This window comes from Stegostoma tigrinum, chromosome 13 (assembly GCF_030684315.1).
Source record: "Stegostoma tigrinum isolate sSteTig4 chromosome 13, sSteTig4.hap1, whole genome shotgun sequence".
Classification (NCBI taxonomy): domain Eukaryota; kingdom Metazoa; phylum Chordata; class Chondrichthyes; order Orectolobiformes; family Stegostomatidae; genus Stegostoma; species Stegostoma tigrinum.
Genome location: NC_081366.1, coordinates 55,807,624 through 55,879,712, shown reverse-complemented (window position 1 = coordinate 55,879,712; position 72,089 = coordinate 55,807,624).

Here is a 72,089-nt window from a genome sequence, read left to right as displayed (position 1 = left end):
CGAGCTACAGATCAACTCCAAAACCTTACATACTAATACCCATGATGATTTGCTGAGATTGCTGGCATGCCAAATAGGATATCGCAGAAGTGAACTGGCATGTAAAATATGTGAAGCTGGATGATCACAGCAAGCCAAACAGCATCTTAGGAGCACAAAAGCTGATGTTTCAGGCCTAGAACCTTCATCAGAAATGGGGTTAGGGAGAGGATTCTGAAATAAATAGGGAGAGATAGGGAGGCGGACCGAAGATGGATAGAGGAGAAGATAGGTGGAGAGGAGAGCATGGGTGGGGAGGTAGGGAGGGGATAGGTCAGTTCGAAGAGGACGGACAGGTCAAAGGAGCGGGATGAGGTTAGTAGGTAGGAAATGGAGGTGCGGCTTGAGGGGATAGGTGAGAGGAAGAACAGGTTAGGCAGGCGGGGATGAGCTGGGCTGGTTTTGGGATGCAGTGCGGGGAGGGGAGATTTTGGAGCTCGTGAAAACCACATTGATACCATTGGGCTGCAGGGTTCCCAAGCGGAATATGAGTTGCTGTTCCTGCAACCTACGGGTGGTATCATTGTGGCACTGCAGGAGGCCCAGGATGGACATGTCATCTAAGGAATGGGAGGGGGAGTTGAAATAGTTGTGACTGGGAGGTGCAGTTGTTTATTGCGAACCGAGTGTAGGTGTTCTGCAAAGCAGTCCCCAAGCCTCCGCTTGGTTTCCCCAATGTAGAGGAAGCCACACCGGGTACAGCGGATGCAGTATACCACATTGGCAGATATGCAGGTGAACATCTGCTTGATGTGGAAAGTCATCTTGAGGCCTGGGATGGGAGTGAGGGGGAGGTGTGGGGCAGGTGTAGCACTTCCTGTGGTTGCAGGAGAAAGTGCCAGGTATGGTGGGGTTGGAGGGGAGTGTGGAGCGGACAAGGGAGTCGCGGAGAGAGTGGTTGCTCCGGAAGGTAGAGAAGGGTGGGGATGGGAAGATGTCTTTAGTGGTGGGGTCGGATTGTAGATGGCGGAAGTTTCGGAGGATGATGCGTTGTATCCGGAGGTTGGTGGGTTGGTATGTGAGGACTGGGGGGATTCTCTTTTGGCGGTTATTGCGGGGGTGGGATGTGAGGGATCAGGTGCGGGAAATGCGGGAGACACGGTCGAGGGTGTTCTTGACCACTGTGTGGGGGGATGTTGCGGCCCTTGACGAAAGAGAACATATTGGGTGTACGGGAGTGGAATGCCTCATCCTGGGAGCAGATGAGGCGAAGGCGAAGAAATTGGGAATAGGGGATGGAATTTTTGCAGGAAGGTGGGTGGGAGGAGGTGTATTCCAGGTAGCTGTGGGAGTTGGTGGGCTTGAAATGGACATCGGTTTGTAGGTGGTTGCCTGAGATGGCGACAGAAAGGTCCAGGAAGGTAAGGGATGTGTTGGAGAATGTCCTGGGAACCCTGCAGTCCAATGGTATCAATGTGGATTTCACCAGCTTCAAAATCTCCCCTCCCCGCACTGCATCCCAAAACCAGCCCAGCTTGATCCGCCTGCCTAACCTGTTATTCCTCTCACCTATCCCCTCCTCCCACCTCAAGCCGCACCTCCATTTCCTACCTACTAACCTCATCCCACCCCCTTGATCTGTCCGTCCTCCCCGGATTGAACTATGCCCTCCCTACCTCCCCACCCATACTCTCCTCTTTATATTCACCTCTATCCATCTTTGGTCTGCCTCCCCGTCTCTCCCTATTTATTTCAGAATCCTCTCCCCGTCCTCTTTTTCTGATGAAGGTTCTAGGCCCGAAACATCAGCTCTTGCGCTCCTAAGATGCTGCTTGGCCTGCTGTGTTCATCCAGCTCCACACTTTGTTATCTCAGATTCTCCAGCATCTGCAGTTCCCATTATCTCTGGCATGTAAAATGTTGCGGCTTGACCTCATTATATTGCACCCCATCAGAAAACCCCAAACAGGGCATAACAAAACTGTCTTACACACAGTTTTACTAACTGAAGCATTTTAATTTGACAATATATAATCTTCAACGATTTGAATAGTCATTTGAACGATGGCATAGATATTTATTATCTGCTTACAAGACATGCTTCAAAAGCTTTCTGCCCCAGTCTCTGTGCCCTTATACAAAGAAAGGAATGGAATCAGACAACACTAAAAAAAACTCAACTATTTTGCTTATTCTTACAATTAGAAAGCAAGCTGAAGCCAAAGTTTCAAGGACAGTTGCATTCAAATATGGGCTGGGGACCATTTGGACAAAATGCATCTCTTCATTTCATTTCTAAATGCATTAATTAAATAACTGGTTTACCGTGATACATGAAAATTCAGCACTTCATCAGGGTCTAGTTCCTTTATTTGCTTGACTCCCTAAAGCTATGTTTCCTCAGCCAAAATATTGATGTGAAAGAATCATAACTTGAAACATGGCATGGTGGTTGTAATTTTTTAGTGTCTCTTATGCATATCCCAATTATTTTCTATGTCTAAACAGGTCAAATTTATTACCAATGAGTAATAGTAAACTGCTAACACAAATGTGAGCGAGTTATCGATGTTTATAATGTGTGCAACAGTCATTTCCATTAAGGTCTTGCATGTGCTTAAAGTTGAGTCTCTGTAACTTGTTATCTTTAAAATATTACTGTGCTGGGGATAGATTTTAACAACAATAATATATGAATTATGTGGCAGGTGAATGTAATGCAATATAGTTAATCATTTCTTTTACCATTAAACCAACTTCACCAAAATCATTTTATTGGATTACATTGTACATGTACCAACAGTTTTTTGGTATCTGACTTAAGTTTTACTTCTTCGTGTGACAATCAACAGGAGGATTCAACTACAAGAGGCACTATATTCAATTTTAATGCACATTCCAACAGAAGTTACTTGACAATAGTCAGTGGTATGCCATGAGCGTGTAATTATAATATTATGTTTTTCCTAAAGATAGCCAATCAGACTTTTATTCTTGAATTCAACAACTCTTATAATGGACCCCAGAAATCACATAATCACCCTTGTGAATTGGTTTGGTATTATTGCAAGACTGAACTTATCCCAGGAAAAAAACTTTCGAAAATTTCTCAGAATTAAATTAACATTTATTAAGGGTAAACAGAAATTCCTTGCCAATTGTTGGTCTACTCCTACCTCACTGCCACCTGAAAAAGACAACATCTGAATCTGATGAATGAAACAATTAAAATTAATTAACTTGACTGAAAGTGGTACTAGCCCCAGATCTGAGCTAGGCTAATACCCAGTATTGACATATAATACAACATTTTGGGATCAAAGTTATCTTAGGTTTTGATCTGCATAATATCTTATGAAAGTAAATTAGAAAGACTTCTAAAGGTGGGAGAGGCAACACCTTTAGAGAGGGAGTTTCCAGCTTAAGAGAAAAAATTGCTTCCGGAATTAAGCATAATTCTGCCTGAAAAATACAGTCATTTTGCTAGTGCCATCACTGCATAAGTAGCGAGCAATGCGAAACCAACTGATACTATGCTCATGGAGTGCATAGGGAGAATCTTGCTAGTCCATCAAAATGGACATTTACAAGTCAGTTGGGATACTCAGGTGAATTCGAGTGAAATCGGAAGAAATTAAATTCTTGATGTGCAGAAAGAATAAGAAGTCCGATTCTCCAATAAACTTTGGAGCTGTGAGACAAATATTACCAGCGACTGATGAGATAACTATAAGCAGCAAGTTGCATGTACCAGCATTCTACCAATCCCTCATTTCACCTCATTAATATGTAATTTCCAACTCTACAACCTGTCAGATAGAAAAAAAGACCTTGACAATTTCTGACATGAAAGTTAGAGGGAGTGTTTGGCTTACTGCTTAATCCTCTGACACTCCATCTTGGTTAATCATCACCAATTTCTCAGGACACACTGCCTGGTCCAGAATGCATGCATTCCAATCTATGCACATTGTCCTTGTACACATATCTGCCTCACCACATCTGTCTGTCATATCAGTTGAGTCTCTCTGCCCAGGTCAGGCAGGGGACAGGAACAAGGTCAGTCCTGGAGGTCAGTTCAATGAAAGTAAAGGGGGTCTATTAGGAGCCATTGCTGTGGCAGGGAGGGTAGGGAAGTTAATTGTGGGGATTAGGTCAGGCTATGATGCAACTAATTAATATTGTGAAGGGGGAAAAATATAAATAAGGGTTGCGACAAAATAACGCATTAGAGGACACATGTTATTATAGCTGGTGGAGTTGGGAGGAGATTATTCATCGATCGTCACATTACCCTGGCTTTGGCAGAGGCACAGTTCAACACAATGACCAGCTTGGCTAAACTACACACCACACTTGACATTGGGGGAAAGAGGCCCTCAGGAGTTCAAAGGTAGGATGAGGGTAGCCTATGTAAATAACAAGGTGTGGAGCTGGAGGAACACAGCAGGCCAGGCAGCAGCAGAGGAGAAGGAAAGCTGATGTTTTGGGTCGGGACCCTTCTTCAGAAATAAGGATATCTCTGAGAGTGCCCTCTGTAGTTTGGTTCTTAAATAGCAATACATTCAGGACTGTGTACCGTATAATCAATACACTGGGCAGCAGTCCAGTGCAGAATGGGGACAGTGGCCCATTGCAGCGCGTTGCAGCAGCCAGCGGTCAGACCATGTGGAGACCCCCTGCGCTGGTTTGCTGCAGGCAGCCCTTGGAGACAGACTGTGATGTTTGTCTTTTTAACTTTGCTTTTTGTTTTTCTGACCTTTGGTTATACTGTGTATAGCTGTAATGTAACTTTTTTTTCCCTTCATTTCACTATTTAATAACTAAGGATTGTATCGAGGCCTGCTGTAGCTAAGATGGTGCTGTATGTGGCAACCTTAAAATTTTTCACTGGACTCATTTGAGTGCCGATGACAAGCAATTTGATTTGATTGGATTCAAAAAACTGCCAGTCATGCCACCTCCGTGCCTGCAGAAGCATATCTATCTGGTTCCCCTCCAATATGTGCTTGGTAAAGAGCAAATCCTGGTTGGCAGGGCTTGACTGAGTTTTCCAAATGCAGAATTGCCGAGAAGCCTGGGAATTCTGGCCCATGGCAAGAGAGAAAATAGGACAAATAGGGTGCTAAAGAAGCTTGGTACAAAAGTAATGGAGTGGGTTTCAGACTATTGAGTGAGAAATCTTGCTAGGGCTAACAGAGAAAAATCATCTATGAACTCACCAAATTGCACTTTGCCAATTTCTGGTAAATTTAGCCTACCTGAACAAGAAAATAGCAACTATTCGAATAAAGAAGACACCACAGTTGCTGTATCTCAAATCTTCATTTCAGCAAGAGTAAACTCCAATAATTGGCCACAACGGATTTATTGGGACTTCCTCCTTGTATGTATTCTTTAATGATCTCTGTATTTGTTTAAATCTTGGCATCTGGTTTTTTTATTAGCAAGTAACTTTATTCTTAAGGAACCTTCAATAAAGCTAATAATAAACTATTTTTAACCTGTATAAAATAAAAAAAACTTGACTGCTGGTGTACTTTAACTTAAAAATTACGAATTAAGAAAGAGCTAAATGAAGTGTATTAATTCCGATCACTGTCCATGTTGCAGACGCATCTTATGGTCATGACAATTGGCTGCTTAGCGGTTTAGCTCTCTCTGTTGTGGAACTCCACCTGTTGCACATGTGGAGATCAGCTCATACAGCTGCTACATTATTTCTTAAATAAAATTAGATTTAATTGCAGTTGGTGTGTAATTTGGATGTTTGCAGGTGATACAAAAATGATGTTCATGAATGATAGCGAAGAAATAGGTTTACACTGTAGAAAGATTTCAGTGGATGTGTCTTGCAGACAGAAAAGTCAAATCAGATTCAGTTCAGAGAAGTGTTAGCTGATGGCATTTGGGGAGGGCAAGCAAGGGAAACGAGCACACAATAAAGGATTGGATCCTGAAATATAGTGATGACATTTTCAATTTGTATCTGTTATTTGATCAAGCAAGCCAGCAATCTACAACTAGTAATATTTATGAAGCAAATATTTCCAAACTTCAATTCCCTCCAGAAGTAGAGGAAAGGCATTTTGTAAGATTTTCAATAGATCGCTTAGGACGTTTTCTGTGTCATTTAAGAGGAGTTCGCAGGTTACGGGCAATGAATGAAGAGGTGAGAAACAGAAACAGATTTCTTGTTAGCTGAGTTGCCATTAGCTCTATTGTGGGGAAGATAGCTGAGTGACATAGATTCTATATCAGGTAAATTGAGAGCAATTGGATGGCTCTGTTCTCTTACAACACGGAAATAGGATCTACAAATTTAAAAGGAAACAGCTAACTGTTGGTGTCAGAACTTATGACAGGCCCTGGTGATAAAGTGGGAAGGTCATTCAGTCTGTGTTGATGGAAACTGTGAAAAAACCTGAGTGCATTAAAACATCAGAGAGGTCAAGAGTGTAGTTGTGGTGTTGTGGTGGGTGGGGCGGCAAGGATCAGTAAGCGTTTTGAACATTTCAAACAGTATTTGCTCAATGCAACTCTGCAAGTTTGGAGCTTGGGGAAAATTTCAGGGACAGGACTAGCTCAGTGAGGCTAGCTGTCAATGACAATGAAAACGAATGCAATCAAGTACAGAGGGACTTGAAATGTATATTCGTTTATTGCTGAAGGCAACAAGATAGATAAATAAAGTGGTCACAAAGATATTGAATATATTTTCCTTTATTTTCTAAGCAGAGAATATGAGCTGAAGAATTAAGATAATAAAATGGTCTAAAACAGTAGTTAGAACATCTAAATTACTATGAACAGTTCTAGTTACCACACTGCAGGAAGGATGTGATTGCACAAAAAGGATGTATACAAGATTGATGAGGATGTTGAAAGGACTAGAAAATGTTAACTTTTAAAGAAATATTAGATAATCTAGGGTTGTTTTCTTTGGAATATAAATTGCGGAAGAACAATTTATTTGAGGTATATAAAACTATGTTTTTTTATTCAATCATGGAAAATGGACATCACTGGTGGCAGAATTTATTGCCCTTCCCAGCTGCCTTTGAAAAGGTGGTGCTGAGCTGCCTTCTTGAACGGTTGCAGTCCATGCACTGTACGTTGACCCATTATATCATTGACAAAGGAATTCCAGGATTTTGACCTAGCAACGGTGAAGGAACCTTACCATATTTCCAAGTCATTTGATGAATGGCTTTGAGGCCAACTTGCAGGGTGTGGTGTTCCTATGCATCTGCTGCCTTTGCCCTAGGTAGAAGTGGTAGTGGCATTGGAAGGTGCTGTCTAAGGACCTTTGGTGAAATGCTTCAGTGCGTCTTATACATAGTACACGCTGCTTCTACTGAGCCTCAATATGAAGATCCTAAATAAAATAGAATTGAGTAGAATCTATTTCCATTAGTCAACATGTCAATAACAATGGGACAGAGATTGTACGTTATTAATAGAGAGATTAGAAGTGAGTGATGGGGAGTACTTTTCCTCTGGCAGATGATAGGTTCTGGAAGTGACTACTTGAATGGCTGGTACAGGTTGGAGCGCTTGTCACAAGTAAAATCCTTGAACAGGCACTTGAAGCATCATAATCTATAGGGTGATAGGCCAAAATCTGGAAGTGGTTTTCGGCTGAATAGTTCATTTTTTGCAATGCAGACATGATGGGCTCAATGATCACTCTGTGTCATAATTCCCATGATTCTGCACTACAGGGATTTGCAACATTTTTGTGTCACATTTTGGGAATTACTTTAAATCCTGCAGCCATGTTACTCAGTTACCCTTCGCATTTAAATGCATAGGATATTTGATCTGTCTCAAAAGTAAGTTCATGAATATCTTCTGAAATACAACCTCAAGTAAATATGTATATGATTAAATTTGACTGTAGGTTCAGGGAAGTTCTACAGGTTTACTGTAACCAGGACTGTTGAGCAAACATCAGAGCATGGATGAACAAGTTGTCTAAGACCAATAAATATTAAATATTTAGCTTAATCAAAGTTCCTGCGATATCATAGAAAATGTGTCACACTTAAATAAGTTGATAACAATAAGGAATGCCATCTTAGTTCATTTTTCCAGAAATATCTCATTTTTCAAATAATTACAGGGCTTTCATCCCATTATTTTGTCTGGAACATTTTATGTGTTTATTGCCAAATTGTGTCAAGAAACATATAAAACTCAGTGCCAAATTTGTCTTGTTATACTGTTACCTTGTCCTAAATTTACAATTCCATAGAAAGCTGTTGGTTGGACCTATCATATCCAGTTCTTTTAAACTTTTAAAATATCACTTCGCCAAGCTTTCATCTATCTCAGTCTTCTGCTTCTAAAAACAGTTTCAAGGCTCTTGTATTTTTTTTCCTTTTGATCTCAGTGAGCAAAGCCTGACACAATAATCAAGGTGTGATCTGATCAAAGTGCTGTGATTTCTTCTGAGTTACATTTTACAACATAACTCAACCTTCCAATTGCTCTATTGATTGTTATTCTGCAATGGTTCAGTTGCTGAGTATTGGATAAATTTTAGATTTCCAATCTTACTCACTTTCTTCATGGGCTATTTTAGCACCTAAATAGTATATGTGTTGCTATTTTCCTTTACATGTGCAGTATTTTACATTTACCATTGTTCACTTTACCCAATTTGGAAACAATGCCCCCACTAATTTAATAGTTTTGCAAATTTAGCCAATTTATTTTGCATCTCTGACTGCAAGTCATTAGTTCTGTTCGATGTGCGCTATTACAATAAGTTATACGTTATAAAGAATTATAACAGACAAAGGGCGAAATGGCGGTCAATTTAAAGTATGATTTCTTTAAACGATTTAAGCCTGAGACAGTGAAGTGTTGCTTGATTTCCTCCTTTTGCTTCTTTCTCCTATCCTTATTGGTGTAGGCTGAAGGGTGTTCCCTAAACACTGATTTTTAACTTCCAAGCTTTGGATTAAGAGATAATGGGAACTGCAGATGCTGGAGATTCCAAGATAATAAAATGTAAGGCTGGATGAACACAGCAGGCCAAGCAGCATCTCAGGAGCACAAAAGCTGACGTTTCGGGCCTAGACCCTTCATCAGAGAGGGGGATGGGGGGAGGGAACTGGAATAAATAGGGAGAGAGGGGAAGGCGGACCGAAGATGGAGAGTAAAGAAGATAGATGGAGAGAGTGTAGGTGGGGAGGTAGGGAGGGGATAGGTCAGTCCAGGGAAGACGGACAGGTCAAGGAGGTGGGATGAGGTTAGTAGGTAGCGGGGGGGTGCGGCTTGGGGTGGGAGGAAGGGATGGGTGAGAGGAAGAACCGGTTAGGGAGGCAGAGACAGGTTGGACTGGTTTTGGGATGCAGTGGGTGGGGGGGAAGAGCTGGGCTGGTTGTGTGGTGCAGTGGGGGGAGGGGACGAACTGGGCTGGTTTAGGGATGCAGTAGGGGAAGGGGAGATTTTGAAACTGGTGAAGTCCACATTGATACCATTAGGCTGCAGGGTTCCCAGGCGGAATATGAGTTGCTGTTCCTGCAACCTTCGGGTGGCATCCTCCGACACTTCCGCCATTTACAATCCGACCCCACCACCCAAGACATTTTTCCATCCCCTCCCCTGTCTGCTTTCCGGAGAGACCACTCTCTCCGTGACTCCCTTGTTCGCTCCACACTGCCCTCCAACCCCACCACACCCGGCACCTTCCCCTGCAACCGCAGGAAATGCTACACTTGTCCCCACACCTCCTCCCTCACCCCCATCCCAGGCCCCAAGATGACATTCCACATCAAGCAGAGGTTCACCTGCACATCTGCCAATGTGGTATACTGCATCCACTGTACCCGGTGCGGCTTCCTCTACATTGGGGAAACCAAGCGGAGGCTTGGGGACCGCTTTGCAGAACACCTCCGCTCAGTTCGCAAAAAACAACTGCACCTCCCAGTCGCAAACCATTTCCACTCCCCCTCCCATTCTCTTGATGACATGTCCATCATGGGCCTCCTGCACTGCCACAATGATGCCACCCGAAGGTTGCAGGAACAGCAACTCATATTCCGCCTGGGAGCCCTGCAGCCTAATGGTATCAATGTGGACTTCACCAGTTTCAAAATCTCCCCTTCCCCTACTGCATCCCTCAACCAGCCCAGTTCGTCCCCTCCCCCCACTGCACCACACAACCAGCCCAGCTCTTCCCCCCCACCCACTGCATCCCAAAACCAGTCCAACCTGTCTCTGCCTCCCTAACCGGTTCTTCCTCTCACCCATCCCTTCCTCCCACCCCAAGCCGCAACCCCCGCTACCTACTAACCTCATCCCACCTCCTTGACCTGTCCGTCTTCCCTGGAGTGACCTATCCCCTCCCTACCTCCCCACCTACACTCTCTCCACCTATCTTCTTTACTCTCCATCTTCGGTCCGCCTTCCCCTCTCTCCCTATTTATTCCAGTTCCCTCCCCCCATCCCCCTCTCTGATGAAAGCTTTGGATTAAGTCCATTTAAGACAAAATCACAGATAAGTCTTATTGACAAAGATCTTCAAATTTATAAGGGATTTGTTTTACAACTCCATTCCCCACCCACCCCTTCTATTCTCTCTCTCTTGTCTCTCTCTCACACACACACACACACACACACACACGCGCGCACGCGCGCACAGGAAATTAAGGAAGGCGGGGCAGGAGAGGGTTAGGTTAGAAATCTGGATTGGAAAATCCAGATGTGGTAAAAATTAGATAATATGAACTACAATTTCCCAGAGGTCAGCATCCAATCATATTTTCCTTGCTGACCTGGGTCCTGTAGTTTTTTTCTTTCTGACAGGCAAGGCAGTGGCTCTGTGGTCAGTGCTGCTGCTTCACAGCACCAGGGATTGCCAATACCTGAAAAATTCTGTTATATAGGTTATTAGCTTTTGAAGCTATGTTCAATTGTGCAGATACTGGTCTACAAACATTATTTAAATTTATTCATAATAATTAACTTCATTATATTACATGGTATTGAATTAAGTATTTTTATTGTGGTTTTCAAAACTTGCTATTGTGTGGCTCTCCCTAACTCTGCAACCACATCCAGCTTATAAACTTTTGAGATCTCTGCTCTACAATTCAAGCCCTTTACACATCCTTAGATTACATTATTTTGCCACAAGTTGTTGACCATGATTTCAGCTGCCATTACCCTAAGCTCAGAAATTTCTTCCTGGACCGCCATCCTATTTACTCTCTGTTGTCCTTCACGATGTTCCTCAAAATCTTCTTCTTTAACAAGCTTTTGGCTATCTATTCAACTACGTCTGTGACGAACTGTCAAATTTATTATTCCAGTGCAGCACTATTACAACAATAACAGCACTTTAGAAATATAAATTGTTCCTTTCTTGACTATGTATGTTGGGTCATCATTCTTTTCAAAACGGACATCAAATAAAGTACTGTTAGCTTTCCTAATTAAATAATCATTGTAATATCTATCAATTCCTCACAAATCCAAATTCCAGTGTTCCTTCCTACTCTGGGCTATCTCTAGAACTGTACTTGTTTCAATCTCTTTGCCAAGCTAACATTCATATTAAACTGATTAATTCTATAGGGAAGATATGTTGTTTAAATGTTCCATAACAAAGACTTGGAGGAAGTAATTATTAACAATATTAATTTTCTTTGGTTAAATCTTAAATTTTGCTATGTTTGCACTTATAGCCCCTCTTACTTCTTTTCCAACTGCCGTCTTACCGTTAACATAATAGAAAACAAGATATATATTGTGGCTGTTGTTCAGGATATTGTTTATCATATGGCCCCTTATTTAGCATATTTCTGAGTATTGACTTTTGAGACATGTGAAGTAAAACAGAGGAACGTCAAAATTTGGAAAAAGAAAATATTGCTTATTATTATTTGCAATCTGCCCATAACTTAGATGATTTCACTAAACAACCAGTGATAGGAAGTTGTATTTTACCTGAACTCTCTTTCTGTCTGGAACAGAAAATGTCATGTTGAAGCATAGAGATGTGACTTTTTTGTTTAAATCCTTTTTGTAGACAGATATCCCTCTGAGGTATAATGTCAAAGCTGTAGTTCCACAAGTAGAACTGAACTGGTGGTTCAAATTTAAATGGCATCAGCTACCTCTCAGCAGGAGTTGATCTTAGATTGATACAGAAATAGTGAAATTGATTTACTGTCACTTTTTTTTTGCAGGCTGCATTATTTGACTGACTACAGTTTATCACGAGATCAGGCAGTTGGCAGGGGTTCAATATAATTCTCAAACTGGTGCATTTATAGCAATGGCACACGCAGACAAATCACAAAGGGGTCCAATTCCCTGCTCAGTGGGAATGTAGAGAGGTATCTGAAAGCTTTTGAGCCTTGGAGAAGTCTATTTGGCCCTGACCAACAATGTCCTGAAGTGTGAGATAACAACGTGTGGAGCTGGATGAACACAGCAAGCCAAGCAGCATCTTAGGAGCACAAAAGCTGACGTTTCGGGCCTAGACCCTTCATCAGAAAAGGGGGATGGGGAGAGGATTCTGAAATAAATAGGGAGAGAGGGGGAGGCGGACCGAAGATGGATAGAGGAGAAGGTAGGTGGAGAGGAGAGTATGGGTGTAGAGGTAGGGAGGGGATAGGTCAGTTCAGGGAGGACAGACAGGTCAAGGGGGCAGGATGAGGCTAGTAGGTAGGAAATGGAGGTGCAGCTTGAGGTGGGAGGATGGGATAGGTAAGAGGAAGAACAGGTTAGGGACGAGCTGGACTGGTTTTGGGATGCAGTGGCGGGAGGGGAGATTTTGAAGCTGATGAAACCCACATTGACACCATTGGGCTGCAGGATTCAGAAGGGGAATATGAGTTGCTGTTCCTGCAACTTACGAGTGGCATTGTTATGGCACTGCAGGAGGCCCAGGATGGGCATGTTGACTAAGGAATGGGAGGGCGAGTTGAAATGGTTTGCGACTGGGAGGTGCAGTCGTTTTTTGCGAACCGAGCGTAGGTATTCTGCAAAGTGGTCCCCAAGCCTGCGCTTGGTTTCCCCAATGTAGCGGAAGCCACACCGGGTACAGCGGATGAAGTATACCACATTGGCGGATGTGCAGGTGAACATCTGCTTGATGTGGAAAGTCATCCTATGGCCTGTGATGAGGGTGAGGGAGGTGGTGTGGGGGCGGGCGTAGCACTTCCTGCGGTTGCAGGGGTAAGTGCTGGGTGTGGTTGGGGTTGGAGGGGAGTGTGGAGCGGACAAGGGAGTCACGGAGAGAGTGGTCTCTCCGGAAGACAGACAAGGGTGGGGTTGGAAAAATGTCTTTTGTGGTTGGGTCGGATTGTAGATGGTGGAAGTGTCGGAGGATCTTGCGTTAAATGTCCTGAAGTGTATCAGCTTCAACACTCTTTGTCAAACCTTTATTCCGTCCTGCATAATAAACATGTTTTGTTCCTTAATATTATCCCAAAACATAACTTTTTGATTTAAACATTAAAAATCAATTTTTGTCCATAAATTTATTGGTGTATTCTCAAGTTTTTTCTTTTTCACTGCTGACTTGTTCTGGGATACAGCTCTCTTGGCATTGGAAGCCCTCCACATCTACACCAACACTGCAATTTTCACACCTGCACCCAAACATCAAACATCTGTCCAAGGCAATATCAGAATAGGGAGAGATGAGAAGGTAAACCTCAAGAACTAGCTCAACCTGTACAGTGTTTAATGCCACGCCATAAATCGTACTCAATCTACAAAATTACATGCCATTACTGCCAGCATCTTGTATATATAAGTTTTTGCCAGAACCATCTAGAACATAGAACATAGAAATCACAGCACAGTACAGGCCCATCAGCCCTCAATGTTGCGCCGACCTGTGAAACCAATCTGAAGCCCATCTAACCTACACTATTCCATTATCATCCATATGTTTATCCAATGACCTTTGAAATACCCTTAAATTTGATGAGTCTACCACTGTTGCAGGCAGGGCATTTCACGCCCTTACTACTCTCTGAGTAAAGAACCTACCATTGACATCTGTCCTATATCCATCACCCCTCAATTTAAAGATATGTCCCCTCATGCTAGCCATCTCCAGCCAAGGAAAACGGCTCTCGCTGTCCACCCTATCTAATCCTCTGATCTTCATGTATGTCTCTATTAGGTCACTTCTTAACCTTCTTCTCTCTAATGAAAACAGCCTCAAGTCCCTCAGCCTTTCCTCAAAGGATGCCCAAACAAAATTTTAGACAGCAGATAGGCTCAGTTTTAGTTAAAATTATATATGTATTACATACTGCTTCGTAGCTAGCTGCATTACATCTAATACACATGATTGTCTCACAGAGACTTAACTCAAGAGTGGAAAGCAGGTGGGGAGCAGAGATTTGAGAACTAGTAAGGCCTGTAAAGCTATAGTTGTGCAGATTTAAGGCCTAGTCTTACAGGGATTTACCTTGGAGCTTAGAGCAGAGCCGAGATCAGAATTGTCTATAAAGCTTCTGGTGAGAGGGAACACAAGATCCCAGAGTGACATCACAGCCAAGCCAGTAAATGGTTGGCTATTTGAAGGGTGAGTATTACCATTTGATTTTTTACATTCATCAAATAACCTGTTGAAATGATTATACCTACTATTTAACAGTTAGTGTGTGTTAGTGAGAATTAGATAAAGTCTTTTTTTCAGTAGGTAATTTTTATGTTAATTAAAGGGATGGCAGGCCATCTCCTTCAAGTGGTATACTCTACCTGTAACACATGGGAGTTCTTGGGCGCTGACTATATTGAAGAGCCACACACATGCAGGAGGTGCTGTCAGTACCTCCAACTCAAGTGCTGGGTTATGGAGCTTGAGCAAGGTCTGAAAGCCCTGAGGAGCATTCAGGAGAACATGAGATACATGGATAGTGCCTATAAGGCGGTGGTCACCCCACAGCGTAAAAGGGTGCAGGAGGATAGGGAATAGGTAATTGTCACATACAAACATAAGGTGAGGCAGGTAATGGAGGTGTACCCTAAAGCCATCCCAATAGCCAACTGGTACTCTGTTTTGAGGTCTGGCACACCGATAATGCCTCAGGGAAGTGCAGCCAAAGCAAAACCTGTGGTAATGCGGGATGCTAGGCTGCACAGAGCAGGGAGAAAAAGGCAGTTATAACTGTGATGATAGGAGACTCAATCATTAGGGGAACGGGGTGTCACTTCTGCAGCTGCTGTAGTGACAACAGGATGATGTGATATCTCCCTGGTGCAACTGCCCTTCAGGTTACGGAGCCGATGCAGGACATTTTGGGGGGGTGTGATGGGGGAAGGGAACCAGCCAGTGGTTATGGCACACATATTAGTACCAATGGCATAGTTAAAAATAGGCATGAGTCCTAAAGGCTGAATTTAGGGACTTAGGAGACAGATTGAAAGCCAGGATCTCAAAACTAGTAATCTCCAGATTACTACCTGTGTCAAGGTGCTATTGAGTATAGGAATTGGCAGATTTGGCAGCTTCATATATGGCTGGGGGAATGGTATAGAAGGAAGAGCTTTAGATTTCTGAATATTGGGACTATTTTTATGGGACTATTTCCAGGATCTGTTCAAGGAGATGGTCTTCACCCAAACAGTAATGGGGCTAAAAACAAAGTTGCAGGAAAAGTTCAGCAGGTCTGGCAGCATCTGTCAAGGAAAGAGCAGAGTTAACGTTTTGGTCTGGTGACCCTTGCTCACAACTTGGACCAATATTCTTGTGGATGGCTCAGAATTATCTAGCATAGGCGAGGGACTAAGGAGAAAGAGGATCAAGATAGCTAGTAAACAGCGAGAAGCAGCTGATTAGTGTAGCACGAAGATGAGTAGAAACAAGGTTGAGACAGAACTAAAGAGAATGTCTAATAACAAAGACTCTTCTGGTGGAGGTGTTAGGATTAAAAAAAAGGTATAAAAACTAGCATAACGACATTTACAAGAACGCTCAAGGCATTTGAAACAAGGTAAATGAGTTGATGGCACAAATCACCGCGGAAGGGTATGATTTAGTGGCCATGAAAGAGACATGGTTGCATGGTGGTCACAACTGGGAGTTAAATATCCAGGGATATCAGGACTATTCAGAAGGAAGGAGAGGGAAGTGGCGTAGCTCTCATATTTAAGGATTACATCAGAGTAATAGTTAGGGATGATTTAGGTTCAATGAAGAAAAAGATTGGATTAATGTGGCTGGAAATTAGAAATCGTAAGGGGAAAAGTCATTGATAGGCATAGCCTATAGGCCACCAAGTAATAACATCACAATGGAGTGGGTAATAAAGAAAGAAATAACTAATGTATGTAAACATTTTTTGGCAATTATCATTGGAGATTTTAATCATTGGTCAAATCAAGCCTGCCAACGCAGCCTTGAGGAGGAGTACATAGAATGTATCCGTGATAGTTTCCTCAAACAGTATGTACTGAAACCTACAAGGAAGAAAGCTATCCTTAATCTGGCCTTGTGTGGTAAGGCAGGATTCATTAATGATCTTATAGTTAGGGATCCTCTTGGAAGGAGCGATCACAGTATGATTGAATTTAAAATTAAGATGGAGAGCAATAAATGAGGGAGGATTTGACCACTGTAGACTGGGAGAAAACTCTGTATAGTGGGACCATTGAGAAACAGTGGAAAACTTTTGAAGCAATTTTAAACAGTGCTCAGCAAAAGTATGCACCAGTGAAAAGGACGAACTGTAGGAAAAGGGATAATCAGCCATGGACAACTAAGAAAATAAAGGATGATATTAAATTGAAAGCTAATGCATTCAAAATTCTAAGGATTAGTAGGAAACTAGAGGATTAGGAACATTTTAGGGGTCAACAGAAAGCCATGAAGAAAGCTATAAAGAAAGACAAGACCAATTATGAGAGATCAAAATATAAAATCAGATAGCGATAGTTTATATAAATATACAAAATTCAAAAGAGTGGCTAAGGTAAACATTGATCCTTTAGTGGATGAGAAGGTGGTTTAGGAATGGGAAATGATGAAATGGTGAAGCACTGAACAAGCATTGTGTCGGTGTTCACAATGAAAGACATAAACAACATGCCATGCTCTGATATCTTACGTTCTTATGTTCTCCTAACTCAAATCAACACATCCCAGGAACATCCTTTGTATCCACAAGAGCTTTTGTCATAATGGCAGTTAAAGTTTTCAGGTACTAACTGACTTTTTAACACTCTACACTACACTTTTGCTACCTCCCCAATTTACCTAACCAAACATATATTCCCTTGTCATTCTGCACCACTACCAGCTCAGTGAGTATTAACTGTTCAGCCATGGTAAAAGTTAGAGCTGAAGTCAGTGATGTTCGGGGTCAATCAGAGAAGTAATTCTAATTGATTCTCCTCTCCTACTTTGCCCAGGGCCAGTTATAGTGTGCTAGTTCCTGCATCGCTTAATTTTAGTTCTAACATTAGAACTTAGTGTGAGCAAAACAAAGGACTCAACCTTGATGCTTTTACTTTGTCCAGCGAGGCAACATTTTAACAGAATTCAAGCACCTTGATGCAAAGGGTACACAGAACTGCATGATAAGTTATAATAACAAAGGGACAAATATATGACGCTGCTAAATAAAACGGCATCCTCATGAGAAACATCCAGAAGGTGTGTTCTGTGACACAGAGAGATCCATTCAAGGGTTTGTTCCCCTTCTATACTTTTAGTCGAGAGTTATTCACTTATAATGATGGGGAAATCTAAGCTTGTCACTTTAAGAGTTAAATATGGCAAAGGCCATATGCATGTCAATTTAATTTCAAATATGGAGAGTGATGTATGACTTTTGGCATTCAAACACAGGTTGCAAAGTTTGAACTTAGTCCTTATTATGTTGTGAGATTCACATATTGTGATTGTAATTCACGTATAGGGTTCCTCTTCAGATTATTCATTATGCAACTTTGTGTTTAAGTACTTAACAGTAAATTTCCATGCAAGTATTGTGAGGTTGCACTGTACATGATTTTTTAAACTGAATTGGAAAATTCCGATGCAAGGAAAATACTTTAAATAACTTTCAACTTAGAGATTCCAAAACATAAATTTTACTCTTTTGCACATGATTTGCTCTCCAAATTAAATAATAAAGGAAACACACTGGGGAATTGTTATTTCATAAACCAACTTTCATCCTGCTTTCTGTCACTACCTGGTTTCATATTAAATTAATCCCACACAATTGAACTGACCTTTTGATTTTGATTAACTAATGACTCAGCAGATTCTTTTTGAAAACAAGAATACTGTTAGCTACTTATACTATTGTTACCCTGAAGCATTTAAAAGTGAATATAATCATAAATAGCAATATTAACAGAGTTTCATGTGGGAGCATCTGTGGTATTACATTTGCAATAAGTAGGCAAGATGTGTAGTCAAAAAAGAATAATTTAATTCACTCTGTGTTGAAAATGTCCCTGAGACACACATTTTGTTACTTCATTGCTCAGAGCAAAACTATGTTGACAATCTACTTTGAAAGACTGAAATAAATTCCATATCGCATAATGAATGTACCTGTTGTTAGCAAATGGAAAGTAGTCCTGCAAATATAACACTTTTTTTTTGGAAATTACCTTAATAATATCCTGTGGCATTGCTTGTGGATTGATCAATGCATCTTGCACCTGTGAAACTTATTTAAACAGTAATGCTGTTTCCTTGGACTTAAAACCACAAAGAGTATGTGCCAAAGGTAATGTGATCCTAGCTTAGGCTATTGCTGAATAAGTCTGATGCCAGACAGGAACCTGGTTTGAAATGTCATATTTTGATTTGTTTTGGTGCTAACTTTGTGGTCTCTTGCTGAAACATAAGTACACAATGCTGCAGATTTTGCTTTAACAACACAACAGAAGTTTATTAATGCAAGAAGTTAAGATAAAATAGAATCGATCAAATCATCTACTGTAAACAATTCACAGATATTTTCACTGCTTTTTATGGGAATTAGGGTAGACAATAGATGTTGACCCACACAATCCCCACATCCTATGAATGAAAGAAAATTAAAAAAAAACATACATATTAAAAGTATATTTCCATTAATATCATCACACACCTTTCTAAATTGAAAAGAAACAAAACATATTCTCTGCAGATTCATACTCAAGTTCCTGTTTATAATACCTCAGTAGGTTTAAGGTACACGTGACTTCAACTTTTAGAATGGAATTGCAGATAGCTTCTTTATACACCTTCATAAATATACATAGCTTAAAGTAACCTCTTCAGGGTTATATACCAACACTTCCAATCTGAACTAACACTAACTCTCTACTAGGGGAGGGTTGGAGAGGGGCCACACAGAATCATAAAATAGGAGCAGTAGTCAATCATTTCACCCTGCATGCCTGCTCTGCCATTCAGCATGAAAATGGCTGATCATCCAACATGTTAGGCTGTTCCCACTTTCTCCCTATAATCTTTGATCCCTTCAGCCTTAAGAACTATGTCTACCTGCTTCTTGAAATATTCAATGTTTTGGCCTCAGCCATTTTCTGTGGCGGAGAATTCCACAGACTCCCCACACTCTGGTGAAAAAAGGTTTCCTCATTTTAGTGCTAATGTATCCTAAACCACATCCTTGGACAATTACCCCAGATTCTGAACATCTCATCTTCAGGAACATCCTTCCTATGTTTACCCTGTTAGAATTTTATAGGTGTCTATGAGATTCCCCTCCTTTTAAACTCCAGTGAACAAAGTCCTAACTGACCCAGCTTCTCTTTAAATGTCAGTCCAGTTATCCAGTTTATTAGCTTTTTATGGGGTAGAGAGAATTTAGGTAGGCGACCAGCTACTTGATGTGGTCTGCATGCGACTCCAGTTCCAGTTATGGCTGTGAGCAATTTGTGATGGGCCAATTAATGCTGGCCTAGACAGCAAGGCCCACATTGCAGGAGCAAAGTTTCAAAAAGCAGCTAATGGGAAGTAGTGAACAAATGTACACGGCAGTAGAAACAAATGACAGCATCAAACAGAACCAAATATAGAATAATAGTAAAAAAATCATAATTAAAGGCACTCTGAATGCATGCAACATTCACTATAAGTGAATTGATGACGCACATAGAATGAAGTTAGTATAACTGTCTTTACAAACATATGGCTCAAAGAGGTTTGAAAGGCTCAATCCCAAGAAGTGCCTTACGTACTACCGGCCATGGTAATGAGAGCTTAGATACATGAAGGAGTGCAACATTTTGTTGCATCATCTGTAATGACGTCTATCATAGAAATGCAACTTAGGCATAGATTCTATCATGCAACAAACAATATTTTGTTTAAGATAACAGATTCTTCTTGTTAGGCCACCAAGTGGTTTTCCTGTACTACACTAGACCAAGCGAGCTCTATAGATCCCTAACCCAAAAGATGAAGGTCATATCAAATCTACTGTGTAGTGAGCAATAGTGAAGAGAGCTCAGGATGAGCAGCAGCGTGGATTGCTCATACAACAGTCAATAATTAACAAAACTCTTTAAAGACCCCTGAACAGTACATACAAAATCATACTGAAGGCAATTATAAAGTCCAACTTAGAATCCAGGGAAAAGAGGGATCAATCCTAAGCTCCCAAACGGAATGTTCAGTTGACATTTGATGACAGGTGTGACTTCTCAAACCCAATGGTTAAATTTTTGTGCCATTTTTACTGGACATTTTCAGCATTCAGGAATATTATGTAACTCCCAGGATTTGCAGGAATGGTGAAGCAGCTAGGAAACTTCTTTATTAATGAGCCTCTTAGATAACCTTTAAAGCAAGATCTGGTAAGGTATTGGACTGAGGACCAACAGCATTCATTTGATCAAATCAAAGATATGCTGACTTTGTCTGAGGTCTTTGCGCAGTGTGATGTTTTATTAATTACAATAGAGCACAAAGAGCAATATAGCACAGAAACAGGCCCTTTGACCCTCCATGCCTATTCTGACACATTTTGCTTTTCTACATTAAAACTGTCTTGACTGCATAATCCATATTCCTCTATTCCCTTCCCATTCATGTACTTGTCTAGGTGCTTCTTAAATGCTGCTATTGTGACTGCTTCCACCACCTCCTCTGGCAACGTGTTTCAGGCACTCACCATTCTTTGTCTGAAAGGTTTGCCTTGCACATCTCTTTTGAACTTACCCCCATGCCTTGAACTTGAGTCCCCTACTCTCCAAACTGGAAAAAAGCCTTATATGTTCCACTCCATCGATATCATTCACAATGTATAAACTTCCATCAGGTCGCCTCTCAATCTCCGGCGTTCCAGTGAAAACAAACACAGTCTATCTGTGGTATACGAGGGGATGGTGCTGGTGAGGCTCTAATATCTGAGACCATACCTTGTCTGAACATCAAATGGTATCACTGAAGGAGCAAGAAAGCCTCAATCTTCCTATAAATGGAAAGCTGAACCAGGATGGCCTCAGGTGGAAACGTTTACAACACAGCCACTTAAAACCGAGTCAAAGGCTGAGAGCCCTCACAGAAGATGTTTGGCATGTACTGACAAATGAATTTCCAAATAGAGAAGTGTGAATTTTAGCAGGAGCTGGAAGAGGAAAGGAATCTCCAAAAGGAAGCAGAGTGGGAGCCCAAGTGCAGGAACAGGCAGCCCATGGTGGCAGCAGTAGCAGGAACAAGGCTGCAAGGCAGCAAGAGCAGACAACTTGGAGCAGCAGCAGTGTGGGGGTGGGGGTGTGCAGATTGGGCCCAGTGCGGGGAGGTTAAGCCCTTATGAGGAGTGCAAGCCCTGCATGGCTGAGCGCTTATGGACAGTGGTGTTGAACTTTTAACCGTGTTTCTTTATTCTTCCACTTTGTAGTAAGAGGGGAAAGTAATTTTTAACCTTCTAACTTGTTTTCCTTATTTTTCAACATTGTACCTAAGATTCTGTATCTAGGTATCTTTGTACCTCAGATGGCACCGTAAGTGGCAGCTTGTAAAGTTTTCACTGTACTCATGTGAGCACATGTAGCAATAAACCTAATTTAATTCAATTCAATTCAACCAGTAACCCATGGATAAAAAGCTCAGAAGACAATTCCTCGAAGATTGTATCACCTCAACCTTGTTTCTCAGCTCCTAAAGACTTTCAAAGCAGAATTTTATTCCCTTCTCCGGAGTGGATTTGGTGGTGGACAATTGCTAATTGAGGCTCTTATATCAGCAAATAGCGCCCGTTTAAGTGCCAATCAAACGTCTACTGCTGACATTCACACAGACACTGGCAGGGGACATGGCATGCAAACAGCCAAAAAGTAAAAGGTTAGGTTTTCTTGAGGGCTTATGGGGATAAATTGGAGAGTGTGTTCTAGTTGTATAGCACTTGGTGTCTAATTGAGAGACCTGGCATCAGGTAGGGGTGGTCCTGTTGAGAACCAACCTTTCTGCCCTTGCTGTTGATCCCCATCCTTCCCACACATCTAGGACCGCCACCTCACAACTCCAGTCTCAACATGAGGCCTGTATTCTTTCATAATCCTGGGTGTTGAGGGCATATGTTGCTTGCATTGCCATCATCTCCTTGGTGGTGCTGTGAAGTAAAGCACAGCTGCCAACCTCTGACCACAGGAAACAGACACAATATTTGCTGCCAGTGGTCTTGATCCCAGATAAGAACTATCATTGCAAAGTTACATGCCTCCTTTGGTGGGCCAACCCAAAAGTCAATTCTGTTTAATTGGTATTTGATTCCCCCATCACCTCCATTAAATTCCAATTACTATGTTCTGTGTCATGCTCAGTATACCTTTAAGAAATATGCTCACAATGTTGTACCTGTCTCCTAGCATGTAACCTCAGGGGAACAAATGTCTCATGTCCCATTTTACACTGGAATCATAATGACACACTACTGGAAGCTCAATGTTGCTCTGTTGTAACCTATTAACTTGGTATTAATGCACACGCTTAAGTGCCTGGGAAATGTAATTGTTGTATGGATTAGACAGTGGTAATAAACATCAGTTGGATTCTTTAATACCATAATATCCACTCGCAGTTTGTCATGTTACAGGAGATAACATTAGAATTTCTGCAAGGTAAACTCACCTCACTGCCCACATTCTGGCGATGCTTAATTACACCATTCTTACTGCCACCAAAGATAGTCCCTCAGGCAGTATGTTGCTCTCAGTTCACTACAAGTAGTAATACCAAAGTTAAATCCAGAATAAAAACGAATCCAACAATTCAATTCTATCCATATTGAACATTTCATAGAAATAAGTAAAAATTCTTAGTGCCTGTCTGTGGTGTGCTAACCTGTTTTCCTATGGAATGCCTACAGCTTAGGAGGTCTTAGATTGTTTAACATCTAATGAGAACACCACAGCTCTCAGGGTCAGTGTGGGCTTGTTGGGCCAAACCGCCTGTTTCCACACTGTGGGATTCTATGATTCAAATCTTCAGGTTTGCATTCCCTCTGCATATCACACTGTTCCCTGCAAGACAGTTTTTAGGCAACCCTTTCCCATGAATCTGCATTGCTTCTTACAAACAAGCCACAAAATGGGGCAAAATTTTAGTTCAACAGGGCAATTTATCTTTGTGTGGTAAAGGAAAGGTACGCATTGCAAGATCTGACATTGAGTGGGAAGGCTTGGGTATGGACTTGCATTCTGACATTCAATTACAATTATGCAGAGAGGTAGTATTGTAAAATCGCCGCAATTACTTTGATTCCTTCCTTTTGTTTTCACAATGATACTTTCAAACATAACAGACAAAAAAACCCCTCATTTCCAATTATAAGGCAATTTCAATGAACTACGAAGCATTTCTCACTTAAAGTTTTATTTGAGTGCAGTTAGTTCCAAATCATCTTTTTATTGTCTCTCAACACTTAAGCAATCTGAATCAGAGCTCCGAGTGACAGAATGGGGATTTGTTAAACAGAAGGGAAGACAGATGTTGTGCCAATAGATGCCCACAAGCTAAGTATGGAGCAGCTAAGCTGCATGCACACACTCTCTCCCATCAGGACCATTATGTCTTTCTCAGGATGGGTCTGGGAATTGCCTCATGTGGTCATGAAATCTGTCAAAAATACACAACTTCGGCAAATAGAATAATCATATGCCAATTTTAAAATTTAAACTAAAGCAAAATAGAATCAATTAAACAAGTTTGGAATCAAGCTTTTATTTTTTCTTTGAGGGTAAACTTTTAAAAATATACTCCTTCAATGTTGTCAATTTGAGATAATAATTAAAACTGCCTACCAAAAAACTGAAAGCTCAATCCTTTCTAAACGTCCCATGTGTTTCTTTCATAATTGGGTTTTCATCATATCTAATGTTCCTTTTCAGGGAAGCATTTTATTTCAAACGCTTTGACATGAATCTCCAGGTTAAAACTGGTATGGGAAAATATTAGTGTGGGCTCAATTGAAATATTCTTTTTAACTAAAGTTGATTGTGCTAATAGAGGCAATATTTAACTAACGTGTGCTTTGAATATCTGTAGCTATATTTCATGTTTGATTCTTTCGTTGTGTTATGTAGCTTGTTTAATGATATCTGCTGAGAAACTATGAAAGGCATTGGACATGCTTGAGAAGCTTTGTTCAACAAAAGGAAATTTATTACTGTATAACTGGTTTCCATGTATTAACTACATATTTTAGTTTGGAATCATGGGAACCTTGCATGGTTTGAAGTTCTTATCTTATTTCATTGGAAAGCTCAAACCATTTCTGATCAAGAAATTAACTTGTTCCCTGGATTTAATCTGCAATATCGATTCTTTGATTTGAAGACACAGATTGATAGCACCATGAATATTTTCACGTTTGATGAAGGTGAGTAAATTGTTCATAGTTTTCACAAGACAGCCTAAATATTTCACATTGTATTTATAGGATTAATTCAGTCGTTGATTGATTATATGGTTGAAATATTGTCGATATTTTTCTGGCTCATGTACATGAAATTAATTGTCAAAATATGTTGTCCTTGACACCCAAGAGCTTACAAGTAGGGGACTGGAAGAATGTGAGTCCTTCTGAAACTAGTAGTATGAACCAAATTTGAGTTCAGATGGAGTAAAGAGTTGCTCAAAAGTTAAAGAACTCAACAAGCTGAGAATATCTGCCATCCCATATGAAAAGTATTGATAACAATCAAAAGTCAGATCAACAGAAGGAAATTGATCCAATACAGATTTTCTCATTGTATGATTGTGTATATTGTACTCACAGTATTATTGATTGTTATGCTTCCTATTTGTTATTTTTGTCAATATAGTTATTAACTGTGCACTTTGAAATCAATGATCAATACTGAGACTCAAAATAGCTTGTCATATAACTTCCCAATTAAACAAAGAGTACATCAAGGATGTCTTACATTTCGCACAACTGTTCAACCACTAACTGAAGCTGTCTTTAGAGATAAATTTTCAACCAGATTGCAACACTGCAGGAATTGATCATCAGCATCTTAAGATACACAATTGTCACTGCAATGAATTCAAAGTCAAGAGGTATATTGTCAAAAATAGTAAATAAAATGAGAGCAAGGAGTATGGAGAGATTGGAGAGATTATCAGAGGTGACATGAAATGTGACTATAAGATCTGTAGCTGAATTGACAGAGTTAAGACCAAAACAATTATGAAACTTAGGAAAAGAATTCTGACATGCTGCATTTTGTCATCTAATGTTGTATGCCTTGAAGACATGGTTGACTAACAAAGAGAAACTGAATACATTCATGACGCAGACATGTAGGAAGATGTTTCACATATATATTGTACACAGATAGAAAGATTAATGTGTGGAAGTGCTAAAAATTACTGGAAAAAGGAGGAAAATCTTGCATAGCATGAAAGAGCAGATGAGACTTTGGTCACACCAATAGAACATACAGTAAGCAAAACAGTTCTTGGAGGTGAAGGTTGACAGAAAACCTGGAGAAAGAAGCAAAGGAGGAAATGGATGATACAGTTGGAACATACAAACGTGGAGACGCATGTCATGATGTGGAAGTGCCAGTGTTGGACCGGGATGGTCAAGGTCAGAGTTCCCATGACACCAGGTTATAGTCCAACAGGTTCATTTGGAATCACAAGCTTTCAGAGTGTTGCCTCTTTGTCAGGTGAAGTGAGACAGAAGCACTCAGGATTTGTAGGCAGAGAGATCAACGGACAGAGAGATCCAAAGATCACACAATAGTGTGACAGGAGTGTTGACAGGCCGAATAATAGGTCTCTGCAGGTAATCAAGTGTGTCAGACAATGTGAGTAACAGTGAATAACAATCAACGGTCTAACCAAAGTAATTCAGAATAGTGGGAACTGCCGATGCTGGAAAATCTGACATAATAAGGTATAAAGCTAGATGAACACAGCAAGTCAAGCAGCATCAGAGGAGCAGGAAAGCTGATGTTTCAGGTCTGGACTCCTCTTCAGAAAAATCAGCTCTACACCTTGTTATCTCTAAACAAAGTAATTTTGGATTACTGATTACTTTGGCTGGACCTTTGCTTTGGTTGGACCCCAGTGAGTCAGATAGCATCCATGGACAGAGAGCAAGCTAACGTTTCAAGTCTAGTTGACTATTCATCGGAGCTAAAGTGAAGTGTGGAGGTGAGCAGCATTTACGTTATGGTTGGGGGCTGTTGTATGAAGGTGGTGGCATATAGGGTGCTTGGGGAGAAAAGCCAACAGTAGTTTAGATTACATGATCAGAATATGAAAATGTCAGAACAATGCTGTGTCTAACTTCCAGATTTGAAAGAGAAGACAGTCCTACTGGGGTAGGGAGAGGCGAGAGAAGACATGGTGACAGAGAATATAACAAGTAAAGCTAAAAGAAATGGAAGAAATGGGAGTTGCTTCACAATTTGAAGGTGTTGAATTAAATATTAAGTCCAGAAGGCTGTAAAATAATAGTCTGAATATGAGATGTTGTTCCTTCAGTTTATGCTGTGCTTCACTGGAACACTGTGGCATGCCAAGAACAGACATGTAGGCATGCCAGCAGGACATTTTGTTGAAATGACTGGCTACGGAAAGGTCAGAGTCATGTTTGCGCACAGACTGGAAGTATTCTGCAAACTGGTCACCTAGCTTGTATTTGATTTCTCCGATGTAGAGTAGGCCACATTGGGTGCAGCAAATAGAATACACAAGATTGGAGGAGCTACAGGTGAAATGCCACTTCACCTGAAAAGACTGTTTAGGGCCTTGGATGGTGAGCAGGGAGGAAATGGTTTCATGAGAAGATGCCTTAGGATTGGGGCTTGGTGTTAGGTGGTCATGGAGTGAACTAAAATGTTACAGACGGAACGATGTCTGCAAAATGCAGAAGGGGGATTGAGGGGAAGACGTGTTTGGTGGTGGTGTTCAGCTGGTGGAGAAATCATGGGGTACGGTCCTTCGAATGCGGAGGCGGCTGGGCTGAAAAGTAAGGACAAGGGGGAATCTGTCACATTGTTGTGATGATGGGAATGGGCAAGGGCAGAAGCTTGGGTGATAGGTCAACCACAGTGGGCATGAAACTACAGGTAGGGGAAAAGTAAGCTATGTTAACAGCGCTGCTTTGGAAGGTAACATCATCTGAACAGATGTGATAAAGGCAAAGGAACTGTGAGAATTGGATGGGGTCCTTGCAGGATGCAAGATGCGAAGAACTGTCAAGAAGGTAGCTACAGGAGCTTTGTAGCAGATGGCAGTGGACAGTTTATTCCCCAAAATGAAGACAACGAGGTCAAGGAAAGGAAGGGAAATGTCAGAAATGGACAATGCAAAAGATTTAGAGGGATTGAAATTGGAAGCAAAATGAACAAATTTTCAAGATCCTGGTGGGAGCATGAAGTGGTATCAAAGCAGTCGTGAATGTACTGACAACGGAGTTATGGGAGGAGGCCTGTGTAGGACTGGAACAACAATTGTTCCACATACCCCATTTGTTTTCCTTTCTGTTCATATGACCAAAGAGACAAAACAAAAGGTTGAACAATGCTGCTAACATTCAGACCTAACAAAGTCTTCTTATTCATTATAAGTCGGCAAACTTTTTGTGAGTGTTAATAATTTTTTTAATGTTGTAAATTTGCAAGCTTGCTGTGTTGCTACTTTTGCAAGAAATTGCCAGGGAGACCTTGGCATATCAGATTTTGTGGAAAGGTTAAACTGCCTCCGGCACCTTATGTATTGCATATTATAGTAGTTAAAATTTATTTTACAGATGTCTGTGCAGTATCTGATGAAACTGAAGTGATGGCATAAATAAGGTGGGAGTGAGATGGGGCTGGATGATGGGAAAACATTTGAGAGAGATAAAGCAAATAGGCATATTACACATTTATCATAACGTGCTGTGATTCCTGATGAGACCAAGAAACATTAGGTCCTTGTTAGGTCACAACCAGCCCCAAATTCTGTCCTTTCTAAGCCAATATACCCAATTATCACACAATCTGCTCCCAAGGTGTTTAGGTTTATTTTATATAATAGCCTCTTCTTGGTAAAATACTGCACATTCAAACTGCAAATAGATTTCTCACACTAAACTCTGGACAGAGAAGTCACTCCATCAAACTTGTCATTCATGAAAATGTTTCTAATGTTTGATGTATACGGTAGACTGACAACAATCAGTGGCTTTCTGTATACTGTATTAATTCATCAGAATTACTGGTGGAGCCTTTCCACAGTTAAATGTTTTGGGTTTTCAGAACATCATAAGAAGTTAGAAAGATTTTATTTTAATATCAGATTGTTGAACATATTCTCACTAATTTTGTTTCACATTGGCAGTCAACACAACATTGTTAATATGGTAGTGATAATGGGAACTGCAGATGCTGGAGAATCCAAGATAACAAAGTGTGGAGCTGGATGAACACAGAAGGCCAAGCAGCATCTCAGGAGCACAAAAGCTGATGTTTCGGGCCTAGACCCTTCATCAGAGAGGGTCTCTAATGAAGGGCCTAGGCCTGAAACGACAGCTTTTGTGCTCCTAAGATGCTGCTTGGCCTTCTGTGTTCATCCAGCTCCACACTTTGTTATCATTGTTAATATGTTACATTGGGATTCTGCTGTAGGATTTGGTGATTAATGTGTTGAAATTTTCTTTAGAAGTTGACAGGCTTACCACAAATGTTCCATATTTCATGTTTTCCTTTCATTTCTAGTACATATTTAGCTTAATCTGACATGTCCATTACTGATGCAGCTCATTACTGCTACAGTTCTTCTCCATCCTGCCCAACTGCTCATTTTAGTCCACCTACTCCTTGTACTGACGTGTATAATTCCCATGTGGCATACTCTGGTTAAAGGGTGGTACCCTAGGCTTTCCCAAGAACAGATGAATCTTTCAGATAACAGATGCTGACAGCATCTTACATCACATCATTTATGTTTTTCAGCTTTGCCTCTGGCTACATTCTGTCCAAAGGAAAGAAAATGCAGTGATTTTGTATAACTGGGGAAAGGATAGCTGTAGTGCACAGGAACATTACTACGTCATGGTCAAGTGGTTAATGCTTAGAAATGTTGCCTTGCCAATATTCTACATGTTCAGGGTGGGGAATGCAGGATGATCACAAGGAACAATCTTTGTGTTTGAATGGTGAAGTTTGTGGTGGTGCACAAAATATCAGGTCCCAGGTCTCAATTCCATTTGGCTGCCAACAGCAATAGGGAGCTCCTGGCAAAGTGCAATACAAGATTGGGACACAGCTGACATCAGCCAGTTAGAAGGGAGAATGGCCATGAAGTTTGGAAGTGGATTAGGAAACATTCAGTTTGGGATAGAAATCAGGAAAAGAAGAAAGAGTGGTTGAGCAGGGGGAAAACATACAAATATAATTCAGATGCTGTAGACACCTGTTTTCCAACAAACTGTTGGAGATCCAAAAAACCCTGCCTGAAAAATGTCACTGCTCCCCTCCCTGGCTCAGCTACTCTGAATTATAGAGCAACCTGTTTGAGATCATTTGACCATGACAGAAAAAGGATTGTTCTTGGTTTGAAAAGTAGAGCACCTCAACAAGAGATTGCCCATATAAGGCAATAGAAGTATAAATAACAAAAAATGTTTTTGTGGAAAGTAAGCATTGTTGGCTTGGCTAGCATTCACCAAATGCCAATTCGAATTGCCCTTGAGAAGGTGGTGAAAAGTAGCATTACTGAACCACTGCAGTTCGTCTGGTGTAGGTTCACTCAAAGTGAAAAATCCAGGAATTTTACCTGGAAGCAGTGAAGGAATGGCTATATAGTTCCATTATATATTGTCAATACATTACAATAGGGCATTATGTTAGGTCCCTGAGGTTTTGGAGTAGACCTGTAGCTTGGGTTATGGATGTTGAGATTGGTTACCTCGCTGAGCTGGTTTGTTCTGCAGATGTTTCGTTACTGCGCTTGGTAACATCCTCACTGCAGCCTTTGATGAAGCGTCGGTGTGTTTTCCCACCTGGTTTTTAAACTCTGGGGTCCATTGCAATGGATTGCCTCACTTCCGGGTTTCCTCCATAGTGCAATGTATATGGGATTGAGTTCAGTGTGTTAATTAATAGCATGCTTCGTAGAGTGCCATGCTTCCAGGAATTCTTGTGCTTGTCTCTGCCTAGTCAGTCCCAGGATCTGGGTGTTGTCCCAGTTAAAGACATGGTTCTCCTTGTCCATGTGGATTGAGATGAGTGAGTATTGGTAATGTCTTTTTGTAGCAAGTTGATGTTCATGTACTCTTGTTATTAGTTTCCTTCTTGTTTGTCTGATGTAGTGTTTCTCGCAATCTCTGCAGGGGATCTTGTAGATGACATTGGCCCTGTCCATGGTGGGGAATGGGTCTTTAGTTGGAGTGAGCACCTTGTCGTAGGGTTGATGTGTGCTTGCACTCTGATGTCCAGCGGTCGTTGAAGTCTTGTGGTGAGCCCTGACGTGTTCCTGATGTGGGGTAGTGTGATGATTGTGCCAGGGCGTGTAGAATCTTTCTGATGCTGTCCCTGTAGGCATCTCCTGACCAAGTTCTTTTGATATCCATTACCCTTGAACACTTTGAAGAGGTATTCCTCCTCTTGGCGTAGTTCCGTGTTGCTGCTGTGTGTTGTTGCCCTTTTAAATAGTGTTTGCATGCAGCTTCGATTGTGTGTGCTGGGATGGTTACTATTGAAGTTCAATACCTGGTCTGTGTATGGGGTTCTTCGGTGTACTTTTGTTTTCAGTTCCCCATTTGTCTTGTGCTCTACCATGATGTCCAGAAATGGGAGATGGTTGATCTTCTCCTCTTCTCTGGTGAATTTTATTCTGATAAGGGTGTTGTTTATGAGTTTGTGTGTCTCTTCTAATTTGGTCCATTTAATGATAACAAAGGTGTTGTCTACGTAGCTATCCATAGTTTAGGTTGGATTTGTGGAAGGGCAGTCCTTTCCAATCTTTGTGTCACTGCTTCTGCTATGAGTTCGGAGGCAAGAGCCAAGAAAAGACAGGCCCTTCAAGACAAGCTAACCACACTTACCCACAAAAACGACCATGACAGAACTGACACATGGATATGTCTGTGTGGAGTTTACACATTCACCTTGTTTCTGCATGGATTTCCTGCAAGTGCTCAGGTTTCCTCCTGAAATCCAAAAATGTGCATGTTAGGTGGATTGGCCACGGGAAAATGCAAGGCTAGAGGGATAAGGTAGGAGGTTGGTTCTGAGTGGGGTCGTCTGCAGAGAGTCAATGGACCAAATGGCCGGCTTCCACATTGTAGGGATTCTATGAAAGCCATTTTGAGTGTTAAACACAGATTCTGCATTAATTGATTAGACGAGTCTTGATGATCAGTCAAACTGTATTTAACTCCATCTGTTTATTTGCTTTAAACAATGAAATGTGAATAAATATCGGTTGGTTTGTGATATACTGTAATGCGAATGGTGTGAGTTCAATTCCTGCGCAGCCTGAGGTAATATTGAAGGACTCTCCTTTTACACCTTGCCTTTTGCCAGAAGCACAGTGACCCTCGGGTTAAATTCACCAGTCACCTCTCGAATGAGAGAGCAACCTTCTTGCCTGATAAGATAATGCCGACCTTACCTCTACCCCATGAGGTTCTCCAATTTCTTAGGTTTCCACAAGGGACATCCCAAATTATTAAGCTCCTGCGTGAGGGGGACTGAACTCTCTCCCCTTGTATATTTGCATGCCCCCTTCATTAATCACTAGGTTAATTTTAAAAAGATTGCTTCCTTTGTAGCTACTTTTCTCCCAAATACAAATTAAGTTTCAAAAGGAATGAATTTATTCAGCCTTTCTTGAATTAGCAACATGTGAATTTATTAACCACTAAATATGAAAAGAAATAATAATGCAACAAAACTACATAGAGATTAGAGGCAAGAAGTGAGTCCAAAAAGATAAATGTCTAAAAAAATTCAATATCTGAATAGTTTTGGATCAACAAATACGAAGATGTTTTGGCCATTTTTAGATGACCCTGGCAGAATCGAATTTGAGTTTGAGATAACGTGGGTGTGAAATGATTTCTGAAGAAGGATCATGACCTGAAGCATCAAACTTTCCTGCTCCTCTGATGCTGCTTGGCCTGCTGTCCTCATCTAGCTTCACATTGTGTTATCTCAGATTCTCCAGCATCAGCAGTTTCTACTATCTCTCGAATTTGAGTTTCTTGGTTTTGCAGATTGGTAGAAATTAGGTTGGACTGTTTCCTTTTAACAATGAAATTAAATTCTGGTCTGAAGAGAAAGAGTCTTGCCCTTTGTTTTATGCGAAGTGTGAGGGTATTTAAAATGGCTGCTCTCAAAGATGTAGACCTCACGGCACTGTAATCCACACACTAAGATGAGTGGCAAATAACATACACAGGCTGGTGTTGCAGTTGATTTTTAGGTCATTATTTGTATACTTCTGGAAGTAAGAAAGACCTACTGCAAGCAGTAGGCTTTCTGCTTAGATGGTGGGTTTTCATTGATCCCTGTTTCAAATTTCTTGACACTTCAAAGGTGCAACAGTGACTTTTCTAGAGTCAAGGAATTTATTTCCATCGAGTTTTGCTTTCAGTAGCAGCCTTCTGTAAAACAAAACACAAACTTTGGAATTTAAAAATGTCAATGAATTATTTACATTCGGGGGGATACCAGTTAAATGCTGGCAAAAGGGGCTATGTCAGATTGGGACAGTTGTTTGGCACAGATGAGTTGGACCAATAGGTCTGTTTCCGTGCTGCATGACTCTATGACTTGATGGCTCTACCTATGTTTGAGAGGCAATAAAGCTAAACCTCAGCAAAGGAACAACAAAATCAATATTCTGGAAGTTACACTGCATTTCTAAGGAAAGAAGCATCCAAGATTTTGACAATCTGTGTCGTTTGTTTAACACGGTACAACAGAACTTGTCACACTGTTTCTTTAAATATACAGATTAGATTCAGATGACTAAATCATATCCCAATGACTTGAGTAGAAAGATGGGCTGGCAAGATGTACACAGAACTGGCTTGGTCAATGGAGGTAAAAGTTAGCATTGGAAGGATGCTTTTCAGAATGGAGGGTTGTGACTAGTGGTGTTCCACAAGGATCAGTGCTGGAACCTCTGCTGTTCATGGTCTACATTAATGATTTGCAGGAAAACATAGCTGGTCTAATTAGTAAGTTGGCAGATGATACAAAGATTGATGGCGTAGCAGATAGTGAGGAGGATTATCAGACGACACAGCAGAACATAGATCAGTTGGACGCATGGGCAAAAAAATGGCTGATGGAGTTTAATCTGCACAAATGTGAGGTGATGAACCTTGGAAGGTCAAGTACAGGTAGAAATTAAGCAGTGAATGGCAGAATCCTTATCCAGAGGAATCTGGGTGTACGGGTCCACAGATCACGGAAGGTAGCAGTGCAGATTGATTAGTTAGTAAAAAAGGCAAATGGCATACTTGCCTTTGTTGGAAGGTGCATTGAGTATAAGGATAGACAAGTAATGCTGCTGCTTCATAGAGCTTTAGCTGGGCCACACTTAGAATATTGCATCCAGTTCTGGTACCCTCACTACTGGAAGAATGTGGATGCTTTGGAGACAGTATAGAAAAAGTTTACAAGGATGCTGTCTGTTTTGGGGGATTTTATCTATGAAGAAAGGTTGGATAGACTGGTTTTGTTTTCACTGAAAGACAGGAGGTTGAGGCGCGACCTGATAGAAGCTTATAAGATTGTGAATAGCATAGGCAGAGTGGAAAGTATGAAACTTTTTTCTCGGGGTGGAGACTTAAATTAGTTGGGGACACAGGTTCAAGGTGTGAAGGGTAAAATTTAAAAGAAATATGCAAGACAAGATTTTTACACGATGCTGGTAAGTGCATGGAATGCACTGCCAGAGGAGGTTGTGGAAACAGACACAACAGGTACATTCAAGAAGCACCTGGACAAATTCATGAATGGGAAGGGAATAGAGGGATATGGTTCCTGTAAGTGAAGTCAGTTTTAATATGGAAAGGCAAAGTATGTCGACACGGGCTGGGAAGGCCATGGGGCCTCTTCCTGTTCTCTATTGTTCTTCTGAAGCTCAGAGACTGCTTTGTAGAGCACCTGTGCTCAGTTTGCGACAAACCACAACACCTTCCAGTTGCGAACCACTTCAGCTCCCCCTCCCTCTCCCTGGGCATCATGTCCATCCTGGGTCTCCTCCAGTGTCACAACGATGCCAGCCGGAAGCTGGAGGAGCAGCACCTCATATTCTGCCTTGGGAGCCTACAACACAATGGTCTCAATGTGGACTTTACTAATTTCAAAATCTCCCCATCCCCGGCCTCATCCCATGACCAACCCTTCCTCTCATCTGCTTCCTTGACGTGTTCATCATCTCTTCCATCTATCTACCCCTCCCACCTCACTGACCAATCCCCACCACTACCTACTTGCACTCACCTATCACCATCCCACTTACCTTCCCCAGCCCCAACCCTCCTCTCTCTATTTATTTCCAAACTCCCTTCCCCCTCCCTCATTTATGAAGAAGGGTCTGGACCCAAAATGTCAGCTTACCTGCTCCTCTGATGCTGCCTGGCCTGAGGTGTTTCTCCAGCCCCAAATCTTTGAGTCCATTGACATTGTACAGTGACTCAGTGGGTTAAGGAGGAGCAGGAAAGTTCAGGTCACTCTTGTTCCTGGTCACTCAACCTCGAAAACAACATCCTCCAGATATCTATGATGTATCTAAGTGCTGGGGAATTGTTTGTTTGAACATTTACTGACAATCAGTAATATCTTTCTAAGGTCTTGAATGAGAAATGGTCGAAACTGCATATGGATGAGACCCAGGAACTCTCAGGCCTCCTGCTCCAGAGGTCAAGATACTTCACTGCTTTATCTGCACCTCCTTTCACCTTTCTAATTCCTGGTCTGGGTTAAAATCAGGGCTATAAGTACTGTTTTATGGGGCCTATCCACTTAAAATGATTTTGGAGAAGAATATGCTTTTGTAAAAAGAAAAACTTAAAAGCTTTTGAAGAATTTTGGGCCAATTAAAATATTCATTCATACAATGTGATTGCTGTTTTAATAGTCAGAGCTTTCCTTATTCCATAAGAATAAACGACTGAAGTTGAGATGGAGGGAGCATCAGATGGATTGGATTGCAGGCATACTAATGACTGGAGAGGCTATAACTGAATCAGCATAAATTTGCAAAATCGATGAGCAGATGTGACTGAAGCATCAACAGCTGAATATGAATAATCTTGTCCCTGGTATTATTTGCATAATTGGTGTCTGTTGGGCATTGAAGCCAGTGCTCGGCTGCCTGGCAACACGGCGATTGAGATTATGAGCAGAAGTAACAGATGCACGGAGATAGCTTGAATGTCAATTACTGACAGAAAGCATTATTTTATTCTCTGATTTTTGGTTGGAATGCTAGAAGTTCACAGATTCAGTTAAAAATCAGCAGATTGTATTCCATGATATGCCTAAACTATCTCCATTATAGACTTCAGAATTCACTGTCACTTTCAGTGCAGGCTAATCATGTTGGTTTCGTTAGAAGTAAACACAGAACTGAAGGTGACACAAATCATCAAAGAAAGGGAGGCTCAAGAGGCTATTTCTTGCAAATTACTTTGCTGAAGATTGGTCTTAGTTTTTAAGTTAGCTAACTCAGATTTCTAATGGTCAGGTTACTATTATTTCACATACAACTACAGCAACTATCAAGAGAGGTACAAATTTTGCAGCGCCTAGAAAGTCATGGCTGCCTCCTTGTTATTTTAAAATTCAGTCTAACATGTTTGATAGAGTTGAAGATGTACACATCCATCAAACACTGAGGAAAACCTAAGATCTTTGGCTGTTGAATAAAATCTAAAAAGAACAAATATTTGAAATTGGCGATGAGTACCTCCATTGAAACAATATCAATCTCTTTGAATATATTCTGGTAGATTTGCTGAATCATTTGTCCAGAATATTCTGCATTGTGAAAGTCACATTGGTTATTGACTTATATTGCTATATCATATGTACAACGGTGTAGTGAATATACCGAATGAGCTTCTAAACCTTTAGATCGTACAGGGTTATAATTGTTCCCTTTTTTGGAAAATTCCTGTTGGAGGTTAAATATACCACAGCCTCTTGGCTTGTTGAGCAGGCAACTTGCTCATTATCATTCTGTGGCATCACACCGCACAGCACACTACTTTTGCAAAGTTTGTCTTCTTGTCATGAAGAAAATTGTTAAAATTTCCAGCTGGAGAATATTCCTGGGATGGGCAATGTGCACAGAAGACTGTTGCAGTCACCCTCTGTGCAGAGCACAGGAATACTGTGCCACTAAGCTATATGGTGATCACTGCAGGGTGCAAAGGATGAAGTGTGTAACCCCTTTGTGTAGTGTTGACAATCACAAGCTAAATTTGTTTTATTTTGCCTACACTTTCCAGTGAAAACATATTAGTGTACATCTGCTGAACACTTTATTTTGAGTATAAATTACTTTAAGGTCATCAATTAATAAAAATCATTAATGACAAACACATTGATGTTGATATCTAACAGAGCAGCCTCTGTAATATATTAAAGTGCTGACCATAGATCAACTAATAACCAGCAAATCAGGACTAAAATGCCTTAATGATCCACCAGCTATTTCTTTTTAAATTTATTGCAAATCAATGGGTGCCTAGAAAAATGTTCTCCTCTTTGGAGATATGCCCTCATTAACTATCCTGCTAGATTGATGTTAATTGTTGATTCAGTTAACCAATAACATCAATCTGCATACAGTGCCCGGAAATTGAGCTCAGACCAGATAATTATTGACCATCATATCCTTGGAGGAGCAATTAAGAATGATTGGAATTGAAGTACATTAGATTTGACAAGTGTGAAAAATATGATGATAAATAATTGTTAGAAGGTGCAATTCATAAAAACGCTTTCACTTTACAGGCTTCCAGAAAAGAAAAACCAAAGTCCACCAAATGGCTGCTACAGAAACTATTTCCTTTCAGTGTCATCAATACTGGAAAAATGCAAGATGTAAAATTTCTGTAAGTACAATGGTGTGAATAATGCCATGGTTATGGGTTCATTCATCACACTGACTAAAATTTCTGGCTTCAACTGAATCTGTAGTGTTTCACAGCCTCATTGGAACTATGTGTTTACAGTGATATTGTATGATTGGCAACCCCTGCCTAGTCTGTCTCCATGCAATTGTGAATGTTATCCCCTGTTTCAAGGGGGTTAGAGTATAAGACTAGGGAAGTCATACTGAAGCTACACAAGATGGTGGAGAGACAACATTTATAGTACTGAGAGCAATTTCAATCCCCTTACCTAAGGAAAGACATCATTTCATTGGAGGCGGTTCAGAGGAAGTTCATTTGGATGAGGGATTGTCTTAGGAGTATAGGGTTAACAAACTGGGACACTACTCACTGAAGTTTAGAAAAATGAGAAGAGATCTTATTGAATTTGAGATCTTATTGTTTCTCATCATGGGAGAGTCTAGGACAAGAGGGACTGTCTCAGAATAAAGAACTGCCAATTTAAGACTGAGATGAGGAAGAGTTTCTTATTTCAGGGAGTTGTGTGTCTTTGGAAGTCCTTGACACAGATATCTGTGAGGCAGAGTCCTTATGTATATTTGGTTGAGACAGGTGGATTCTTGGCCATGAGGACAAACAAGAAATACAGCAAAATGGCAAGAAATTGGATATAAGGAATGTCTGATAAACCATGACTCTATTGAATGGCAGGGCAGGCTTGAGGGGCTGAATAACCTACTCTTCTTATTATTTCTAACTATCCCAAAATGCCTTCTTAACTACTTTATCTACTTGTCCCACTACCTTAAGGGACTGATGGATATGCACAGCAAGGTCCTTCTGAACTTTGGTGCCTCCCAGAAGCCTACTCTTCATTATGTATTCCTAAGCCGTGTTTATCCTGCCTGAGTGTATTACCTCATGTTCATCCAGATTGAACCCTATTTGCCATTGATCAGCCCATCCAACAGTCCATCTGTATTGTCCATAATTTAAGGCTATCCACCTCACTATTTCCCACCTGTCAATTTTTGCATCATCCACAAACTTACTGATCAAGCCTCCTACATTCAATCTAAGTCTTTTATGTATCATAAACACCAAGGGCCTCAAAACTGATTGCTGTGTTAATTCTCCACTCACAATACGCCCCTTGACCATCACCTCTGCTTCATACTAATCAGTTAATTCTGAATCAAATTAGCCAAATTTCCTCAGATCAGTTTCTTATGTGGGATGTTATCAAAAACCTTGTTGAAGTCAAGTAGACAGTATTGAATGCATTACACTCATCTACACATCTGGTCATGTCTTCAAGAAAATGTTATCAAAAACCTTGTTGAAGTCAAGTAGACAGTATTGAATGCATTATACTCATCTACACATCTGGTCACGTCTTCAAGAAAATTCATTCAAGTTGATCAGACATACTCCCCCTCTAACAAAACCACACTGACTGTTCTTGATAAATGCTGCCACTCCAAGTGGTGATTAATTTTGTCTCAGAATTGCTTCAAATAGTTTCCACATCACTGAGGCTAGACTGATTGGTCAGTGGATTCCTGGTTTATCCCTTGCTCCCTTGTTGAATAACACCTCCACATTGGCTGTCCTTCAGCATCTCTCCTGTGGTCAGAGAGGAATTGAAAATTATTGCCAGCACCCCTACTATTTTCTCCCTTGCCTCATTCAGCAGCCTTGGACACGTTTCATCCGGCCTGAAGAATTACTTACTTATAAACCTGTGAGACCACTCAGACCTACCTCTCTGACTCTGCTAATTTCTTTAAGTACATCACAGTCCTTCTCTCCAATTCACCCAAATCATCCCTCTCACTAGTGAACGCTGCCACAAAGTATTCATTTAGAGCCCTATTTACATTGTCCGACTTCACACACAAATTACCAGTGGTCTTTCTTAGCCCCAATCTTTTCCTAGTTATTCTTTTACTTCTGTATGAGCTGGGACAGAGGAAGAGAGATGTTCTGTATGTGCAGGGGGAGGTGAAGAAACAGGAAGAGGAATAAGCAATTTGGCACCTTGAACCTGTTTTGCCATTCATTAAGATCATGGCTCATAAGACCATAAGACCATAAGACATAGGACTGGAAGTAAGGCCATTCGGCCCATTGAGTCCACTCCGTCATTTAATCATGGCTGATGGGCATTTCAACACCACTTCCCTGCACTCTCCCCATAGCCCTTAATTCTTTGCGAGATCAAGAATTTATCAATCTCTGCCTTGAAGACATTTAATGTCCCAGCCTCCATTGCGCTCCATGGCAATGAATTCCACTGGCCCACCACTCTCTGGCTGAAGAAATGTCTCCTCATTTCCATTCTAAATTGACTCCCTCTAATTCTAAGGCTGTGCTCATGGGTCCTAGTGTCCCTGTCTAACGGAAACAACTTCCCAGCCTCCACCCTTTCCAAGCCATGCATTATCTTGTAAGTTTCTATTAGATCTCCCCTCAACCTTCTAAACTCTAATGAATACAATCCCAGGATCCTCAGCCGTTCATCGTATGTTAGGCCTACGATTCCAGGGATCATCCGTGTGAATCTCTGCTGGACACTCTCCATTGCCAGTATGTCCTTCCTGAGGTGCGGGGCCCAGAATTGGACACTGTGTTCTAAATGGAGCCTAACTAGAGCTTTATAAAGTCTCAGAAGCACATCGCTGCTTTTATATTCCAACCCCCTATTCAACATTCCTCATACCCCATTTCCTGCCCTTTCTTGTAATCGTTGATTCCCCTAATGATCAAGAACCGATCCATCTCACAAACATAATAACTTCACTTCCACCATCGAAACTACAATGCAGTCCATTCCCCATCTAACTAAACGTGGCATACCTCTTGCTATCACAACTTTCAATGGCATAACACCTCAAAGAAACCTCACAGCTCTTCAGCAAGTGAGGCATTATACACGCACAGTCATGCTCAATCAAAAGCATTACTCCAAAGCAAAAATAATACAGACACTAGCAGGTCAACTGAGAGAGGGGAAGCACAAATTTGTGAGAGAAGTCTCCTTGAAGAGGCAGAACTGGCCATGATTGAGTGGGGATTGGGAGCAGAGGTCGCGTTATCAATTAGTGTACACATTTCTTCCCAATCTGTAATTCCTGAACATATCCCCGCTACAAGCTTTAGATAGTCAGATCATAAATATCCAACTATTGATGTTGATGAAGGTGAGAAAAAATGTACTGAATGAACTATCACCGCTAACAAAAGCTCAGAGAACTGGTATCACAAGTTCAAATACTACTTGGATCTGAAATTGATAGAGAGGAGATACTGGTTAGACTGGTTGTATTTAAAGTTGTTAAGGCACCAGGACAGGTAAGATGTTTTCAAGGATACTGGAGGAAATGGGACTAGAAATTGTGGAGGCATTGGTCATAGTTTTCCCATCTTGGAGAAGTTGAGACTGTTCTTCTTAGAGAAGGAAAGGTTGAGAGGAGATTTGATTGAGATAGTCAAAATTACAAGCTAGGTAGAGTAGATATGGAGACTGGCTGAAGATAAAATGACAACATGGCTTTGGTATATTTGGGATTGGGGGCAGGAAGATATCAAGTGCCCCGAAGAAAGGTAGGAAAGGACTTAAGGATGTCAGGATATTGATGCTGAGCTGGGGTGGAGTAACATTTTGTTGGGGGCCTTGTTGCTGCTTCCTTTCCAACTTTTCATCTCCATTAGGCTAAAAGGCAGCCTGCCCACTTTAATCTGCCTTCTGGCATTAAGCATATTGTGATGGGGAGGCAGAATTAGGTCCTTTACCCCTTAATTGGGAAATTAAAGGTCACAATAGGCTTAAGGGCAAGTAGGCATGTGGACAGCTTACCTCAACTACTGTATTATGGAGTAAGCATTGTGGGTGGGTGAGAATGTGTCAGCTGGATCGCCTGACACCTTTTATCTGGTCCCTGCCAAACATACATCCCAGGGTAGTGAGGATATTTGGAGTTTTAAAATATAGCCCACAAATTTACAGGTTAAGGATGGCTCTTCAAAGTGGTTTGCGCTGGGTACAACAGGGTAGCACACATATCAAGTGGAAGAATCACCGCTGTAACCACCTAACCTGCAGTGGTACAGGTTTCACTGAAGGTGAGACTCTATTTTGCAGTCATTAAATATTTGAAGACCAGTCTTTTCAAACTGGCCAATGGATTTGACAAACCAATTAATTAGAGTAATGGATAACAATGCCTGAAAACCTAGGTGTGTGGCTCATGTAGAGCCCACTTCCAGCCTAATCCATGGCTTTACTTACAGTCTGGAACGTATCGTGTCTCTTTGAGAGCCTGGGCAATTCCAGCTAGCTGTCTAGGTAGCTTAATATCTTGCTGCATCTGGCAACACAGAACGCAGCTTCTGCTCTAGTTATCACAACTTTCAAGTGCAGCTTTCTTCATGGATCAGCAATGTATTGAAGTGGAAGCTCAGACCTTTGCCATTGGTTGGGGAGGAAACTCGATAGTAAGATTCCTGCTGTCTCCCTGCCACTCCATTACCCCTGTTACAGCTGTGCCTCAGCCAGGTCGCTTAGGCTACTATTGAGATTCTGCAATGTGAAGTAAGACAGTTACAACTTATTCCCTCAATAGGATATCTGAATTGCCTCCTCAGATCTCAATAGATAGTCACCCTGCACGTTGCTTCATTGGAGTTGCATTTTGTAGAAGCACACATTAAGCACTGGCACATGTAGAATTGAAATAAGGATAAACACCAACATACCTACTTTAATATTTATGAGTAGTGTTGATAGTAAAGATTTGTTTGCTTGTTTTGCCCTTTGCCTAACGCAGGGTCAATCTCCATTATTTGCGGAATTGCAAATAGAAGTGAAGACTGTGTGATCATCCACAAACCATTCTGACCTTACTACGGAAAGAAGGTCATTGAAAAAGCAGCTGAATGTAGTTGGGCACGAGATACTATCCTGAGGAGCTCAAAACACTTATGGTGCAGTGGTGCCCCTACTTCTGAGTCAGGCAGCCTGGTTCCAAGTCCCACTTGTTGTAGAGGTGTGTAACAACTTTTATGCACAGATTGATTGGGAAATATCCTGAAGAGCTCCAACAAATATTGTGGTGTTGAGGTGATTGGCCTAGTATGCTAGATATGATCCAGCCAGCATGCTAAACATTTCTGATGCAAGGGTCTAGGCCCAAAACATCAGCCTTCCTGCTCCAATGATGCTGCTTGGTCTGCTCTGTTCATCCAGCTCTGCACCTTGTTGTCTCTCATCTTCTTAACTACCCTGCCTATCTGTGATGCAACTTTCAAAGAACAATGTATCTGAACCCCAAGGTCTCTCTGGATAACACTGCCCGGAGATAACAAGAACTGCAGATGCTGGAGTCAGAGGCTACACAGTGTGGAGCTGGAGGAACACAGCAGGTCAGGCATCATTAGATGAGCAGAAAAGTTGACAAAAGAGACCCTTCTTCAGAGATGGGGAGGGGGAGGGGAGCTGGGAAAAAAATAGAGGGAGGAGGATGGGTGGAAGTGGGGAAAGGTAGGTGGGACCATGATAGGTGGATGCAGGTAGGGAGTGGTGGGGATTGGTCATAGGGATGGGTAGGGTGGATAGGTGGGAGAGAAGATGGACAGGTTGTGTCAGGTCAAGGAGGTAGGAATGAGAGGGAGGTTTAGACGTGGGATGAGGCCAAGGGTGAAAGATTTTAAACCTGATCAATTCTATGTTAAGCACTATTTTAACTCTTCCTCCCACTCCCTTGATGGTATGTCCATCCTGGGCCTCCTCTAGTGCCACAATGAAAACGCAACACGCAAACTGGAGGAGGAACACCTCATATTCCAGATCAGGAGTCTATGGCCCAATAGCCTTAACACAGAATTCACCAATTCCCTTCCTCCCTCTGTTTATTTCCCAGCTCTCTTCCCCCTTCCGATTTCTGAAGAAGGGTCCCAGCCCAAAACGTTAACTTCCCTGCTCCTTTGATGCTGCCTGACCTGCTGTCTTCCTCCAATTTCCCAGTGCTCTATCATTAACTGTATAAACTCTGTCCTTCTTTGCTTTACCAAAAGGCAACACCTCGTATTTATCCAAGTTAAAGTCCTCCCGTGCATACCCTTAATGGAAAATCTTCCTGTATTGCCAAAGAGTTAATATTTCTGAGTAGGTTAGTTATCTAGCAGCCACTAACTGGAAGTAGCAAATAGTGCACTGTAATAGCATTTTCAAAATGTTTAGTCAGCAGAAAGAGAATTAGAACGCATTGTACACTCCACTCCACAAAGTTGCAAAAAGTCAACAAAAACAGAAACCAAAGAGAGAATGCTTCAATGTTCAAGGCTGCTGTCAAGTAAAACAAAAACAGTGCAGCAATTGCTAAATCCAAAGATGATTTTTAACAGTTTAAACTAATTTGCCAATATACAACCTGAGGAGGTTATTTCTCACGATTTACAAGTTTCAGCTGTTTAAACCACTTGACATTTGACACGTTGTTTAATCTGGCCTCTGTTTCTTAGTCCTAGAGTTAACAATGACACATTACTGCCACAACAAATGAATTGTTTTCCTTCTGGCGAAAGATAATTTTGTAATATTCAAGACCATGTGAAAAAGAATTATTTCAAACGATTACAACCATCATATGTGCAGACTAGGTTGTACACTTTGCATTCCGGAATGAACATTTCTACAGTCTTGACATTTTGTCTGATTTCTCCACAGTAGCTCTGACCTCAAAAATCATTTCTGGGTTGGGGTGGTGATCATATTAAACACTCCTCCACGATTTGCATCAGCTGCGAAGTGTGTGGATCAGGTGACGGGAAATAAAATTGATCCTGGGAATGCCCTACTCCTCAATATGTTTTACCCCATCTCAAGGACTGAGTTCTGAAGAAACAAGCAGATAAAATCTAGGTTTAAAAGACTAAACAACAAGAGGCACCAAATTCTCAAGTACTTAAATCACTGCAGATACATGCAAGGAGAAGATCTGAGAAATGCAATTATCAGCAGCATATCCAGAAGAACAGGTTTCTGTGAATTTTGTGATTGGGAACTATGTATCTTTTGGTGCAATCCAGGCAACTGCCAATATTTACAGGTTCATGTTCTGATACTTTGTCACCTACAATAACATTAGTGATTGTAAAATACGGATACAAATTTCAAAAACAGTCAAACCCTTCAGATCTGTAACATGAAACATTAAGAATGCAGTGGAAACCAGTACCCTTCCACATAAAGCAAAAACACACTTGCTAATTTTGTTATATTTCACAAGCAAATATAAAAATTTTGGGAAATACCCGGGCAATCGTTCAAACTGGAAGTCTGCAATGCATTAAGGAGCTCTGAGACACCTTTGCCATCCACCAGAACATTACCTGACCATGGAGGAGGAAGAATTGTTCAGTCATACTGCCTTAGCCATCACTGTGTGTGGCAGGTTTGCTGGGACAACTATATTCTTCTGCTTCTCAATGTTGTATTTTATTTGAAATGTCTATTATTGAACTCCTATGTCAATCAGTTTGTTTTGTTGCGGAGTAGTTTAAATCAACACTGAACCCTTGGTCTTTCATTCAAAGATCAAGCTGCCTTTATTTTACACTGATAGGAACACAACCAGGAGATTCTTGAATAATACAGAATTTCAAGAAGTGTATATGCCATTCTAGATAACAAAGTGTGAAGCTGGATGAACACAGCAGGCCAAGCAGCATCTCAGGAGCACAAAAACTGACGTTTTGGGCCTAGACCCTATGTCAGTTTTTGTGCTCCTGAGATGCTGCTTGGCCTGCTGCGTTCATCCAGCTTCACACTTTGTTATCTTGGATTCTCCAGCGTCTGCAGTTCCCATTATCTCTGATCACAATATATGCCATTCTAATTGTGTTACAATCATTATACTGCCTGCAATAGGACTGATACTGTTAAGAAGGACTAGAAGTTAGGACATTACAAGGCCATAGGATAGGCATCATCATGTAATCTAATCAAGATAGGGAGGTTACAACAAAATGACCCCAATAACACTCATTCAGCCCTGCCACAGAAGGAGAGAGACTCTGACATAATGATCAGCTTGGGAGTTACTGGTCCCTCACCTTAATGAATGTACTATTTTCAGTTGTAGAAATAACATATCAATGTCTGCCAAGAACAGATATGCAGGATCAAACTGAGTGCTAAGCCTAATCATCCAGCAGCATGCCCTCGGGGCATATGCTTGTGATATTGTTTAGATCATACCATGTGACACATATGTCTCCAATAAAGTTGCAGCGTTTATTTTGCACTTTGTAAGCTTAGCATCTGAGGATCAGTTTAACTTCCTAATTGCTGTTCACCTTGAAAGCCCCATTTCAATTTTAAGCCCTTCTTTCACTAGCTGTGCACTTTGTTTAAATCTTATCAGGTACAGGCAGTGTGAAACACAGAAGAGACACTGATTGGATTTCTCCTGACCCTATTGAATTTGTACTCGCACTCACACAGGTATAGGCAAATGCTAAGAATATATTGAACAACATCACAGAAATAAAGGGAGATATTAAGCGTGGTCTGCTGGGAGTAGTTGAACAGCAATATGAATGGGCACTTCATAGCCAAAAGCAAACTATTTCTACAGTGATACTTCATAAGTTTCTTTGGCTTAATTCTCAATTCTTGATCTCACAAAATTGTGCTAGTCGTGAATAAACTGAGAAAATGACAAAGACACCAGCAGCCAATCACCACTGCACCTAAAATTGATGAGACTAGGATGTGGAGCTTAATGTGTTTCACCTTAAAAATTGGTAACTTGGTTACATTCTTGGGACAGTTGCAGCAAAGCTCCAGGAAATGATCGGTATATCCGGTAAGAAAACTGGCACAACTTCATTTGTAAGAGCCTGATGCTAGCGATTCCAGTCTGGTCAATAATATTTATTTGATTAGAGTGGCCACGTTTTGATATGTCAAAGCATGGACAGAGGTATTGGAGAAGACAGGTGGTAACATGAGTTCCACTGGTTGCTTCACTGCTGATTGAAAGTGACCTTCTCTTTAAATAAAAAGGTCAAAACCAAAGGTCATAACAGCTGGATGGTGAGTGTCATTGGAAGATGAAGTTATCCCTGCTGAAATGTCTTATGTTTTGAATTGGTTAATTCCATGCAGATCCTCAACTTGATTGAGATGGCTCAGAGACTTGAGGATAATTACATTCCTAAAGAATGATAGAGAAACACATTGAACAAAGTGCAAAAATAAACCACAATACAATCTTAATACCACAGCAAAATGCTCAAAATGTGGTTAATTGACATAATTAGACAAAAAAACAAAATTTCAATAACAAATTGTCCAAAAACGGAGCTTGAACAGGGCCAGCAATCCACTCTTCTGTGAAGTATTATCAGTGCATCTAAAAAGATTGCTTTTAAAAAATTTAAAATAAATTTATTACCCTTAAGTGGAAGAAAATTATAATACTGAAGCAGCTGTGATGTATCACATGTTTATATAATCCCTGCCCTAAAGCCTCTCTGGGATTCCAGCCTGGCTACAACTGTTAAAAATCTATTGAAATTAAGGATGTTGATTTATGTTGCTTATGGCTTCTTCCTGCACAGAATAGCACAATGGATAGTTCCCTGAGGCATAGATGCAATTTAAACACTCACATGTAGAATTAAATTTTGACTAAGCTCTTGTTCAGAGAGCAAATCACATTGTTAAATACTTCTACAGTTGGGAAATTTTGTTCCTTTAACCCTGTCATGAAAGCTTTGGCACCTTGTTGGATTAAACATACGGGTGACCATTCTTATTTATTTATGAGCTTCAATAGGGAGTGTTCTTAACCTCAATTCCTGGAATGGCGCGACTATCATATGTTGAAAGATTGGAGTGACTGGGCTTGTATACACTTGAGTTTAGAAGGATAAGAGGGGATCTGATTGAGGCGAATAAGATTATTAAGGGATTGGACACTCTGGAAGCAGGAAGCATGTTTCCGCTGATGGGTGAATCCAGAACCAAAGGACACAGTTTAAAAATAAGAGGTAAGCCATTTAGAACAGAGTTGAGGAAAAACGTCTTCACATAGAGAGTGGTGGATATATGGAATGCCCTGCCCCAGAAGGCAGTGGAGGCCAAGAGTCTGGATAGTTTCAAGAAAGAGATAGAGCTCTTAAAGATAGTGGAATCAAGGGTTATGGGGATAAAGCAGGAACAGGATACTGATTGTGGATGATCAGCCATGATCATAATGAATGGTGGTGCTGGCTCGAAGGGCCGAATGACCTACTCCAGCACCTATTGTCTATTGTCTATTGTCTCATCAACTGTGGAAGGCTTGGCAGTGGAGCCTGATCATATCTTCACCCATTGTCCAAAATTAGAATTAGCACCCTTACTGGTGGAAACAGGCCATTCGGCCCAACGAATCCACACCAACCCTTGGTGCATCCCACCCAGACCCATCCCCCTTTTACCCACCTAAGCTACAGACCCCTGAAGACCATGGGCAATTTAGCGTAGCCAATCCACCTAACCTGCACATCTTTGGACTGTGGGAGGAAACCAGAGCACCTGAAGGAAACCCACGCAGACACAGGGAGAATGTGCAAACTCCACACAGACAGTCGCCCAAGGGTGGAATTGAACCTGGGTCCCTGGCATTGTGAGGCAGTAGTGCTAGCACTGAGCCACCGCATCACCCATTAAAATGCAAAAATTGGACTAGGGGTGTCTATAAAACAGATCTTGGTTGATATAATTCCTTCATATTAACCCATGTCACTCTGGCAAAGATGTAGGAAATGTTTGTGTAGAGCTGGGGGAGCATAGCAGGCCAGGCAGCATCAGGGGAGCAGGAAAGTTGACATTTTGGGTTGGGACCCTTCTTCCAATTTTCTAATGAAGGATTCCGACCCGAAACGTCAACTTTCCTGCTTCTCTGATGCTGCATGGCCCGCTATGCTCCTCCAGATCCACACTGTGTTATCTCTGACTCCAGAATCAGCAGTTCTTGCTATCGCTAGGAAATGACTGTATTGTATTGAGAAGTACTCCAATCTGTAGTAACATCTATGGAACTTGTGTTTAATGATGACAACCCAGAGAATGTTCACTAAGTTGCTATGGGTTACTGATGGATTTTCTTATCAGAGAGATTGAGTAGGTGGGCCTGAACTTATTGATGTTTAAAAGAATGAGGAGACCTTTTTGAAATATCTAAAATTCTTAGAGAGCTGGACAGGGGTAGATGTGGACAGTCTGTTTCCTGTTGAGGGAGAGTCTAGGACCAGAGAACGTAATCTCAGAATAAAAGCCTGCCTATTTAAGACAGAAATGAAGAGGAATTTCTGCTCTCACAGAGTAATTAATCTGTGGAATTCTTTACCACAGAATGCTGTCAAGGCTGGGTTTTTAAGGATATTTACAGCTACAATAAACAGAATTTTAATCAAGGGTTATGGGGAAAGGGCAGGCAAGTGGATTAAGATTATCAAATCATACAGATTTTATTGAATGGCGGTGCAGACACAAAGAGCTGAATGACCTACTTCTATTCCGATGCCTTATGGTCTTAGATCAATTAAGAGCGGTGATAAAAGCTTTGTTGAAGAGCAACATTTAAAAGAGAATCTTGAAAGAAAGAGAGAAGCCAGATGGAGAGAGGTTGAGGGAATTTCAGATCTTAAAGCTTAGGACAACCACCAATGATAGGAGCAGGGACTGAAAAAGAATCCTGAGTTTGACATAGGCAGAAACCTTTGAGGGTAACAGAGCTGGAGGAAGTTAAATTATGACAGGAAGCAGTGAAATCATATATGTGTTTGAGCAAAAGGATGTGAATTTTAAACATGTACATTTCAGTTCAGCAAATATTTCTGTTTGTGACCAGTAATACAATAAGTATAACTTCCAGAATTCTCTTGTGATTGCTATTTGGTCATGTTATTAACATTTTAATTGTTTTGTTATGTTACTTAAACATTAAAAGTGGCATGATTCTTATTATTTAACTTTCTCTTATATAATGTCCATGTGGCATTAGATTCATAGTATGATTAGATTCCCTACAGTGTGGAAACAGGCCCTTCGGCCCAACAAGTCCACACTGCCCCTTGGAGCATCCCACCCAGACCCACCCTCCTACAACCCACCTAATCTACACACCCCTGAACACTACGGGCAATTTAGCATGACCAATCCACCTAGCCTGCACATCTGTGGACTGTGGGAGGAAACCGGAGCACTCGGAGGAAACCCACACAGACACAGGGAGAATGTGCAAACTCTGCACAGACAGCCACCCGAGGCTGGAATCGAACCCAGGTCCCTGGTGCTGTGAGGCAGTAGTGCTAACCACTGAGCCACCATGCCGCTAGTATGTTTGCAATATGTTATTTTTCCTGAGCTCTATGCAATGTCAACACTAATATTAAATTTTATTTGCTATTTTGCTGCCCAAATGACAAAGAAGAAAAAGAGATTTAACCATAACTTCCACATCAGATTTTTAAAATTAAGTCATAAAAATCTGGATACTCCTCCACTTTACCCAATAAGTAAGTTTCATTGGGACTGGTATGCATTCCTGACACTCGAGAAGAGGAAAAAATTGAAGATTACAAATAAATCTCTGCATGTGGACACTAGAGGCAAAGCTAGCATCACTAGTTGACCCTAGATACAGCTAAGAAGGTGGTATTTTGCTTCCTTCTTGAATCTTTGCAGTGCATGTATGTGCACCCCATACTGTGGTTAGGTAGGTGTTGCAAACCAGCTGAGGCAGGGGAATTGGTTTCCCTCTTTCTAGGCCCCTTTTGCTTAGTCGCCACAGATAATTTTTACAATATTTTAGCACACAAATGTAATAATTCAATTAATTCAATTTAAACATAGTTCACTGGAAAATAACAAAGCCAATTGCCAAGGTATTTCTGACTGTAAAATATGTTTTGTTATGTACTAACCCCAGGAATAAATAGTAAGATCATGACCCCAAAATCAAACAAAAACAAAGGTAATAAGTGACAGTGTCTAAAACACTGTAAGAAATAAGATTATGCAGTTTAGAAGTCCTTAGAGTCTTTGGGGATTTAGGTTCTAAACCTGAGACCAAAGTTAGTTGATTATTGACCTGTATCCGTAGTAGTAGCAGAATCTGTAGATATCTTCAGCTCTTAGCGAATAAATATCTTTCCAAGTTACGTTTTCAACAGGCACTGTTTTTTCCAATGTGATGATAGAACCAGACAAGGAAAGACAAAGGGAGAAATCCTCCCAGGTTCAGGTGTTGAGAATCTATGTTTTTGTCCTTGTTTTGTTGCTCAAATTCAGCTATTAAAATATCGGCCAATCTGTATTTTTGAGTCTGGCTCCAACATTTTTCAAAGTCGGTTACCTAGCAGATGACACTTTAATCTCCCAATGTGTAAAATCAGGCAGTTGAGAGTTAAACAGGAGATGTGAATTTCTTCATGCCGGTTTCAATCGTCTGGTTTTTATGTCTTTAGATAAAACAGTAATTTCAGTGCAGTTTTTGTTTATTCCACATGGGTCTCAGCAAGCTTTCCTTGATTTGTTGTTGGGTGACCACTACAACTATTTTAGCTCCATGTTCCTTCCCTTTCAAAAACAAAATCCATGAAAGGTCTTAAGTATAGCAATCTGGTGAAGGAAGTTAAAATTTGATATTTCAAATTTATAATCATAATAAGGGTAATTATTTAAAAGATATATAGTTAGATAGTCTTCACAGTTAAATTGCCTATTATTTAGATCCATATTAGAAGAGTCACCAAAGGATGTATTTTGACCAAAAGTCATCAAAGCTTAAAGCACTTCTAAACAGTTTGATATTTTAAGTAAGTAAATATTCATGGTGAGAAACATCACTGCTTAAGAAGTGAAAGGACTTTTAATCCCAATATCAGTCAGGCTAATCCATTTTTTAAAATACTCAAGGTACAGTACTGCCTACACGAGGCCATAATAAGATAAGCAACAGCATAAGATTTTTCTTATCTACATTGTGTACAGAAGAGAAAATCTAGCATGTGCTACATGAACAGTTTTGCACTGGTGGGGCTTATTCTGGTTTGATCTATGCAGAATTTATCTTGAACAATACAGCAGATGCAGTGGTAAGGAACAATCTTATCTAGAAAAGGAACTCAGAGGCTGGACTAGATAAAACACCAGAATGGCCAATAAGACACAACAACACAAAGAATTTAAAAAATAATGCCTTGGTAATTGCATTCTGACTCAAGTCCTCAGCTGAATTCTTGATTATATTTAAGAGAAGCAATTCCTAAAAATTGGACCTTCACATCCCAAGTGGAGTGCATTTTAGTTGAGATCAGTTGAGTTCATAGTGTTCCCATGTCCAGTCAGGACTGGTGGAGGATGAAGATGGTAATCATGAGCAAGTTGAAGATGTTCTGACAAACAGAAAGGGTTAAGCGTTGGACATAAAGCAGAAGCAGTTGCACAGTGCTAAAAGAAAATGGAATTTTCCAAGCTCTGACAAGTTAAAGTAAACATTCATCTGTTCAATATTAGATATCAAAACTGATGAGGAGATGAGTTAACCTGAAAGCAACATTTAAATATTTTGACAGGACCTGATGGGATAAACACAACATCACGAATTCAGCTTAGATGTAACGGCTTGGAACATTGAATCAGAACACAATTACTCAGGTAACTTTTTTAAACCAAATATTTGTACTTAAATATGCACTGGAATACAGAATATATTTGCATAAGACAAGATGATAAAGTGAACTAGTTAGAGGGGCCTTCCATGTTTCTTATTTTCCAATAGTTATTTATTGTCATGTGAAATCAGAAAAAAAAATGTGGTTGTTAACACTGTAATACAAATCAAACCGGTTGTTTCCATCATTCAAAGGATGTGGCGTTGGTTTTGAACAAGAAGGTTAATTTAATCTATTGGGATTGCCATTCCTTTCATTTTGCTATCAAATTAACCAGCTGTTTCTCCAATGAAGATATGGAATTCACACAGCGTTGTGTGTTTTTGTTGATATTGGCTATAAAAGCAGAACCATTTGTTCTTGCCATTTGGCTTTCTGTCACCTTTTTTGTGACTGTGTTGCATGATGGAAAGAAAAATAAGTACCACACAATCTCTAATAAGTGATTTTAGGATAATTAAGGATGAAGCTGAAAAAGATTTTGGAGTTTCAGTCAAATTAATAATCAGTAACATGCACATCAATCAACAGTTAGCCCCGTTGCCTGTGGAAGGAATAAAAAAACAACCCGAATAGAAGAATACATGTGAAAGGAAATCATGATGGAATGGTACAGTGCTTAGGTTAGAGCATATCTTCAATACTTTGTTCTGTTCTAGTTGCTCAATCATATAGGAGAATTTTGCTGCTGGAAGGAATACAGAGATGAAAACAAATGATATCAGTGTAGAAAATCCTGAGTTATGAGAAAAGATTGTAGATATTTGGATTTTTCATCTTTGAAAAGAGTTATTGGTGGGGGGGTACAGATTTTAATTCCAGTGGACAATGGGTGGAAACACTTCAGTGATCCTATCAACACAAGGCTTGAGACAGTTTGAGGGACCTAGCTTCTTTACTAAGCTGCTGACAAGCTGCAGACACTGAACAGACAACTCCAGGCAAGTTTAATATGGTTGTGTAATGAAATAGCTATGAAGGAATTGATGTTCATATTAAATTGGTTATATTCATTCCAATTTTGTTAAGTTTCATGGAGGCTTTAAGTATGCAATGTCTGGTGAGTTTTCTCATGCCATGTTCACAAACACATCTTATAACTATACACCATGTTGCTTTGGCACCTCACTCATCATAACCTCCTGTTCACCAGAAATAGAAGTACTTGCCACTGCTGGGATATCCTTGGCGCAGGTGCCATATTTAAAAGGCTAGTGCCCCCCATTCCAAGCTCTGACAATCCAGAACTTCCCTACATGATTCATCTTATTTGTCTCACTCATGGCAGTCGAGGGAAAATTAATGTGCTGCCATGTGTAGAGTTCTGCAGATGGGGTAGTGCGGAAGATGGCTGTCCTCCTTCCCACAGGACCAACAGAGGAGAGCATGCAAACAGGCATTGCTGGTCTGTTCCAAGGCAGCTACCTGGATCAGTGCAGTATCCATAGTCTGAAGAAAGGCTCAACAATGTAGGAAGATCAAGGCTTTCTCTGCTGTGCCAGGATAGGTGCCACCATCTTCACTCTGCTGCCAAATGCTCTGCTCATGGTGTATCACTGTTATTGGATTTAACATCTCCCCTTACTCATTCTCACCTACTCCAATCCCACATACCTCCAGTTCACATTACAAATGCTGCATTTCGTCTTCACTCCCTATTCATTCAGGACAACCCACCATGTTTCCCCCACCTGCATAAACTCTGACAAAAGTGCCAGGCATTTTAATTTCATTCAATCTTTCCTTTTGTCTCACTCCAAGGGAAAATGCCCAAATAAGTGGAAAGAACCAGGATGGGTGATAGGGTGCCCAATATTTGCTTCCACACCCTAGCTAGTGAGGATAAAGACCACTCATGTGGCGATGCTAAAACATCCATACCTTGAAAATCAGATTAGAATTATTGTTCATTGCTGTGTTACTTTCCCATTATCACTGTGAATATATTCTTAACATACCCAATGTCCCTTGTTCACAACACATTCTCTCTTTTGTTTCCTACAGTTTCCATCATCAAGAGGGCATTCCTGCAAAACATTCCCCCCCCCCAAATTCTGAGGAAGAATCCACAAGCCCCTGACAGGATTCACAGACAAGGTTATTATCTGCACCCTCCACCAGATACTGAGACCAATCACCCTCAGCCTTTTTGGAGTTCAAGCTGAGGAGACTGCACTTGTGGGATACGGTCAGCACATTTGGGCCCTCTAGCCACAAATGTCCCTGGGGTCACCTGCCCAAAACCCAAGTCCAAAGGGCAGGCTTCCTCCATCACAGCTGTGGCACCTGGGACTGAACTGGGATGCAGTGAAAAGGAAAGAAAGAAGACTTTTTGAGGGTACATGTCTGAAACTTCATTGCAAACACTTTCTAACATTTGTGAATATAGGTTCACGTTTCATCATCAGCAGTGTGAGCAAGTATCTGAACTTGCATCTGCAAGATTAAAGCTGCACAGCGTAGTCATCCTTAAAGCTCCACAGGGTTTTATAGTCTAATGCATAAAATAAGCAGCTTCTGCACCATAAGTATGCTATGAGGCCTTGGAAGATGTTTGCTGCTTTGACACCACATATGAATCACCCCAGGCTTCAAAACATTACTTCTCCTCCACAGCCATTAGTCAGATTGATTTCTGTGCTGCATGCTCTGGTCAAAAGTGCTTGGAGCCAGGATTTGGATTCCACACAGTAGATTAATGCCTAAGGTTTATATACACATGTAATGCTCACCAGTGTCCTTTATTTGTACTGTATGGATATCTGTGTAATACTGTTGCTCTTTGAATGGTCTCACTTCGCACAAAAGCGAAGGGCCCAGTCTCACAGAATGAAACAGTTATCCTGCCAAATCTGGGTATGGGGATAGGCATTTTCAGTTCCATTGTACATGACCACATTGGAAAGAAACAGCAGATGTGTTTCATTTAGTGAGTCTCAGTCTCCTTTGGTGAATTCCCAAAATGCATTTTTTCTTGTTACCCCTCCACGGCAAAGCTATTAGCTTTAGACTTTCTTACATTTCACTAAACCTGTCTGTCTAACACTTCAATTTAGTCCCCTTAGCCTAAAGATGTCAAATGCCATACAGGGTAGTCCACTATCTCCTCATCAAAGCTGACTATCGATGATCATTCTTTCTCCCTCATTACCCCTTTCTGTTCCATGCTGTATTGTCTCTCCTACATATTTATTGAGGTCCCCTCCATTAGCGTTGTTGCCTCCCCTGTATCCTAGGATGTGGCTCCCAATTCCCACAATGGAGCTCCCCAGTTTCCTTCTTGTTGCAGTGGTCCTTGAAAATTAATGTTCCCCCCAACATTTTTCTTTTGTATGACCTCTAAAGTCCATGGGCAGCAGCATCCTCTGAAGCCAAAAGTGGATGGTGCAATCCACATCAGAATACCAATCACCGTGTGCAGAATGTCCCAAGTTAGGTGGAATGTTGTTGATAACCCTACCTTGACTTTTAGTGGAGCAACACTGAGGATTGACTATGCGCCACTCCCTTGACAGACTTGACTGGATAGACCCAACTGATGACTGACTAGGCCCTTGACTGATGTCATTGCAGCTTCCTGACTACCTTGCCATGAATCCTCACACTGGACCCACAGAGCAGAGTGTGGCCCATTCACAGAACCTTCACCCAAAGACTTCCACACCAGCTTTCAAAGGGAGAAGATGTATCCATTTCAGATCTGGGTCCTAGTAATTATGCCTGAACAAATATAGTTGTACTAATTATTATCATGCAATCAATCTTCTTGCTCTCTAAGAATGGAGGCTTGTATAACGTCAGATGTATGGTTTGGCTAAATTAATATCATTTATTTGAGTGCTTGGATTTTGAAATAGTGGCATGTGTGTTATGCACTTTGTGTATGAAGAAATAATATATAACTTGTCAGCCTTTCTAGAGCCATGATTTTAAACAAGTACATCTCAGGGAGCAGCTGACTGAGGGCTTTTTTGGAGCAGTAATATAAATTTATTTTGAGAATGAGATTTTTAGAACTAGAAGCAGCAATGCTTGAAAGACATTAGTTTGCTTTAAGTTAAGAAAAATCAAGGATTGATTTTAGTTTTGGAAAAACCTAGAGGTAGGAAAGTTTTTAGTCAGTCCCTAGAAGACCTGGCTGGGGTCAGATGTATATATAATTACATCTGCAGAAAAGAGTTAGTTCAGAGTAGTTAGGAAATAGGTTACATCAGTCTAGAGGTTTTAGTTTGAAAAGTCCAGACTAGAAGTACTTTGTTAGAAACTTGAACCAAGTTATTTGAAGCTAAGAAAGCTTAAGCTCAGCTGTGCAATTACTCTAACCAGAAGAAAAGGAGAGGCAAGGTACAGAGGAGATGAGGCAGAATTTCATAAGAGGATGGTTAGGAGTGAGGAGGTAAAGGAGCATGAGCCTAAACAGCTTTCAGAAACTGTTGTTGGTAAGTGTTGAGAAAATTGTTAATGAAGCAGAGAGCACCGGCAAGTTCAATTTAGTATTAGAAGTATTTGTCATTGTAAGGATTAATTAAGTTAAAAGGGTAAGATATGGCAGGAAAGCTCCAAATCGTAATCTGCTCCTCTTGCTCAATGTGGGAAGCCAGGTACATTTTCAGTGCCCGTGAATTGCAAGAAGTATTTCCAGCTTTAGCTCCTGGGTTTTGGAGTTGTAGTGGTATCTGGGGACACTGTGGAGCATTTGCGAGATGGAGGCTATCGTGGATAGCACATACAGAGATGTGGTCACACCACAGACTCAGACTTCATAGGCAGGGAGGGAATGGGTGACAACCAGGCAGAGCAGGAGGGCTAAGCAGGCAATACAGGAATCTTTTGTGGCTAATCCCCTGCAAAATAGAGATACTGTTTTAGATACTGTTGAGGAGAATGGCCTCTCAGGGGGTAACAGCAGCAGCCAAATGCATGGTGCCATGGTTGGTTCTGCTGCAGAGAAAGGGAGAAATATGCATGGAAATGCCATGTAGTTATTGGGGATTTAATCATAAGGCGAATAGAGAGACATATCTATGGCTGCAAATGATAGTCCAGGATGGTGAGTTGCCCCTGGTGCTAGGGTCCTGGATGTCCTTCATCCTTGAGTGGGTCAGCTCTTTCCCTGACTACCCCCTTTCTTTTTACAAATGTATAAAAAAGCCATGGGATTCTCCTTAATCCTGTTTACCAATGACTTCTCATAATCCCTGTTAGCCCTGTTAGCCCTTCTAATTCAGAGAAAGGGAGAAATATGCATGGAAATGCCATATAGTTATTGGGGATTTAATCATAAGGCGAAGTTATGCTGCAGCTTTATAGAACTGTAGTGAGGCCACACTTGGAATATTGTGTACAGTTCTGGTCACCACACTACCAAAACGGTATGGATGCTTTGGGGAGAGTACGGAAAAGGTTTACCAGATTTTGCTTGTTATGGGGGATTTTAGCCATGAAAAAACGTTGGATAGAATGGGTTTGATTTCATTGGAATACAGGAAGTTGAGGGATGTCCTGAAAGAAGTTTATAAGATTGTGAATGGCATGGATAGAATGGAAAGCATGAGGCTTTTTCCCAGGATGCAAGGCTCAATTACTAGGGGATACAGGTTCAAGATGAGAGGGAGAAAGGTTTTCACACAAAGGGCTGTGAGTGCTTGGAACCTGCTGTCAGACAAGATGGTGGAAGCAGGCACAATAGCAACATTCAAGGAAGCCTGGAAAAGTACATGAAAAGGAAGGGATACGGACCCTGTCAGTGAAGACAATTTTAGTAAGGAAGGGTAAAATGTGTCAGCACAAGCTTAGATGGCTGAAGGGCTTGTTTCTGTTCTGTACTGTTTTTTGTTCTTTGTTCTAAAGGAAAAGGTTATGAAATGTTTTAGACTGAGAATGAAAGAAGTGGTTAAACCACAGATATGATCGAGAAGGAAACGTTCTCTCTTGTATTTGTTTACTGTGTAGTAAACTGCATAGCAAAGACAAAGGAAGATTACTTCAGAAGTTACCCAGTACCACATGCTGGTAGGGTCAAAAACACTAAGGTGCCAGCAATGGTCGTCTGGGAAAACATCGTAGGCATAGCAGCCCAGAGTCTAAGCCAGCTGGTAGGAAGGTCCAAAATGGGAGAGGGTGTGAAGACAACAAATTAGACATTCAAATGCCCTGGCATGATCGCAGCTCACAGCTTTCTTGTTAAAGACAAACCCATACTTCTTTTGATTCCACAAAGATAACTTGCTCTTAAAGTTTCAAACCTTCTCTGCTTCAACTTGTGTTACAACCACATGGAATGGACATGGTACACACTATGCCCAGATGTTCTTTAAATTTATATTCAGGTCCAATGTACAGTGCAAAATAATAAGGTTCATGCCTGTTTCAGACAAGTAGGGATTGGAGCAGGAATCAAGCAGTTAGTGTAACACTGTCAGGTGGAGTAAGTCAGATACGATGGTTTAAAGTTGACCTTGTGATCTTAGTAATGCATATAAAATAATTAATGGCCTAGCAAGAGTTAATCTAGAACATTGCTTTGAATTAAATTAATGTTACAGGAGCTTCAAACTAGTAAGAGCTAAACTGATCACACAAAGTCCTTCTTGTGAATTAAAAGAACGTAAGAAAACTTCCATTAGCTCGGACACGACAATGGTCATGCTTCAATGCAGAAGAATTATCACGACAAGGAAGGGACATTGTGACAGATTGTCAGTGAAAACCCTGGAGTTCTTTAAGAGCCAATTTTCTCAGCTCAGCCTGGGGCTGAGGGTAACTCTGGGACTGTCCATGACCCTGGACAACCTTTCATATTCAGTGTTAGTGTAAATATGAAACCCTCCCCAAAGAAAGGTGGAGTTTCTGCAGTGTGCTGCCTGCAATATATAAATACACAAATATTGACTTCCATGTTTGCTGAAAGCAGTATTTTTAGTTCTTTAAATTGTTTAGCTCCTGGTACTTAGTTACCTCTCCTTCTGCTGATTATTAAACACTGGGGGGCCTGATTTCAGCTATGAATGGTGCTCCAACACATGTGACAGCAGATTGACCCACTGGTGAACAGGCAGGGTGGACAATGGGTGACCAATCATTGTCAACTATTTCTCACTACAGCTCAAAGTTAAAATCAGTCCTTAAATGTCTAGGCCAAATAAGCAGCCTTGCATCCCGTTCAAACAACACAAAAGCTGCCATGTGCCGCTGAGACTGTGTTCCTTAAATTAGTGAGGGCCAGAGGCAAAGGCCAGGAATATCAGACTTCATTCATCACCTGACCCACAAGCCTCTGTCCATGTGCACACACAGAAATGGCTATAAATTTAAGGCCAGACAGTATTAAAATGAGCATTACAGTTATTGCAGTAATTTCATTCATCACTCTGTTCCAGAAGGGAAATCCAGTAAAGCTTGCAAATGGTATGATTCGTGTTGTTTACTTCAAAATGGAGGTCTAATACAACCAGCACATTCATTTCCAAGTATTACCAATTGTTACCGTTTTGTTTTTCTGTGGAATTCCTCATGTTCCAAATACTAAGTACATCAATAACAGTTAACAATTTTTAATATAATCACCAGTATATCAAGTTAAATTCTGGTATGGAAATGATTTTGAATGATTGACCTTGGTGCTAGAGAATGAGCCTGGTAATATAATATTTTGCAATGTTGAGGCCAGCTTCAGAAAATGCAGGACAAGTCCGTCAGGATCATTCCTTCTGAGTAGCTTCCCAACCTGGAAATGATCAGGACTGATAGTTAATCAATGAGGCTGGTAGAGTAACTGATTGGAACCACACAGCTTCTAATTTATCTTGATATTATTTATTGTTCAATCATCTCTAGATTAATCAGTGACAGCCTGCAAATACACAGGTATTCCCTTGGATACAGCTATGGTGTTGCAAGCTTCAAAGTTCTGGACCAGAGGTGTCTGGTATGCTACATGATGAAATCCAAACTGCCCGTGTTTGGAGAAATGTAATTGTATGTAATACACTGGCTGGCTTGCAGTAGTCATGTGTCATCTATCACTGTTGTAAGTGCCTCCCTGGAAGCTTTTAAACACACAATAATCAGAAGAATCTGGTACAAAGCTAGAACCACATGGTCTTTACATCCAAATATGGATAAAAGTTTTTAGAAATTTTTAAATGTTTCCATGTGGGAGGAATAGGAAACCAGGACTTTCCCTTACATCCAGCTGATTATGATTCACCTGGTCAGGCTGTATTCCTTTGGGCCTACAGTGATGGCTTGCTGCTAACAATTTCACCTCCCACCCCTCCGTGTATTACTAGCAATCTCCTCATGTTTCACTGGTTTTGGGAGAGAACCCAACTTGGAAAATTGAAACAGGGCCTGATAGATAATTAAAATGGCTCAGGAATCATGCCATCTTGACAGTGCAGTCAGATTAAACCTGTTGCTGCCCACCATGCATGTCCTCTATTTCCAACATCTACTCCCAGATCCGGCTTGCGCTTCAAGTTTAAAGGAAGTTTCCATTTTCTTTTCCAAATCGCCAACCATTGGCTACCGGAAACATTCAGAGTTACAAGGCAGTTCATTTTCATAGGTAACAAGCTCCAAACATTAAATGAAGCTGAAGTGCGACTGTGTTAGCATCGCCGTGAACAATATTTCAGCGAATGGGCATGAGTTTTTATTGGAGGTATATTTGTAAATACATCTACAGACCAACATGGAAAGCTGCAATTTTCCAAACAACTTGGCACCCTACTGCTAGCCAGTTTTGCTTATTTTTCTAGTAGGAACTTTTAAGAAGTTACACTACTGACTGATGGTTTGCTACTCAGTGAAATCAGAACTGCATTTCAGAGAATACCTAACAGCCCTACTAATAGGGAGCTTTAATTTTGCTATATCAACACATCCAGAACACATAAGGAGAACTTCCACAATCAAGGAAGAGCTCAGTCACAGTCCTTCATCAGTGATAAAACAGTGTACAGGAGATGACAGTGAGGGTGAGTTGCTGCTATGCTATTGCTCACAATATGGGGGAGGGGTAAGGCAAGAGGCAGGACCGATCAGTTTTTCACAGAGGCTCTTATCATGTTGATGACAGTCCAGATACTGTAATTTAAATTGTCCTTGGAGATAATGAGATGGATCCGCCTCCCCCACCCTACTGTCAGCATTATTTCAGAGGCACTATCCTTTTTCCTAAGACGCATGGAATAAACAGTCAAACCTCCTGCACAACAGCATGGTATTATGTGTATTTCTAGTAACAAATAACACAAAGGAAGGGTAATTGAAATTTCTGTAATAAAGATGTAGTTCAAACCTATAGGCTGGATTGTGTAAAATATTCAGCAGATTGATTTATTTGTCAATTTTATCTCCTTTGTAGAAATAGTGTTAGATTCTAATTTTTGTCTTGGATGGGGCATGTGCAGGCTGCAGCAGGATAAAGAAAGATGAGCATGCAGTATTTTGTGGGATATAAGCCTTACAGAACTGAATGGAGTTGATAAATGGCTGGTGAATGATGTGAAAAATTCAGATAAACAACAAAAGTATTGTTATGAATTTCAGAAACAAAAGAATGCCAAACTCTTCTTCCGCCATCTTCTTTGGACAAGAGTTCTCTCCTGGACCCACAGACCCCTTCGCACAGCTCCAACACTCTCCCTCCATCTGGACCCCTCCCTCTGCCCTTTTACCTGTGCCCAATCTGTTTGTTGATAACTGTTGACGTGACATTGGTCACTTTAATTTCTCTGACCCTTCACCAAATCCAACCCATTTCCCTCTAGACTGATTGCACTCCATGCACTTATATCCAACACTGACTTTGTTGTTAAGCTTGCCCCTCAACCCCTTCTCTTCTCTCCCGCAACAAAAATAGAGTTCCCCATCTCCATACCTATCATACCACCAGCATCTACATCCAAAGATTATCAGATGCCTTTTCTGCCACCTCCAGCAAATTGCCACCACCAGACACATATTCCCCTCCCCTCCCTTGCCTGCCTTCTGCAGGGACCATTCCCTCTGGGATACCCTGGGCAACTCTTCCTTCACTCCCCACACCCCTCCATAGTCCCACGGCACCTTCCCCTGTAACTGTCAAAAATGTAACACCTGCCCATTTATCTCCTCCTTCCTAAGTATTCAAGGGGTCACACATACCTTTCAGCTGAAGCAGTACTTTTTCTGGATTTCACACAATCTAGTCTATTGCATTCGCTGCTCACAATGTGGTCTACTCTACTTTGGGGAAATGAAGCGTAGACTGGGTGACCACTTTGCAGAACATCTATGTCCTGCCTGCAAAAAAGACCCTGCGCTTCCATTTGTCTGCCACTTTATCACATCACCCTGTTCCTTGGCCACCATGTCTTCTTAGGCCTGCTGTAGTGTTCCAGCAAAGTTCAATGCAAGGTGGAAAAACAACACCTTATTTTCCAAGATAACAAAGTGTGGAGCTGGATGAACACAGCAGGCCAAGCAGCATCTTAGGAGAACAAAAGCTGACGTTTCCACCTTATTTTCCACTTGGGGACCCCGCAGCCCTGTGGACTCAATAGCGAATTCAATAATTTTAGGGCCTGAACTCTGTCATATCCTAACCCCTTACCCCACGCACCAGACCTTGTTATCACATAGTCTGCCATTACACACTACCTGTTGTTCGTCACTAACAGTCCCCATTAAGAGCTATTCACCTTGTCGGCTAGATTGTTATCAATTCCTTTGTCTGACCAGCTGTTCATTTCTCTCTTTGGGCTCTATCCCCACCTATCATTTACACCCGAACACTCAACCCATCCTATCTTCTGCACTTAAACCGACATGTTCCTGTCTACCATAGGTTCTGAGGAAGCGTCACCAGACCTGTAGCATTAACTCTAATTTTTCCTCACAGATGCTGCCAGACCTATGGAACTTTTGCAGCATCTTCTGTTTTTGTTCATAACAGCGTTGAGCCTGATCTCTCCTAGTTGTTACTTTTTTCTGGTTTGCAGGTATCAATTGCAATGATAAAAATTGAATAGACCTGGTTCTGTTTGGAACAGTTTGTTTTCCTCTCCAATTTTCTCATATTCTGTAAAAGGCATTTATTTTTGGGATTTAGGTCTATATATTGGGTGTCATCTACTATATAAGGATACAGCATTGCTGCCTCACAGCACAAGGGAATCCAGTTCGATTCCAGCCTTGGTTGTCTTACTGTACGGAGTTTGCACATTTTCCGAAGCCTATGTGGGTTTCAGCTGTGTGCTTTGGTTTCCTCCCACAGTCCAAAGATACACAGGTCAGGTGAGTTGGTTGTGCTTAATTGCCCTGTAGAGCCCAGGGTAGACTATGTGGATTAGCCATGGCAAATGCGGGGATAGGGTGAGGTGACTGGGTCTGGCTGAGCTCTTCACAATGCAGACTCAATGAACGAAACGGCCTCTATCTGGACTGTAGGGATTCTATGATTCTATGATTCTATGATATAAGGGTCTGAAAATGTCACTATTGAGGACTACCTTAGGAATCATTCACTGCAATGATTTCACAAAGACTTGGTTGAGGAACAGTTTAGGCTCCCAAGGAATTAGAGCAAATATCTAGCTCCTCTTCATGGTATCTAGTAAAATTTCTATCATCTCATTGTAATTTGTACATCTGGTTTGGAAAACAGCCCATTCTTATTGGTTAAGTAAGTGCCTTTCTTCTATCATACAGGATGAAATGGTTCCTATCTCTCCCTATTGTAAGAGAGGATGGTGATGGCAAGATAACTGCATTGTAAGCAAAAGTAGGTAACCTCATATCATATGATGAACAGTGCTGAGGCTTTGTACGAATTTCACTTAGCTGCCTCATTTCACATGATGGACATGGAGGTCTGAAAATTTCTTCATATATATTTTTTAAAATTCTGTTCATCATGTCCAGGGATGTGCAAGCTAAGTGGATTAGCCATGATAAATGCAAAATTTACAGGGATAGGATTCATGGGGGAGAAAGAATCTCTAGTTGGGATGCTGTTTGCGGGGTTGGTGAATACTCAATGGCCAAATTGCATCTTTCTGCATAATAGGGAATCGATAATTCTATGATTCTCATGCAGGAAAGTTAGGAACTTCCTAGCACTGGACTCACTCTGAGAGAGTTACGGGTATCTTGCACCAGTTGCTGGTGACCTACAGGAGCATTCCTGAATTGGTATCCATCCAGAGATCAAACAGACTCGATGAAGAAAGTTAGAATCCCTTCAAAGCAAAGGTATAAGTTTTAAAACAGTGCAGAATTACAGGCTAGGAAGGATAGAAGTTTAGAAAGCTAGTTATGGCTCTGCCTGAACGTTGCCACCATAGCAAACTGGCAGCATGAGGCGTGGCCACACTCAGGGAAATCAAAGACCACAGAAGAAATTCAAAGCAAGCACACAGACGAGGGGACATATCAAAGCCAGATTTTAAAGTGATAATGACGTGCATCCAAAGTCTGAGCAAACAAGGTCTGATTGAAAAAGAACATTAAGAGGCTTTGTTAAGGTTGCAGAAGAGGTAGAAGATCCATCATTAAAGCCATGGTGGAGATGAGAAGCATTTTGTAGAAATGCAGACATAAGGAATAATTTAGCAAAATACTGTGAAAGAAATGGGAATTGTTATGAGAACCACAGACAACGGGAAATAGCCAGAAAAAATACTGTCATTAAATTGGTTATCGATATTAATGCCACAGGAAATGGGATTCATTCAGCTAAGCTGTTCAATAAATGGGAACAATTTATTTATACTGTAAATACCAGAATTCACCAAGGGAAGCTGCAAAAAACACAGGATTCCTCTATTTTGTTATGAAACGTGTGAATGTTGCATTTTTACTGCAAAAACATAGGAAACCTTGCAGCATGCTGCTATTTCCACACATTAAAAGCCTTTTCAGCGAGGAAAATAAAAAATCATGTTCAGAAGACATTGCATCAAAAACAATATTGCTCTGAGGATTTAATTTTGAAGGTGGAGTATATTAAACAGAGTATTGGGCATCTGATCCAACATTTCTGAGATACAGAATGACTTGTAAATTTGATACCAAATCAGATGCTGAACACGTTAATAAAATTCTTTGTACAATTGGGTGTTACTATTGCATCAGGTGACGAATTGGCTTCTTTCTTTTTAACCCCCTTTCAGTCAATCACAACAAATCTCTTTATTTCTATTTTGAGCACGCACCAATCACACTTCAATTAATACATAATTAATTAAATCAAAATGAAGCAGCCAGATTACTAGGCTTTCTTGACTGAAGGAAAGAGAGGTTTTATGACCTTCTAAATGACTAAAAAAATGCAACCAAACACACACACAGACACAGACAATAAGCTTAAGAACGAAAGGGGATAGCAGTTGACAGAGACAGGACAGTAATGGCAATTATAGTTTAAAGTCCTTCACGTCCTTGAACTATGAGAATGTGTAGCTATTCTTGTTTTGTCAACCACTGTGCATTTTGAAGATATTATTGAGCTCTTGGTGAATAGGCGTCTTGCTTTGTTGGGCACTGGCTTTTTATCACAGATACAAGCAGAGAGACAGAAAGTGTCTTCATAGCTCGCACTTACTAATCCATTCTTTTTTCTGTACTGCTACTGAAATATAGTTCTGTTGTGGGCTCTTATGTCCGACATGATTGCGCTTTCAAATTGAATGGTCAGAAGGTGATTTCCAATCCAATACGTAACTTTTAAAAGGTGTGAATCAAGCAAGAGGCACAGCTATGAGTTGCAGTGCCTTTTATAACAGTATTGATTTCCGCTCACACCGATCTGTTTATTTGACAGTTTCCTGAGCTAGATTCAAACTGCTCTAGTGATTACAGCAGTCATTTTAGGTCAGTATTTGTCCTTTTTAAAAGAAGTTCTAAGACAAGCTTTTATACATATATAAAAAGCTAGAGGGTAGCCAGGGAGAGCATTGGCTCACTCAAGGAGAGGAAAGAAAATTTATGTCTGGAGCCAGAGGAAATGGCCGAGGTATTACTTGAGTACTTTGTGTCAGTATTCACCATAGAGAAGGACTTGGTGGATGATGAGTCTGGGGAAGGATGTGTAGATAGTTTGGGTCATGTTGAGTCAAAAGGGAAGAGGCATTGGGGGTTGATAAACCTTATGGTAGACAAGTCCCCAGGGCCTGATGGGATATACCCAAGAATACTGCAAGGGAGGAAACTGCTGGGGCTATGAGGGAAACCTTTGTATCCTCAGTGGCTACAGGAGATGCCTCAGAGGATTGGAGAATAGCCAATGTTGTTCCTATGTTTAAGAAGGGTGGTAGGGGTAATCCAGCTAACTACAGGCTGGTGAACATTACGCCTGTGCTAGGGAAATTATTGGAGAGGATTCTTCGAGATGGCAGGATTTACTCCCACTTGGAAATGAGCAGCATATTAACAAGGGATAACATGATTTATGAAGGGGAGGTCGTGTCTCACAAACTTGATTGAGTTTTTAGAGGAGCAGTGGATGCTGTCTACATGGACTTCAGTAAGGCCTTTGACAAGGATCCTCATGGCAGGCTGATGCAGAAGGTAAGGCCACATGGGGTCAGAGGTGAGCTTACAAGATGGATAAAAAAACAACTGGCTCAGTCATAGAAGACAGAGGGTAGCAGTGGAAGGGTGTGTTTCTGAATGGAGGGCTGTGACTAGTGGCGTTCCTCAGGGATCAGCATTGGGACCTTTACTATTTGTAATATATATAAATGATTTTGAGGAACATGTAACTGGTCTGATTAGTAAGTTTGCTGGATGACACTAAGGTCGGTGGAATCGCAGATAGCGATGAGTGCTGTCAAAGGATACAGCGGGATATGGATCGATTGGTGATTTGGGCAGAGAGATGGCAGATGGAGTTTAATTAGAAAAAATGTGAGGTAATGCATCTTGGAAGGTCTAATCCGGATGGAAAATATACAGTAAATGGCAGAACCCTTAAGAGTACTGATAGGCAGAGGGATCTGGGTGTACAGTTACACAAGTCACTGAAAGTGGCAACACAGATGGAGAAGGTCATCAACAAGGCATATGGCATGCTTGCCTTTATCGGCCAGGGCACTGAGTTTAAAAATTGTCAGGTAATGTTGCACCTTCATAGAACCTTAGTTAGACCACATTTGGAATATTGCATTCAATCTTGGTTGCCACACTACCAGAAGGATGTGATGGCTTTGGAGAGGGTACAGAAAATATGTACCAGGATGTTGCTTGGTATGGAGCACATTAGCTATGAGGAGAGGGTGTAGGAACTTGGGTTGTTCCCCTTGGAACGACTGAGGTTGAGGGGCAACCCAACAGAGGTCCACAAGATAATGAAGCACAAGAACAGACTGGATAGTCAGAAGCTTTTTCCCAGGGTGGAAGTGTCAGTTACCAGGGGCCATGGGTTTAAGGTGTGAGAGGCAATGTTTAAAGGTCATATATGAAGCAGGCTGTTTACACGGAGGGTGATGAGTGCCTTGAGCTGCTGGGGATGGTAGTGGAAACAGATACTATAGTTACATTTAAAGGGCATCTTGGCAAATACATGAATAGAATGGAAATAGAGGGATATGGTACCCAGAAGGGTAGGGGTTTTAAGTTGTGATGGACAGCATGTCAGTGCAGGCTTGGAGGGTCAAAGGACCAGTTCCTGTGCTGTAATTTTCTTTGTTTGTTTGTTTACAATTTAGATCTTAGATTTTAAAATATTGTGATGGAAGTTGAATATCAATAGAACATGCTTTCCACTAATATAGCACCTCCCCATCAAGAAGAACGGACTTAAACAAGATTTTCCCTTTACATTTACAGGGGTGATGTTACAAAGTCAATATGAAAGAATGATATAAACATTGTGATAATAGTACACTCACATTCTTCATTCAATCTCTTTGACCTAACCTCAAAACATGCTTTGGGCGGCCACATACCTGAGTCTTAAACCCATCATTATCCAATTCTATTAACCCTATATAGGGTTCAGGAATTATTACAAATTTGTTCACAAGGAATCTGGTGGGTGGTAATATGAAGCTTTCCTCCTGTTGCCAACATTTCCTCTAATTTTTCTTTCCAGCTGAGTGAGCCTCCATGGTCTGAGTGCAGCAGTGATTTCTGGAACTGGATGTTATGCCAATTGCTATGCATGGAACTTTGACATTGCTGCATACAAGTGCAATTGCACAGCTTAAAGAAAATGTTACTGTAGGATGTCTGGTGCTGCAGGCAGCACCTCAATTTCATTTAACTTTACGTTATCCTCATTTGACTGATTTGAGTTTTGAGAATTCTGAACTCTGTTCCTTGGATCTCAGTGGATAATTCTGTATTGAGCTCATTGAAATGCCTTTGCAGCCTTCAACCCATTATGGGGTGAGTTCCCTCGTCTTTTCTGCTTTTTTTTGTTAATGGGCTTTCTACCAACCTGTTCCACTCTTCTTGGAACACTACTGCCATGAAGCAGATGTTAACTATACTCTCCAGTGACTGTTCCACTAATTGAGTCTTCGCCTTCACATTCTTTCTTGCCTTCATCTAATGGCTATCAGCCTAACTCCAGTCCTTGTAACTCCTAAATCTTTCCAGGTCCTGCCATTTCTGGCTGGACTTCATCCCTGTTTAATTTGAGTGACCTTTCCTGAGCCAACTTAAACTTTTACTTTTTTTACTGTACCCTGTATAGCATCTGAATGCCTTAAAGTTCCTGCCTTCTTGTTGTTGCTTCCTAGTGGTTTAATGTGAGAGATAATCCATCGATTACTCCAACCCTCACAAATATTGTTATTTCTGTAAGACTTCTGCATCATTTTGGTCTCAACTTTCTTGCTACTTTCTGCTGGCTTGTTGCAATCTCTTTGGGCTGTGCTTTGCTGTTTGAGGGGTATATTTTGCAAGCCATCAAATCATATCCCAATAAAATAACTATCCCGAGTGCTGGCTGTGATAATTTGCCAATCCCTACCATTACCACACCTGTGGCAAGTTCATAATCTAAATATATTTTACCAACTAACTCCATCTTTGTAGTTTCTCTAGTGAGCCCTTTTATCAGTATACCACAGTTTAGTTTGTTTCCAGAAAGAAAATCTCGTATTTTCCTGAAATGCACACACTATTTCAGAGAATGCTGCTTTCTCTCTCTGGCTGCTTAAAACTGTCAGTAGTCACCATTCCTTCCAATATAAACTCCTCAACTTCCTTCACCAGACTTGCTTTCAGTCTACTTTCTCAGCTCAAGCTGTCTCAATTTAAATTCATTTTGTCTTTTGTTCTTCTACTCCCAAAATTGTCATTTATTTCCATACTTGCCCATTCCTGACTCTCTCACTTCTTCCCATTCCTGGAATGATCTTTCCTTTGTTCTCTATTAGAATTGCAATTTCAATCTCTGCTGTCCCAGTTTTAATTAATCTGTTTTATTATCCTCAGTTTCTAGCTTTTATTATTTTGCCACCCATTTCACAAATTCTATTTTTCTGGCTGTCAAGTAAAACTAATCTCTAAGTGCTTAGCTGTCCTTTTAATTCTTCCAAGAACAAAGCATTTTTCTCTGATAGGTTATTTCCTCATGCTCTATATGAACATTAACATCAAAGGTGGACTTCCCAGTGTTTTTAAATCTTATAGATTCAAGGAAATCTTTTTGTAGTTTCTCTTTTTAAAAAGAAACAGCTTGTTACAAAAAATTTGTTCCTCCCACTCCAATTCTGTCATTCGCCTGTAGGAACGTCATAAACTGAACCACAATTTGTTATGACCAGGTGTGGAAAGGTGGTCAGCTCCTCTCTTTCTAAACTCTCTTAGTAGGTTGCAACAAATCTACATATTTCATCATTTTTCTACATAGCTATCACACATCAGTTAAAAAGTAATGAACTAAATCAAAGTGAAGCAGCCAGCTTATTAGTTTGGCTTGAGAGAAGACAAGGAGAATTTTATTACCTACTATCATCAAAAATAACTCAAACACAATATCACACATCCACACAAACACAGATAATAAGCTTGAAAAAGTGGGGTGGATCACTGTATAGACATTGTAGGTAATGGTAATCACAGTTCAAAGTCCTTCGATTCCATGAGAATGTTCTGAGTCCCAAATGGTTAACTGTTGCCTTGTTTTCTCAGCAGTTCCAAAGTTTGCATATATTCTTATATTCTTGATGAATGGTTGTTGTTTTATAGTTGTTTTTTGTCATGTGGCACTGACATTTATGAGGGAGACAGTAGTGAAAGAAAGAAAGAGAGAGTCAGAGAGAGAATGTGTCTTCCAATTCTTGCTTACAAATCCATTCTTTCTTTCTACCCAGATGCTCAAAACCAACTGTCGAAATACAGTTCCTTGATGGATTTGGGTGTCTGGCATCATTGTGCTTTCAAGCTGGATGTTGTAGCGGTGACCTTCATCCTTATGCTTAACTTCCAGAAAGATATGAATTAACTGGGGAGGCAATGCCTATTGATATTATTTCTAGACTGTTAATCCAAGAATTGTAGTTCAAATCCCACCATGGCAAATGATGGAATTTGAATTCAATGAAAAATATCTGGAATTAAGAATCTATAGAAGAGCATGAGACCATTGTCAATTGTCAGGAACACCCATCTGGTTCACTCATGCCTTTTAGGGACTGACGTCTGCCAGCTTCACCTGGTCTGGTGTACATGTGACTCCAGACCCAAAGCATTCTGGTCGACGTTCAATTGCCCTCTGAAATGGCCAAGCAAGCCTCTCAGTTGTATCAGTTGCTAAGAGGTATCAATAAAGAAATGAAACCCAAACAGACTATCTGGCATTGACCTACACACTGGAAACAACATGCCAGAAATAGCCCTGTCAAACATGTAAAACCATCCTTAATAGTATCTGGGAACAAGTGCCAAATTTGGAACAGCTGTCCACAGACTATTCAAGTACCAGTCTAATATATCATACTCACAGAATCATACCTGACAGACAATGTCCCATATACCACCATCACTACCCTGGGAAATGTCCTGTCCCACAAAGAGGACAGACCCAGCAGAGGTGGCAGTGCAATGGTATACAGTTGAGAAGGAGTTACCCCCGGGAATCCCTAACATTGACTCCAGATCCATTGAATGTTCATGCCTTCAAGATAAACATGGGCAAGGAATCCTTCTGCTAACTACCATATACTGTTCTCCCTCAGCTATGAATCCGTACTGGTTCAATGTTGATCAATACTTGGGAGAAGTACTGACGTGAATAGAGAGTAAATTGTGCTCTAGGTGGGGGATTTCAATGTTCACCACTAAGAGTGGGTCAGCAATTCAGGCCCGAAAGGACATTGTTAGTAGACTGGGTCAGTGGCAGGTGGTGACGAAACCAAGAGAAGGGAAAAACATACTTGATGTCATCCTTACCAATCTGCCGCTGGAAGATGCATCCATCTACGACAGCTTTGGAATTGTACTCCACCACAATCTGCACCATCACAGCCTGTCATATCCCCCACTCAACCATTATCATCAAGTCAAGAGATCAACACTGGTTCAATAGACAGTTCAGAAGGGCAAAAGCAGCACCAGGCATACCTAAAACTGATGTCAACGTGATGAAGCTACCAAATAGAACTGCTTGCATGCCAAACAACATAAGCAAGAAGTGATAGACTAAACTAAGTGATCCCAAAACCAACGGATCAAATCTAAGCTCTGCTGTCCTGCATATCCAGTCGAGAATGGTGGTGGCCAATTCAACAAATCTCTGCACGAGAAGGAGGTTTTACAAACATCCCCATCCTCAATGATGGAAGTGCCCAACACATCAGTGCAAAGGAGAAGGCCAAAGCACTTGCATCGACCTTCAGCCAG